At 43.9% G+C, this 72,089-nt stretch overlaps 1 long non-coding RNA gene and 1 pseudogene across 1 annotated transcript; both read right to left on the bottom strand.

Annotated features, from left to right (window-relative positions):
- Positions 1-19,265: 19,265 nt before the first annotated feature.
- LOC105467572 (uncharacterized) lies at positions 19,266-48,840 on the bottom strand. The gene is made up of 5 exons (XR_978970.2): positions 47,792-48,840; positions 45,690-45,838; positions 45,110-45,163; positions 42,003-42,051; positions 19,266-19,473 (listed from the first exon to the last, which is right to left on the bottom strand). It is a non-coding gene; the product is annotated as an uncharacterized lncRNA (long non-coding RNA).
- On the bottom strand, positions 38,061-39,318 carry LOC105467573 (metallophosphoesterase 1-like; annotated as a pseudogene).
- Positions 48,841-72,089: the final 23,249 nt, after the last annotated feature.

Here is a 72,089-nt window from a genome sequence, read left to right as displayed (position 1 = left end):
AGGCTGGGCGCAGTGGCTCACATCTGTAATCCCAGCACTTTGGGAGGCCAAGGCAGGTGGATCACCTAAGGTCAGGAGTTGAAGACCAGCCTGACCAAGATGGTCTCTACTAAAAATACAATAAATTAGCTGGGCATGTGGCTGGCACCTGTAATACCAGCTACTCAAGAGGCTGAGGCAGAAGAATCACTTCAGCCTGGGATGGGGAGGTTGCAGTAAGCCCAGATCACGCCACTGCACTCCAGCCTGGGCAACAAGAGTGAAACTCTGTCTGAAAAAAAAAAAGAGAAGAAGTCAATAAAATAGTAAGATGCAAGGTGAACACATGAAACTTAAGAACTAGCTTCCCCTTACTCTAGCAATAACTAATTAGAAAATATATTGAAAAAATCCTATTAACAATAATGTAAAATATTATAAAATACCTAGTCATAACTTTAAAAAACCATGCAAAGCTTATATGGAGGAAAACACTAAAACATTTACTGAGGAAGACTAAATAAATGGAGAGACATCCTATTTTTCCACGTTATGGACTCAAAATTGTAGAGATATCAGTTCCCTTCATAAGAATCAATAACTTAGTTCAATGTCAATTCTCCTGGAATTTAACAAGCTGATTCTAAATTTCATTTCGTGAAGTAAAAGAACAAAACACCCAGATTTACTAAACACCCTACCAGACATTAAAAACTATTAAAAAGTGACAGTACTAAATAATGTTGTTATAGAAATGAGAGACATATGAAATAAATTAGAAGTGGAATCCCAGCACTTTGGAAGGCTGAGGCAGGTGGGTGGATCATCTGAGGTCAAGAGTTCAAGACCAGCCTGTCTAACATGGTGAAACTCCATCTCTACTAAAAATGCAAAAATTAGCCGGGCGAAGTGGTGGGCACCTGTTATCCCAGCTCCTTGGGAGGCTGAGGTGGGAGGCCGAGGTAGGGGAATCACTTGAACCTGGGAGGCGGAGGTTGCAGTGACAGTGAGCCAAGATCATACCACTGCCCTCCAGCACTCCAGCCCGGGTGACAGAAACGCTGAAAAAAAAAGAAGAAAGAAAGAGAGAAAGAGGAAAGAAGAAAGAAAGAAAGAGAGAAAGAGAGAAAGAGAGAGAGAGAGAGAGAGAGGGAGGGAGAGAGGGAGGGAGGAATGGAGGGAGGGAGGGAAGGAAGCAAGGAAGGAAAGAAGGAAGGAAGAAAGGAAGGAAGGAAGGAAAAGAGAGAGAGAAAGGAAGGAAGGAAGGAAGGAAGGATGGAAGGGAGGGGTAAGGAGGGAAGAAATTAGAGTTCAGATTTCAGTCTATGACAAAGGTGGTATTGAAACAAGTAGAGAAAAGATGGATTGTTTAAAATTTGAGAAATTGGCCATCCGTTTAGGAAAAAAAATAAATATAGAGTCTAACTTTATATCACACACAAAAGTAAATTTCAGCTAGTTTAAGATCTAATACTTTAAAACTGTAAAACAAAAACAACAACAAATAATTACTGGGGAATAGTCATTTGTTTAATGGTTTTCCTAATCAAGATATAAAACTCAGGTCCCAAAAAGATCAATAGGTTTGACTACATAAAATTTAATTTTTTTGTACTGCAAAAACTACTGTAAACAATTTAAAAGAAAAGATGCAGATTAGGAAAATGTATTTTTAATTTTATTCAGTAGTAGGAACTTAAACAAATTTGCAAGAAAAACACAACCCTATTAAAAAGTGGGCAAAGGACATGAACGGACACTTATCAAAAGAAGACATACGTGCAGCCAACAAACATATGTAAAAAAACTCAACATCACTGACCATTAGAGAAATACAAATCAAAATCACAATGAGATACCACCTCACACCAGTCAGAATGGCTATTACTAAAAAGTCAAAAAACAACAGGTGCTGGCGAGATTGCACAGAAAAAGTAACACTTTCACACTGTTGGTGGGAGTGTAAATTAGTTCAATCATTGTGGAAGATAGCGTGGTGATTCCTCAAAGACCTAGAGGCAGCAATCCCATTACTGGGTATATATCCAAAGGAATATAAATCATTCTATTATAAAGATACATGCATGTGTATGTTCATTGTAGCACTATTCACAATGGCAAAGACATGAAATCAACCAAATGTCCATCAATGATAGATTGAATAAAGCAAATGTGATACATATACACCATGGAATACTATGCAGCCATGTCCTTTGCAGGGATATGGAGGGAGCTGAAAGCTGTTATCCTCAACAAACAAATGTAGGAACAGAAAACCAAACACCACATGTTCTTACTTATTAGTGGGAGCTGAATGACAAGAACACACAGACACACAGGGGCAGGGCATGAAGGGAACAACACATACGTGCCTGTCTGGGGGACAGGGGTAGGGACAGCATCAGGAAGAATAACTAATGGATGCCAGGCTTAATACCTAGGTGATAGGAAGATCTGTGCAGCAAACCATCATGGCACACATTTACCTATGTAACAAACCTGCATATCCTGCACATGTACCCCTGAACTTAAAATAAAAGTTGAAGAAAAGAATTGATTTATGAAAATGTATAAATTAGTAAGAAAACCACATTCTAATAGATAAATGGACAATTCATGGAAAACGAAATGATCACATGGCCAATAAACATTGGGAATGATATTCAGTCTTCTTATAAGTAATCAAGAAAATATACCTTAAACAAAAAGATGAAATACTATTTTTCTCTCATCAGGGTGGCAAAACTTGAAAAGATGGGCAAATCCAGTGTTGCTGAGGGTGAGAAGACAGAAAGCAACTCTGTCCCTAGGCAAAGTAGTCCAGCAGGTCGGTCTCTGGGTGCACCAACCCTGAGGATGCTAAGCAAAAAAGTTCAGGGTCCAGGAAGGACACACACAGGGGACAGGGAGGGAAAAAGAGATAGGAGGCAGGTTGAATAAAAGCTCAACATCACTGATCGTTAGAGAAATGCAAAAAGCAACCAAAGCCCATTACCAGTTTTTGACTTTTTAGTAATAGCCATTCTGATTGGTGTGAGATGGCATCTCATTGTGATTGTGATTTGCATTTCTCTAATGATCAGCGCTGTTGAGCTGTTTCTCATATGTTTGTTGGCTGCATATGTGTCTTCCTTTGGTAAGTGTCTGTTCATGTTCTTTGCCCACTTTTTAATATGGTTGTATTTTTCTTGCAAATTCATTTAAGTTCCTACTACTACATAAAATTAAAAATATTTCTTCCTAATCTGCATCTATTTTCCCTGTCTTCCAGAAATACAATAGAATTTGTACCTTTAGGTGACAGGGGAGGGGTCCAGGACCCTGAAAAGTGAAGGAACAATAGGGTTTGTTGACTAGTTGCCTCAAAGGTAAACCCCTACCTCTTTGAAGCTTCCGGAAATCGTAGATGGATGAGTGGTCTGATTCCTGCACAAAAGAAAGCACACAAAGCTCACTGCCAGTTTTGTCCTTAGAGTGACCTCTCCTACCTCTTCTCAAAGTGATAAAGCAAATGTTCAAACCCAGAGGGACCCTGCAAAGGTAGCCTGGGTTTGATTTTAATCACCCAGCAGCCTGTAGTCACCAAGAAAAAGGAACCCCCCTGTGCCAGTGGGTCCCACATTCTGGTGAGCAGCAGAATCTGAGAGTTTGTAAAAATAGAGATTGTTGGGATCCACTCTCAGAGTTAGTGACCCAGTGAGATAATCTGCCTTTCCACCAAGTCTTCATTTGTTGATGATGCTGTCCAGGGACCACACATTGAGTGCCACTGCTCAGAGTGAGTGCTTCTGTCCCACCAACATGTTGATGTTCTGGATTTACTGGTTTTTCTCTTTGGAGGAAGTTATCACAAGCTGCTACCCAGCGCAGGAAGGCCTGTTGGACCTTTTTCCAATTATCAAGAAGAATTTGTTTTGGATTCAAAAGAGTGTCTCTCTAGGAAGACTGTTGCTGATGAAGAAACCCCCGAAGTAACTTATTTTTCAGTTGAAAAGAAAAGGGAGAAGCGGGGAGGAATAGAAAGAACCCCAGTCATTTCTGTGGCAGTACTGGTTGAACATGCCTGGGAACAGCATTCTCTTAACCCACCTGGGCATAAAACGATCATTCTCTGATATTGATATGTATATGCCATGAAACATTTTTAAGAAATACTCCGGTGTTGCAAACTGTATTAGACAGAATCCTTTGTTTTGGTTGACAAAAAGCAGAAAAAACAACTACATTTAAATAAACTTAAACAAAAGTTAGTGATTGGCTCCCATAACTGAAAATCCCTAGGGTAATGGCTTCAGGTATAACTGGATCCAGGCCACATGGGAAGAAGGGAGACTTGCACCTAGATAATGGGGTGGGTAGTGGGTGAGACCAAGCTGCAGAGGTAGGCAGGGGCTGAATCTTAAAGGGTCTAAAGAGCCACTTTAAGGAGTTGAGAACATATACGTGCATGTATCTTTGTAATAAAATGATTTCTATTCCTTTGGGTAGATACCCAGTAATAAGATTGTTGGGTCAAATGGTATTTCCACCTCTAGGTCTTTGAGGAATCACCACACTGTCTTCCACAATGGCTGAACTAATTTACACTCCCACCAACAGTGTAAAAGTGTTACTTTTTCTGTGCAACCTCACCAGCATCTGTTGTTTTTTGACTTTTTAGTCTGAATGGCGTGAGATGGCATCTCATTGTGATTTTGATTTGCATTTCTCTAATGATCAGTGATGATGAGTTTTTAAAAATATGTTTGTTGGCTGCATGTGTGTCTTCTTTTGATAAGTGTCTGTTCAAGTTCCTTGGCCACTTTTTAATAGGGTTTTTTTTGTTTTTTGTTTTTGTTTGTTTGTTTGTTTTGCAAATTTGTTTAAATTCCTACTACTAAATAAAATTAAAAATACATTTTCCTAATCTGCATCTTTTCTTTTAAATTGCTTACGGTAGTTTTTGCAGTACAAAAAAAAATTAGCCAGGAGTATGGCGGGCACCTGGCTAATTTTTTTGAGGATAAAAGCTCCACCTAAATAAAGGAGCTACATGAACTGCTTTGCCTTCAAGATGCACCCTTCTGGCTGTGGTGTGGGTGGCTGGCATGCGCACGCCTAGAAGCAGGAGTTCAGGTGGGGCAATGTGTGACCAGCGAAGAGGTGGTGGGCATAAGTAGCCCCCACAATTCTGCCTGCTGACCCAGACCTCACAAGACCACCTCCAAGATGATTCATTTGCCATTAACCAAGTCCAAAGGCCTGCCAGAGGACACATTTGCTCAGGGAACCTCACATTTACACTTCTACTACCCTCTTATGCTCTTTAGTCTGAGCCCAGACTTGAACCCAGGTCTACCTAAATCCAAAGCCCATGATCTTAAACTCAACACTGCATTGCTCCTAGTTTTTTAAAGTCCTGTTTCCATAATCTCCTTGAAATGGAAGAGGAGGCAATTTTAAGTGGGGTTGGGTGGGAGGCCCACTGTTCTCTGTTCTTGACCACACTGATGTATTTCATGGCGAAGAACAAACTTTTTCATAAAGCAATTACTCATCAAGTCAAAATTTCTTATGTTCACAGCCTTATTATTTCCATGTACCTTTTTTATCCATACATCTATGATTTAATTCTTCTGTCTAGCGACTCTGCAGCAAGCTCCCATTAGCACCGAAAGCTGTCTACCCACTCGGATGGGCTTGACTCAGGCACCAGATGTGCCCCAGTTTATCCACGTGGCTCCAGGCACTCACATGTTCCTCCAGGTCCCATTCGCAGGCCTCCGGGATGCCTGCAATGGTATCCTGAATTCCCCTCCTAGAGCACCACCGCTACCACCACCCCCTTCCCGGCTCCAAGCACTCAGCCTGCTATAATTAAACAAACAGGGTTATTTGTGACATCCTGGTTTACACATCAACAAGTTATTTTCTCTGATTTTGCTATGGATGGATTTGCTCTGCTTACATTAAACAAAAACAGCTCACCCAAAAATGCAGAACAAGCAAGGCAGAGGAAAGGCGGCCCAACAGCTGCCTCCTTCCCTGTGAGGCAAGATCGAGTCTTCCCTTCCCAAATTCCTGGCCTCGAAGGAGCCGAGCCAGGAGGCCTCAAAGCCACGGCCAAAGACCTCACACCCATAAGACAGCTGCAGAGGGTCAGAGCTCGGCACGGGAAGGGAGGGCTCCAGAAACACAGAAAGGTCAAATGGGAGTGTGTTTTGGAAGATTCCAGACTAAATAGCATAGGAAATATAAATGTGGGATTCCCTAAGCAAATGTATCCTGTGCAGGGCCCTCGTGCTTGGTTAATGGCAAACAAATCACCTTGCAGGTGGCAATGTGAAGTCTAGGTCAGCAGGCAGAATTGTAGGGTGTGCTCACGCCCACCACCTCTTCCCTGGTCAAACACTGCCCTGCCGAAACCAGTTTCCAGGCGTTTCCACACCACAGCCAGAAGGGGTTTCTTAAAGGCAAAGTGGTTCATGTCACTCCTCTATTTAGGTGGAACTTTTTGTCCTCAAGAGAAATCGCAATTCTACGATGATTCTATCAACCTTTTTTCTTTTCTTTCCTTTTTTTTTTTTAGACACGGCCTTTCTCTGTCGCCCAGGCTGGAGTGCAGTAGTGTGATCTTGGTTCACTGCAGCCTCGAACTCCCAGCTTAAGCCATCCTACCACCTCAGCTTCCCAAGTAGCTGGGACTACAGGTACATGCCACCATGCCCTGATAAAATTTTTGTATTTTTTTTTTTTTGTAGAGATGAGGTTTCACCGTGTTGCCCAGACTTGTCTTGAACTCCTGAGCTCAAGCTATTTGCCTGCCTTGGCCTCCCAAAGTGCTGGAATTACAGGCATAAGCCATTGTGCCCGGCCAGTTCTCTCAGCCTTTTGAGATGCAGCCACTGCCTATCTCGGCAGCTTGGTCTCACCCCACTGCCCACCCCAGTAAGAGGAACATTCAAGTTTTGCAAATGTGCCAATGGAATAAGGTGTTCCTTCTACCTTGAACACACTCTCAGCAGCCACCTTTATCTGAAGCTTCAAGCCTACACTTTGCTGACTTTCTCTCCACCCTTAGCAAAGCTCGGATCTGGCTGTGTTCTAATCATCTGTCTATACACCATTTCCCTTACAAACGTTCAGCTCCATGAGGGCTGGGACATGTTGACTTTGATCACTGTTCCATTTCAGCATTTGTCGACATGCCTGGCACATTGTAGGTTTCCCACAGATGATGTTTGCTGAATGAATGAGTGACTTTCTTTTGTGTTCAGTATCTCTTTTGGGGTAACCGACTCTGCAAACATCTGGTTCAAAACCAGAAGCCACATGGTAGCTCCAAACTGGAAATACCCCAAATATCCATCAACTGTAGACTAGAAATCGTGGTGTATTCACACAAAGAAACTATAAAGGGGGTGAACTATCTATAACAACACCCCAAAATGTAGATGCATTTCACAAATAAAATGTTAAACGGAAGATACCAGACACAAAGAATTACAAGCTATGGGATTCCACTTACATAAAATACAAAACCAGGTAAAATAAATCTCTGCAGTTAGCAGTCAGGATAGTGCTTCACCTTTTGTGGAAGATAGTGACTAGGGTGTGCTAGCATGTTCTGCATCTTGGTCTGGATCCTGGTTACACAGGCATATTCAGCTGGGAGAATTCACACTGAACTCTACACTTATGACAGGTGCACTTCTCTGTATGTATATTAAACTTCAATGTAAAGTCAAACAAACAAAAAACTAGAAGCTCACATGGAGCTGAGGCAGGAGAACTGGGCCCCTGCTCTCTTGAATATGGTGGGCACCCAGGCTTATACCTTTTCTCCCAGGACCCCCAGTACTGGGATCTTCTTCTTCTGCCTCTGAAGGCCCCAACCCCATGTAACGGAGACACGTGGTTGCTGCAAACAGTCAGACTCAAGAAATTCAGAAAGTCCCACACCCCAGTGAGTCAGGAACTGCAGAGAGGACTCTGGAAGCAAGTGCGGGAAGAGACAAGGGAGAGAGGAATTGCTCTACAGAAAGGAGGGTAAAGAATTTGGATCCTAAGAGATAATCCTGGGGGAAGGAGGTGAGGAAGAACAATGAGATGCACAAAGGGAATCAAGATTGAGTGAGAGGCCGGGCATGGTGGCTCATGTCTGTAATCCCAGCACTTTGGGAGGCCGAGGTGGGCAGATCACTTGAGGTCAGGAGTTCAAGACCATCCTGGCCAATATGGTGAAACCCCATCTCTATTAAAAATACAAAAATTAGCTGGGCGTGGTGGCACACACCTGTAGTCCTAGCTACTCAGGAGGCTAAGGGAGGATAATCACTTGAACCCAGGAGGCAGAGGTTGCAGTGAGCCAAGGTTGCAGTGAGCCGAGATCACCCACTGCACTCTAGCCTGGGTGATAGAACAAGACTCTGACTCAAAAAAAAAAAAAAAAAAATTAAGTGAGATGGGATGCAGCTGGGGCACGATGTGTTAAAACCTCCATTGTCAGGGTGGCCGGGAGACTTTACGATGCAAACATTCAATTAGAAGTCATTGTATGTTGGCAATAAAAACCTCTTTTGCCCCCCTCCCCACAAAACTCGAAGAAAGTAGGTTACATATACACACATGCCTTGTCTGAGTGGGAGTTTTGTCAGGAAGCCAGGAAGACACTGAGCTCCATGTCTGGGCCCCTGAGGCGGTCGGCTGGGGCAATGAGATGGACAATGAAACTGATCTGCCAGCAGAGGCAGCAGGGACACCATCAGAGGGGCTCTGAGCCTCCAGGGAATTCTCACTCCTCCTCGGGATGGTTTTGTACTTGCCCAGAATACAGACTGAGAACTTGAAGCAAATCTTATTTGGATTTTAAGAGGCTAAGAGATCATGGCTGACACCAAGGTCACGCGTTTGTACATTTAAGTAGCTATTAAATGTCTCCCCTCTTAATTATAAATCCCTCCAAGGCAGAAACTGCATATTTATCTTAGCGTCTCCCAAGACCTGAGAGCCAGGTCTGGAATGAATACATCTCTCCAGGTCCCTGAGATGGAGGGGTTGACCATACACTCGCCACACTTGATGTACTGTCCTCAGAACAGGCCTGCACGCCAGTACTTTGTCCCAGCGTCAGCCCAGAGAGAATGAACAGCTGTTCGTTCAGCCAGCCTCACAGCATTTTCACACACGTATCGCACTCAGTTCTTACAGCAAGCCAGGATAGAGAGTATGTGGCAAAGCTCATTTACCAACAAAAAAATGGAATTTTAGGGAGGGGTCAGAATGTCTTCCAGGTACCCAGTTGGTAAATGAGGCAAATAGGACTTGAATTCAGACCATCAGAGAGCAAACTGCCCTTTTTGAGGCCACTCAGGCGTGTAGGATGGGCTTCTTCCCCCAAGAGTTATTCTTTCTGTTGATAACATCGCGCTGCTTTTTTTTTTTTTTTTAACTTTTATTTCAGGTTAAGGGATACATGTGCAGATTTGTTATATAGGTAAACTTGTGTCACGGGGGTTTGTTGTACAGATTATTTTGCCACCCAGGTACTAAGCCTAGTACCCGGTAGTTATTTTTTCTGATCCTCTCTCTCCTCCCATTCTCCACCCTCAAGTAGGTCCCAGGGTGTGTTGTTCCCCTCTGTGTGTCATGTGCTCTCATCATTGAGCTCCCACGAAGTGAGAACATGCAATATTTGGTTTTCTATTCTTGCATTAGTTTGCTAAGGATAATGGCCTCCAGTTCCATCCATGTTCCTGCAAAGGACATGATCTCATTCTTTCTTATGGCTGCATAGTATTCCATGGTGTATTGCAGAGAAAAGGGAATGCTTATACACGATTGGTGGGAGTGTAAATTCGTTCAACCATTGTGGAAAGCAGTGTGGTGATTCTTCAAAGAGCTAAAAATAACTACCATTCAACCCAGCAATCCCATTACTGGGTATATACCAAAGGAACATAAATCGTGCTACCAATAAGCCACATGCATGCATATGTTCACTGCAGCACCATTTACAATAGCAAAGACATGGAATCAATCTAAATGCCCACCAACATCACACTCCTTAATTACTTCCCAGTCTCAAAACACCCACGAAATGACTCCCTCCCCACTCCAATCTGTAACGAGGTTTAAGTCGATGACCAGGGCAGCCAACACAGGTAGACAAAGAGCAGCCAAGTGGCACCTTCAGCAGCTGTAAGGGACCCTGGGCTGTACCTCCATTAAAGCTCTGCCCTCCTCTCCCTTCCTCCCTCTCCCTCCTCCCTGTTTGCCAGCAGCTCACCCATCTCTTGGCTTGGGGTTAGCAGGGCTGAGAAGGGACTGACCAGTCCACAGACTTCTTAGAGTGTGACTGCCCTCAAAGTGACTCTGTTGGGGAGCACACTGGGGACTCATTCATCCTTTCTTTGAATAAATGTTGTAGAACTAGAGAGCTCCTGTGGTGGGCTCTGGGGGGAAAGCAGTGAACCTGACTCTGCCCTTCACCTGGAAGTGTTCCCAGTCTGGTGTGGGAGCTGTCTGAAGAGGGAAGGCTGTAATCCCAGTGAGCCCAGGGGGAAACTGACCTGGCTTTTGGGGTCTCAGGGAAAGTGTCATCTCAACCCATATTGGAGGTTGGCTGGAGCTGGTGGGAGTAAGGGTGAGAGCCCCACACACTTAGTGAACAAAGACCAGTTCAGCCTGGCTGCTCTCTGAGTAGGGGTGTGAGGGTGGAGAGCATGGCTGGTCTCACACAGCTGGCCTCACCCAGTCCATTTGTGGCCAATGGAGTGTGCGTACCTTGGCTGGATGATAGCAGCTACTTCCTGCTGTGTTCTGAATATCTGTGTCCCAACAAAATTTGTATGTTGAAACCTAACCCACAAAGAGTAGATATTTGAAGGTAGGGCCTTTGGGAGGTGATTAGGTCATGAGGGTGAAGCCCTTTTGACTGGGATTAGTGTCCTTATGAAAGTCTCAAGAGAGCTTGCTTCTGCCATGTGAGGACACAGTGAAAAGATAGCCATCCATGAAGAGAGTACTCACCAGACACCAAAAGTGCCCTGGTCTGAGACTTCACAACTTCCAGAATGGTGACAAATACATTTTCTGTTGTTTATGAGCGACCCAGACCATGGTATTTTGTTATAGCAGCCTGAACAAGTAGGGACTAAGACACTTCCCATAGCACAGCGCTTTCAGGCATACGTTTCTTTCTCCTCCTCTTGATCCGGCCATGTAGGACGTGCCTGCTTCCCCTTCGCCTTCCACCATGATTGTAAGTTTCCTGATGCCTCCCCAGCCATGCTTCCTGTACAGCCTACGGAACCATGAGCCAATTAAACCTCTTTTCCTTACAAATTACCCAATTTTAGATATTTCTTTATAACAATGTGAGAATGGCCTAATACACCTTTAATCTCCATTAGCCTCCCCTCAGTTTGGCATCCCAAGGTTTGATTGAAAGTTAGAAACATTCATTTTCTACTTTCTGCTTTTGATGGATCAGGAGCCCAAGAAGCTGGCCCAGACCACTCTGAAAATGAAGTGGTGTCCTGGATCTTGATCGGGTGCAGGAAGAAGCACAGAAGGACCTGCCCCTGGTTGTAAATAACTGGCTGTGGAGCTTTGGACAGGGCAGTGAGCCCCTGGGTTCAGTGTCCTCCTTTTATAAAATGAGGAAAAATGTGTGGATGTCATGTGGGCCATGTGCCAGGGAGAGAGAAGGCACCAAGGCAAGGCCCTGCCTTCATAGACAAGATTGAGATGCAGAGGAAACCAGTGACCCATCTGCTTGGTGACCAGGTTGTATTAGTTTTCTAGGGCTGTCACAACAAGGCATCACAGCCTGGGTGACTCAAACAACAGACACTTATTAATTCACAGTTCTGGAGGCTGAAAGTCCAAGATCAAGATGTTGGCAGGGTTGCTTCCTTCTAAGGGCTGTTGGGGAGAATCTATTGCAGGTCTTTCTCCCAGCTGCTGGTGGTTTGCCGGCCATCTTTAGTTTTCCTTGGCCTGTAGAAGCATTGCCCTGACCTCTGCCTTCATCTCACATGTGTTCTCTCTGTGTGCTGTCTATGTCCACATTTCCCCTTTTTAATCAGGACATTAGTCATATTGGCTTAGGGGCTCACCCTACTCCAGAATAACCTCATCTTAGCTAATTACTCTACAAGAAACCTTATTGCCAAATAAGGTCACATTCTGAGACACTGGGAGTGAGGAATTCAACATAGGAATTTGGTGGAATGCAATTCAACACATAACCCCTGTGAGATCAAGAAAGGTCAAGATCATCTACCTTTCTTACCTTAGTTTCTGTGCTTCTAAAACCGGGGATAATCAAGAAGGATAAATGGGACCATACGTGTGAGCGTCCCTAGCACATCATAGATGCCCGCACAGAGGAGGAGCTCAACAAATGCTGATTCCTTCCATCAGTGACTCTCGGCAGAGATACACAAAGCCCCGGTCCTCATTCCTTTACTCATGGCCTTGGCTCACTCTCCTCCTCCTTCTCACCCAGGAAAGCTGACAAAGTGATTAAGCTAAAACTTAAGCATTGAATCTATTCTCCAAAAGGATGCTTGCCGTTGAAGTCTGTTTGGGGGCATCATTTTTGTACTCCCAAAACTGTGACACGTTTGTGACCCGCAAAGCCCAGCCCCGCCATGAAGATAAAGAATGTGACAGCTGCACCGAGGGTGACCGCTTTTCAAGCACTGCTCAGGACCATCAGCACAGCTCAGTGTGAATAACTGCAACCTCCTTTCTCCCTCTCTCTCCCCCTCTCATCGGCTTCGACTCACAGGCTGTGTAATTCAAGTCATTAATTTTTTCCATTCAGTGCACTGCCAATTTCTTCTCATTTTGTTCCTGGAAATCTCTTGTGTGCGTCTTCTAAATTTAAAATAAATACACTGTACATAATTGGATGCTAACCAGACAACACTGAGCAATCATACTTTCTCATCGATTCTGCAGATGTATTCGCCTCCAACACGGAATAGGAAAGGTCTCTGCGTGTTCTGGATGAAATGGTAAATGGAACAAGTTGTCCTCACGTTCTTCAATATCAGTATTGGCCTTTAGAATATTTCCCCGGTTATGATCTTACTTGAAATGAACAATGAAAGGTTCTTGCACCAAAAATAGACATCCAAATTATTCTAGCTGCTACCATTGTGTGCTCACAGGGTTGAGTGGAAAGAGTCTAAGTGCAGGCCTCAAGAGACAGGAGATGTGGCTGCAGACGTGCCACCAAGAGGGTGGGTCATGGCAAGGAAGCACTTATTTACACTGGCGATTTCAGTATTCTCAGCTATGCAATTAAGAACTTGGCCCAGATCCTTTTTTTTCCCCCAAAGCATAGGATGCATTCTTGAGATATACTCAAGATGATTTTGGAAGTACAGAACTATGACATTAAATAGCATCAGATCTTGTGGAAGAGACAGAAAAACACCCCCCAAAGAATCCATTTGCTCACCTGCATTTCCTAGCCCTCTTGTTTGCATTAGGTGAGGCCGTATGACTAGCTCTGACCAATGAAATGTGTACAGAAATTATGTGTGCCACTTCCAGTCTCAGATGGCGGGAAGCCTGTGCACGGTTCTCCAAACTCTCTCTTCCTCACACATGGTGGCAGAGAGTGCCTTGCATTACAGATTACCCAGTTCTAAGATGGTGGAGCCTTCATCAGCCTAGCCTGCTGAGTGACTGGGCAGAGGAGAATCCCTACCAACCTGTGTAAAACACATAACATGAGTTAGAAATAAACATTTAATGTGTTAAGACACTGAGATTTTTAAACATAGAATATAATCCAGCCTGACTGATATTCTCATATTGAAAAAGTCATCTCTTTTTAAATTCTACCTAATTCTTCTGATTTCATCACGGAAAAAGTCTCTGTTGGTGATAGTACATCTTTAACATTCTTTTCTTTTCTTTCTTTCTCTCTCTCTCTTTCTTTCTTTCTTTCTTTCTTTCTTTCTTTCTTTCTTTCTTTCTTTCTTTCTTTCTTTCTTTCTTTCTTTCTTTCTTTCTTTCTTTCTTTCTTTCTTTCTTTCTTTCTTTCTTTCTTTCTCTTTCTCAGGGTCTCACTCTGTCACCAAGGCTGAGTGCAGTAGCATGATCACAGCTTACTGCAGCCTCAACCTTCCGGGCTCATCTACATGATCCTGCCACCTCAGCCTCTCAAGTAGCTGGGACTACAGGTGTGCAACACCATGCTCTGCCAATTTTTTGTATTTTTTGTAGAGGTGAGGTTTTGTCATGTTGGCCAGGCTGGCCTTGAACTCCTGGACTCAGGTGATCTGTCTGCCTTCGCTCGGCCTCCCAAACTGCTGAGATTACAGGAATGAGCCACCCTCCCTGGCCCTTTTATTCTTATAATCTCACCTTTTAACTAAAAGAGAGCAGACCGGGCTCAGCATTTTTCAGCAGGCAATAATACCTGGTATATTGGTTTGTTAAGTCTACCATAATAAAATACAACGGAGTGGCTCGTTTAAACAACAAAAATTTATTTTCTCATAGCTCTGGAGGCTAGAAGTCTGAGATCGAGGTGTCAGCAGGTGTTTTCTGAGTCATCTTTCCTGGGCTTGCAGATGGCTGCCTTCTCTGTGTCCTCACGGGGTCTTTCCTCTGTGCACGTGCATGTCTAGCCTCTCTCTCCTCTCTCTTTCTCCCTATCTGTCCTAATCTCCTTTTCCTATAAGGACACCAGTCTTACTGCATTGGGGCCCACCCACCATATTTTAACATAATTACCTCTTTAAAGCCTTTACATCCAAATACCGTCACCTTCTGAGGTTCTAGGCTTTGGGACTTCAACATATGAATTTTGAGGGAACATAATTCAGCCCATGACACCCAGCTAGAGTTTTAGGACATTATCTTTCACTTGTTTTTGGAGATATAAATGTTGCTTTCTATTAATGCAAGACATGCCAGTTTTCCATTTATAAATTTGATGCAAATTTTTCATAAATATACATGTATTTAAATAGTAGGAAGCTTGATTTAAAGTAAAACATAAGAATTAATAGTATACCAAAAATTGTGAAGGGAGACGCAAATGGCTGAATTTGGGGAAACATTGCCTGGATGATTTCTTTTTTTTTTTTCTTTTTTTTTTTTTTTGAGACGGAGTCTCGCTCTGTAGCCCAGGCTGGAGTGCAGTGGCCGGATCTCAGCTCACTGCAAGCTCCGCCTCCCGGGTTCACGCCATTCTCCGGCCTCAGCCTCCAGAGTAGCTGGGACTACAGGCGCCCGCCACCTCGCCCGGCTAGTTTTTTGTATTTCTTTAGTAGAGACGGGGTTTCACCATGTTCGCCAGGATGGTCTCAATCTCCTGACCTCGTGATCCGCCCGTCTCGGCCTCCCAAAGTGCTGGGATTACAGGCTTGAGCCACCGCGCCCGGCCGCCTGGATGATTTCTAAAGCCCGTTCCAACTCTTAGTTTCTTTCTTATATTATTTTAATTTTATTGCTTATGCATCCATTTAATTGAGTGCCTGCTATGGTTTGAATATGTCCCTCAAAGTTTCTGTGTTGGAAAATTGTCATTGTCACAGTATTCAGAGGTGGGACCTTTAAGAGGTGATTAATAGATTAATGCCATTATGGAGGGAATAGGTTAGTTATCTGTGGAGTGAGTTCCTGATAAAAGGATGAGTTTGGCCTGATTTTCTCTGTGTCTCCCATACTCACTCTTCCACCACATTATGATGAAGCAAGAAGGTCCTCACCAGATGCTGACACCATCTTTGTGGATTTCCGAACCTCCAAAACAGTAAGAAATACATTTCTTTTATTTATAAATTACCTGGTCTGTAGTATTCTGTTACAGCAACAGAAAATGGACAAAGAGGGTGCATACGAAGTTTCACATTAGTGTTGGACATTAGAGTGATCATAGAGTCAGATGAATGATACCATCAGACCAAAGAAAGAAAGAATTCAATTCTACCTGGGAGAATCAGAAAAGGCTTCCCAGAGGTGGTGACAAGCAGTATATTTTGGACTTTTCAGCCACACACAAACATGGTCTCCTCATTCTTGACTCAATATTTCCTGAATTTTGAATGTGTACAAAACACTGTGACGATGCACCAAGAAGACACTGTGACTTTAAGAGGAGAAAAGAAGCTAATTAGTAGCAGAGAAGACCAGACATAAAATCATGACTTGCATTTAGGGTTGTACTTCTTCCAGAGATGATTTTAAACATGTTTGGTTTTTTTCCCCTTGATTAGAAACTTTACATTTTCCTAGAATCTAGTTGTCTGATGTGAAATACATATTGGAAAAATTCAGGCATAATTGTGAAAACATATTTCTTAATCAAATGTAACCACAGGAGGAAAACTATTTCATTGAATGAACTCCTCTGAGGAGACAGAGTTTGTTTTCGGAGTAATTCATTAAATGTTTTAACCATTGGTCCCTGTCTTGGTCATTCAGCAAAGCACAAATATTTTTGGAGCTCCTACTAGATGCAGGAACTGTTCTAGATGCTGCAGATACTGTGGAGAGTAAGACCAACAAGGTTCCTTCTCCTGGGGCTTACACTTACACTATGGCAGGGAAATTGACAATAAGCAAACAAATAGATGAGAGAGGATCAGACAGAAATAAGCACTCCAACAGAATGAACATAATGTGATGAGATAGGGATGATGGGAGAGCATACCTTGGACTAGGGGAGTTGGGAAAACCTCTCTAAGAGGCTGATCTTAAGATGAGATCTAAGTGATGAGAAGCAGCCAGTGAGAAGAATATTACAGATTAGGGAGGAGCTGGGCATGGGCCTCAAGGTAAGGAGGAGTATGTGAATTTCAGAAACAGAAAGCGGGCCTGATTCTGCAGCCTGTTGGGCAGAGGAGACTGGCAGGAGGCAAGGTCAAGGTCAAGGAGGAAGGTCGGGGTGAGATCACGCCTAGAACCTCGTAGGCCATGGTGAGGAACTGGGATTTGCTCAGGTGCAAGGAGAGCCACTGGAAGTTTCTGAACAGGAAATGGCATGATCTTGTTCAGCATAACATCTGCCTGTGTGAACATAGAGGCTAAAGAGTCCAACTGCCCAGCTCCAAAGCTTAGCATCCCCACCTACCAGCAGCCAGACAACCTCTCCAAGTTCAATTTCTGTACCTTGGGGTCAAACCCAGCTCAGAAGATGAGAAACAATGCTGTACAATTTCTCCACAGCAGGAGTTGGCAAACTTTTTTCTGTAAAGGATCTGTTGTGGGTTGAGTTGTAGCCCTCTAAAATTCATATGTTGAAGTCCTAACCCTCAGTACCTCAGAATATGACTTAATTTGGGAACAAGGTCATGCTACACTTAACTTGTTAAAATGAGGTCATTCTGGAGTAAGGAGGGTCCCTAAGCCTATATGACTGGTGTCCTGATAAAAGGGGAAATTTGGACAGACAGCACACAGGGAAAACGTCATGTGAAGATGAAGGCAGAGGTCAGGGCCACACTTTTATAAGCCAAGGAATGCCAAAAATTACCAGGAAACCACCAGCAGCTGGGACAGAGGCTTGACGTAGGTTCTCCCTCACAGCCCTCAGAAGGAAGCAACCCTGCCAACACCTTGATCTTGGACTTCCAGCCTCCAGAACTGTGAGAAGATAAATTTCTGTTATTTAACCCACTCAGTCTGTGAGACTTTGTTATGACAGTCCTAGCAAACTAATGCAGTGCTTCCTTAGTAAATATTTCGGGCTTTGCAGGCCAGATGATCTCTGTCATACTACTCAACTCTGCCGTTTTAGCACAAAAGCAGACACAGATAATACAAACAAAGGAATGCAACTGTGTTCTAATAAAGCTATTTACAAATATAGGCAGTGGGCAGGCTGGACTTGGCCTGTGGGTTGCAGTTTGATAACCCCTGTCCTACAAAAATGTCTACTTCATTTTGCCCACCAAAGGCCGGCTATTGGGTAACTTCACTTTTTTTTTCATGGAGACCTTGCCTCTGTTTGCAATTTAGTAATAATAAGAAGAACTAATATTTACAGAGTAATTAATTTGTACCTGGCTCCATGGTAAGTGCTTTATTGAATTTCCTTACTTAATACTCCCAACAACCTAATGGCATAGGAATTGCTGTTTCCAACTCCATTTTACAGATGAGCAAATTGAACACAAGTGAGTTAATTGAGTTGCCTAAAATCCCACAGCAGGATTCAACCCCGGCAGCCCGACCATTACTCTAGTAAAACATACATAGAAGTAACTTTCCACTGCCTCAAAAAAAAAAAAAAAAAAAAAAAAAAACATTTTCTGGCTCTTTCCTCTCGTGCTCATCTCCTAGCCTTTGGCATTTTTTTCTTTTTCCAGCATAAAAATGTGTTTAAGTCATTTCCCCTCCAATTAAGATGTGCAATCCTTTCCTTCCTAGGGAGCAGTCAGCTACTGCAGATGATTTTGGAAAAATTATTCATTTGTCTTATTTCTGCATGTTGGAGCAATTATTCCTTTTTACTTATGATCATTCTTTTAAAAACAATACCATACCTTTAATAGTCCCATCAGTATTGTTACTTTTGCAAGGATGATGGGCTGATAGAGCCATATGAATAAACTAGTACATGGAAACTCTGAGGTTTGATAAGAGCAGTTGATGAGCTGTGAACAGTGGTCAAGTTTTGCTGTTTCATTTCTTCAGCCTCGTTTATTCACCTGTTTCTCTTCATTTCTACTGGCGCCATCCCAGACCAGTCCTCTTTATTTCATGGCTGGATTGTTGCAAGTTTGTCCCTATGTCCCTGAGCTATTTTCTTTCTCATTTTTTCCTGTCTGGTATATCAGATTCATCTTCCTAAAATATCTCTTTAGTCCTATCACTGTCCTTCTGGAGAACTCCCAGTGGCTCCCCACTGCCTCCCAAATCAGGCTCCTCCAAGTGACCCCCCACCCTCACAAACATGGCCTTTTAGATTTATGTGAGTATGGTATTACTTTCAAGCCAAATGTGTTTTGAGTTGCAACAGAGCATCTCTGATTTGTATAAAACATTTCTCATGCCAAAAATGTCAGCATCACCCATAAGAATTCATGAACTTAAAGAAGCAAACAAAATTAAGGGTATATAAAAACAATCCATTCCACCAAATTCACCAATCAGTAGTGATATGTGGCATCCACACAATAAGCATCCTTCCTACCAGATGGGGAGAAAGAAAATTGAACCCAAAATTCAATCCACACAAAGGAAATATTCCACCCAGTTAGAAGGCTTTTGTCCACGTGTGAGCCAAGAAAGCACTGAATCCATTTTTGAAATATATGTTCTATTAATCAGGATAACACAGCTGCCATAACAAATAGGTCTCCAGATTTCAGTAGCTTGACATGCTAGTTTATTTCTTGCCCCCACAGCAATGAATGGGTGTTCCAAGGCAGGCATTTTTGGTTGGTGGACAGCTTTCCTCCACGTGGTCATTCAGGGTTCCGGCCCTCTTCCCTCTCTGGCTCCACAAGAAGAACTCATTGTTGTCAGTTTCACCTGCTGATGGAAGGGAAAAAGGTCTGTGTGGAGCAGGCATGCCTGCTTCTTAACAAACCTATCCCAGAAATAATACCCATGACTGGAGCTTGACCCTATTGGCAAGAACAATGGCACCTGGACATAAGGGGGTCTGGGAAATGAGTCCCTGGTTGGACAGCCACTTCTGAACAATGGCCTCATACTATGGGAGGGCAACTGTGGATTGAGGTGGACAGCTAGGTGTTCCAGCTATATAGAGAGGCCGTTAATATCAAGTTCAATGGTAACTTGATCCTCAGGCTAAATATAACTTGTCCAGGTTATGACAGGCAGGCAAAACCTGAAAAATAAAAACAAAGCTATTATTCCTAAAAATTACTTTTTATTACACAATTTTACCTGGTTAACTCCCATTCATTCTCCAATCTCAGCCCAGTCATTACATTCTCAGTAGAGCCTTTCCAGATATTTCTGCCTAAGCTGCATTTCTGTTTTCTATACACTTCTAGCCCCACAAACTCCCCATCTGTAACACAACATGTGTGCAGTTTTACATTTGTGTGTACATGAAAGCCTCTCTGCCTCGTTAGACTCTATGTTTCATGAGAGCAGGTATATAAATTGTTTTTCTGACTACCTTGTTCCCAATGTCTAGCACAGGAGCAGGCACACAGTAGGTTCTCACCACATAATTATTGATTGAATAAATTAAATAACATTTGTTCATTGCAGAAAAAATGGAAATACAAATACACACACAAAAAATGGACCTTTAAAATCATCTATAAGCTCTTATATGGGTCAGCTATTGCTGAGTTAATGCTGTGTAACAAACATCCCCCCAAATCTTGATGACTTGCAACAACAATGTTTATTTCTCACTCAAAGTTTTGTGAGTTGGCTGTGGTGGCTTGACTTTGGGCTTCAGGTCTGGTCCAGACCTGACATAGATCTTTTGCCATGACCTAGGCTAAGAGATCAGTAACTACCTGGGGTGGATTCTTCTCATGGTGCTGGACAGTAGTGCAAATGATCAAGCCAATCCATGTACACGGTTAAAATCTCTATTTGGATTTGGTATATGTTTTCACTGTCCATATTCAATTGGCCAAAAGCAACATGGCCTTGGGAGACAAAAGAAGGACTCTCCTTCAGTGAACCTTGACAAGAATGGAAAGGGGTGGAAGAAAACAGGGCAATCTATTGTGTTCCCATCCTAACTTTGTGCTCCATATGTTTAAATATTGTGTGTGTAGCTGTATACATAGATATATTTTTAATGCTAATCATACTGTCTTCTAATCTTCTAAAGGCAGAATATTTAAAGTTAGAGAGATCCTGAGGAGGAGACACAATGGGAGGCATTATCAATATATGAGCTCGAGTGTATACAGAGTATTTTATTAATTCCTGCAGTGACTTACAAAAAAAAACCTGCAAAAAATCTTTCAATCTAAACTGTGTTGGAACTATGCCCTGGCTTTATTTATAGCTCCTTTTAAAAAATGAATGAATCATGACTCATTAATAAGTGTAGCAGGAATAACAAAACTGGGACTTACTTCTTGTCTTCAAATATTGCCATGCCTAAACCATTCTAGAAAACATACACATATGCAAAAGCATTTCATCACTGCTCAGGCTGGTTCTGGTGCTTAACAATTCTCAGAGACTAGAAGTCCTTTCATCTCTCAGCACTTTAAGTCTTTCTCAGTAGACAAGGAAAACAACAGGCCATCCCTTATGAACATTTCCTTCGAATCACCTTTATGTACCTCGTGAGTGACAGGAGCTGATTTCTTCTGTAAACCAACAATAACCAAGTACTTAAAAGTCACTCTCTCTTTCTCTCTCTCTCTCTGCTGTCTCTCTGCAAGCTTTTGGTGTATTCAAATACAACTGATGCCTTAAATCCTGACTTATTAAATAAGAAGGGAACGGTTTACTGTGATCTTATGTGGAAGCTGCTCAGATGTCAGGTGAAATGTGAATGAGAAAATCAAGGAGAAAAGACCTTTTAAGTGCCTCTTGGTGCGTTCATATTTGAAGGGGGAAAATGTACTTGTTCAAACATTTATGTTGCTGTATTTCCATTTCTACCACAAGTAGATTCTTCCACCCTAAGATGTCCTCATATTATTTTTGACATATTTTTTTTGGTCTTGAACTAAAAAGTATTGAAGTTGAAATAAAGTTGAAAAAATGAAATTAAAAAATCACATATTTCTAATTAAAATGGATATAAAACAAGACTCAAGGCTCAAGCTGATGACTTGAACTAGAACTTAAGGATTTCAAGCAACCAAGAGCCAGCCCAGGTGGTCCAGCCTCTCCCCCGTAGACATGTGCAGGACAGCACCTGGCCCCATGCTCTCCCTCAGTCCCCGCTCCAAAAACTTTAGCCTCCTTCCCTCAGAGGAGGAACTGATGTTAGGGTTGCACAATTCTGTTTTGAGACATCAGACAGCAAAATGATGTTGTAAAGCCGGTAAAACAATCACCCATCTTCCCAGACTCTCCTTGGGTCTATTTGCTTGGAATCTGGCATTTTCATTTCGCCTGCTTGACAGAGTTCCCCTCTCACCTTCTTTCCCAGGACTCATCTGTTTCTGCTCTGCCTGCCCACCCCCTGCATTTGACCACCCACCCACACAGGTGGTCTGCAGTCGTTTGGGGGATATGCCACCCAGTTAATCCAAAAAGCCAGCAGTTTTGAAAAAGATGCCCCTCTTCCTGGGCCTTGACTCCTCTTTCACGGCCGCTAATTCCATTACCTGAGAAAAGGCAACACCTGGAAAACCAAGGTGGGTGTGGTCAATATCAGAGCATGCAGCGGGCTGGACAGGGGTTGGAAACCAGCTCTTAGAAAGTGGTATGATTTGGATCTATGTCCCCACCCAAATCTCATGCTGAATTGTAATCCCCAGTGCTGGAGGTGGGGCCTGGTGGGAGGTGATTGGATCATGGGTGTGGTTTCTCACGGTTTAACACTATCTCCCTTGGTGCTGTTGTAGTGATCGTGAGTTCTCATAAGATCTGGTTGTTTAAAAGTGTGTGGCACCAACCCTGCCTCTCTGTCTTCCTCCTGCTCTGGCCATGTGAAGTGCCAGCTCCCCCTTCACCTTCTGCCATGATTGTAAGTTTCCTGAGACCACCTCAAAAGCCAAGCAGATGCCGGCACCCTGTTTCCTATGCAGCCTGCGGAACCATGAGCCAAACAAACATCTTTTCTTTATAAATGACCCAGTTTCAGGTATTTCTTTATATTAGGTTGCTGCAAAAGTAGTTGTGGTTTTTGCCATTGCTTTTAATAGACTTGTGAGAAGAGATTAATACAGAAATTGTGCCCTGTTTCTGCTTGAGCAGTGTTTTGTTTATTTCTTTCTGCATAACAGACCAGCCCAACATTTAGCAGCTTAAAACAATAACACTCATGTTTAGCCCTCTCCATTCTGGAGGTTGACCAGACAGCTTTTCCGCTGGTTGTATTTATAATCTCTTATGTGTTTCTAGCCAGATGGCAGCTGGGGGTAGGGTCGTCTGGGGGCTCAGCACTGAAATGCTGGGAGCCCCTCCCTCTCTACAGAGTGTTGAGTCCTCTCCTTCCCACTGGGCCTCTCCAGCAGGAAAGCTGTACTTTCTACCTGGCATTCAGGGCTCCCAAAAAGCAGAAAGGAGAGCTGCCTGTATGGTCTGAATGTTTGTGTCTCCCCAAAATTCCTATTTTGAAACCTAATCCCCAGTGTGACAGTACTAGGAGACATGGTCCTTGGCAGATGATTAGGGCTGAGTGCGGAACCCTCATGAATGTGATTAGCGTCTTTGTAAAAGAGGCCAGAGGGAACTTGTCTGTAGTTTCCACCATGCGAGGACACAGCAAGAAGGTGTCATCTAGAGCCGGGCACAGTGGCTCATGCCTGTAATCCCAGCACCTTGGGAGGCCAAGGTGGGCAGATCATGAGGTCAGGAGATTGAGACCATCCTGGCTAACACGGTGAAACCCCATCTCTACTAAAAATACACAAAATTAGCCAGGCGTGGTGGCAGGCACCTGTAGTCCCAGCTACTCAGGAGGCTGAAGCAGGAGAATGGCGTGAACCCGGGAGGCGGAGCTTTCAGGGAGCCAAGATCGCACCACTGCACTCCAGCCTGGGCGACAGAGCGAGACTCCGTCTCAAGAAAAAAAAAAGAAAAGAAAAGAAGGTGTCATCTAGGAACTGGAAAGTTCCCACCAGATACCAAATCTGCTGGTGCCTTGATCTTGGATACTGAGCCCCCATAACTATGAGTGATACATTTCTGTTGTTTAAAAGCCACCCAGTTCATAGCATTTTGTTGTAGCATCTGGAACTAAGACACTGCCAGACCCACTGAAGTCTCAGGCTCAGGGTCAGCAACGGTGCACTGCCACTTTACTTGGCTAATGCTATGCCAGGGCCAGTCAGAAGAGGGTCAATAAACTCCATCTCTTTTTTTATGAGACGGAGTCTAGCTCTGTCGCCCAGGCTGGAGTACAGAGGCACCATCTCGGCTCGCTGCAGCTTCCACCTCCCAGGTTCAAACAATTCTCACGCCTCAGACTCCTGGGTATCTGGGATTACAGGTGAGTGCCATCATGCCCGGTTAATTTTTATATTTTTAGTAGAGATGGGGTTTCACCATGTTGGCCAGGCTGGTCTTGAACTCCTGACCTCAAGTAATCTTCCTGCTTTGGCCTCCCAAAGTGTTGGGATTACAGGCATGAGCCACTACGCCCGGTCTAAACTCCATCTCTTGTTGGAGGGGTGGGAAGAGAGAGACAGACGAAAAATTTCTGGCCCTCTTTGATTTGGAAGGACTTGTTTTCAATGCTCTTCTGCAGTGGATTTCACCTAGTCCTGGTCCTTTGTGCTTGAGCACATTTTTCTTGGGTTGCGTTCTTATTCTTGGCTTTCAGTATGTTATATCACTGAGTCCTTGGCCTGGTAACTGGCTTCACTACTCCATGCTTTCAGTTCATTTGCTGCCATTTCTTTTGCTTGGAAGATGGCACAACATGTACATGGTGTGCATGTGTGTGCTTGCATGTGTGTACATATGTATGCAGGTAGTCACTGGGGAACAAAACAAATGATACAATACATCAGGAAAGAAACGATTCGAGTGCTAGGTGACATTTAGTCTCATCTGACACTGAAAATTCTGGGACTTCAAGCAGTTTTCAGAGTTAATGTTTATTAGATCCATAAGAAAACGTAAACAAAGTGAGAGATATTGGAGCATTTTTAGTCAGTAATTACTGCGTCCTACTGGTTTCAGGGATTGCTTTGAGTGGAGAACATATTGCAAAAGGAAATTCCCATCTCACTATCCTTTTCATCAAGCCTATTAAGCTAATGATTTTATTTTAACAATGCCTTTCCCCACAGCCAGTCTGCCTTGGCTATAGACTGCCAGGCATGGTTACTAAACACCCAGAGACTCAAGCGATTTTAGCAAATTCTATTTTTAAGTTCTCTTGCATAGTCTCCAGGGCCATGAGGTGGCTAACATCAGCTCCATAGATTCCAGAATCTTCTGCTCCCACTAGTCTGAGTCTTGATTTCCTTCAGGTGCCTCTGGAAGTTTCTGCCCAGGACTTCGATCTCTGAGAGCTGGATACCAAGGGGGAGCTGTCCTTCAAGGGGAGAAGAGAGCACTCCTAACCCAAGATGGGACCCTCAGGGAGCTGTGCCAACGTGGGCAGAGTCCTGAGTGCTTCCAAGTGGCCCTGCTTCTCTTTTCCTGGCAGCTGACAGGCTATTTGCCACCATGCCCTTGCCGGCTCGGCTTGTGGTCACAGATACATGTGTACCAGGTTTCTGAGTGTAAAGGTTCCACCTGAGCCAGGTGAAGGCTGATGCCCTCGGGCAAAATTTCAAAATAGTCAAGCTTATTTATTGGTGGAATTATCTCCCTTTGGGGGATCATTTTTCCTCTGAACCTTCTCTCCCAGTGCCCCACTTGTTACTCTCAAAGTCCCCACCTGGCCCACCCTCACTTTCCAAGCCTTTCCTTTTAGTACGAGGTTGCATGGCTCTCAAATGCTCCCTGGTCCATTCCATTACAGCCCCCACCCCATTCCTCTTCCACCCTAAAGCTTTGCTTGCGATTCCTACTTCCATTTGATATTTCAGCTGGGGTTCAAGGCAATGACCGGTGATTGGCAGGCTAAAGAGCTCCAGGGGCAGACATATACGGTGAAAATTCCAAAGGGGTCAACATGGGTGGGAAGGAAGGATGATTCCCCTCTGCTCCCCTACCCTAAGACAGCCCACCTGGCAGCCACTCAGGAAACAATAACCATCATTCCAATGGAGGTAATTACCCCAATCAGCTCCATCTCAGCGACATGTGTGAGAGAAATTCCCCTTAGGAGGAAGCCAGATCTGTCTTCTCTCAGTCCACTGGACTTACAATCAGGAAGAAAACACACAGATACATTCCTGGAATTTATTTCTTACAGAATTTGAACTCTCCACTCTGCCTTGCTCCCACCACCAAACAGGGTGTGTGTCAGGGCAGCTGCTGGTCCAGAAGGTTGTCTTTCTTCCAGCTAGAGGCGTGAGCTTTTCTTTTGGGCAGACCCAGCCCCATGCCCAGGTGCGCGATTGGACCTTAGTGCCCCCACCTCCCCTGAAGTGTCTGTCCGCCTTCCGAGAATATTCTCCCCAGCTGAAATCACATAGCTCCAGTCTGACTGTCATGTGGTTTAAATAAAAGTTTATCATTTTTGCCTACATCAGACCTCATTTCAGAGAGGACTTGAAGCAATTTACAAAAATACACAACATCAAATTGAAAAATTACACATAAGTAAAAATCAGATTCAAGGAAAATGTAAATAAAGTGATATTTTGTTTTATGAACAAGGGAAAGTCAGAATTCAGATATAGTCTGGAGAAGTGGTTCTCAGTCACAGCTGCATATTGGAATTACTCGGGGATCTTTTAAAATGGACATCTCGGTCCCAGTCCTCAGAGATCCTGACTTAGGATGGGGTGTGGCCTGGGCATTGGGATTTTTAAAAGCTAAGTGATTCTAACTTGCAGCCAAGGATGAGAAACACTGGCCTAAGTGGAGCCTGCTGTTATTACAATGAAAATACAGATTTAGTTGTGAACTTCTCAGCAGGGAAAGCAAAAAGGGAAACTTGATCAGTTTCATAATACACATTGTCCCAAAGACAGGAAAGCTTTCTCTGCCTCTGAAGTCTGCAGGAAATCACTGAAACATTTTCTGGATAGTTGTGTGTGCATGCACGTATTTCTTGGGTCATTTATATGCATTTGTATATCCCTTTTATGCAAATGGACTCATACTGTATTTGCTCTTCTGCAACTTGCTTTTTTCTCTTTTTTTTTTAAATTATACTTTTAAGTTCTGGGATATGTGTGCAGAATGTGCAGTTTGTTACATAGGTATACATATGCCATGGTGGTTTGCTGCACCCATCAACCTGTCATCTACATTAGGTATTTCTCCTAATGCTATCCCTCCCCTAGCCACTCCCCGCAATAGGCCCCAGTGTGTGATGTTCCCCTCCCTGTATCCATGTGTTCTCATTGTTCAACTCCCACTTATGAGTGAGAACATGTGGTGTTTGGTTTTCTGTTTCTGTGTTAGTTTGCTGAGAATGATGGTTTCCAGCTTCATCCATGTCCCTGCAAAGGACATACACTCATCCTTTTTTATGGCTGCATAGTATTCTAAGGTATATATGTGCCACATTTTCTTTATCCAGTCGATCATTTATAGGCATTTGGGTTCGTTCTAATTCTTTGCTATTCTGAACAGTACTGAAATAAACATATGTGTTCGTGTGTCTTTATAGTAGAATGATTTATAATCCTTTGGGTATATACCCGGTAATGGGATTGCTGAGTCAAATGGTATTTCTAGTTCTAGATCCTTGAGGAATGGCCACACTGTCTTTCGCAATGGTTAAACTCATTTACACTCCCACCAACAGTGTAAAAGTGTTCTTATTTCTCCACATCCTATCCAGCATCTGTTGTTTCCTGATTTTTTAATGATTGTCATTCTAACTGGCATGAGATGGTATCTCATTGTGGTTTTGATTTGCATTTCTCTAATGACCAGTGATGATGAGCTTTTTTTCATATGTTTGTTGGCTGCATAAGTGTCTTCTTTTGAGAAGTGTCTGTTCATATCTTTAACCCACTTTTTGATGGGATTGTTTTTTCTTGTAAATTTGTTTAAGTTCTTTGTAGATTCTGGATATTAGCCCTTTGTCAGATGGATAGATTGCAAAAATTTTCTCCCATTCTGTAGGTTGCCTGTTCACTCTGATGATACTTTCTTTTGCTATGCAGAAGCTTTTTAGTTTAATTAGATCGCATTTCTCAATTTTGGCTTTTGTTGCCATTGCTTTTGGTGTTTTATTCATGAGGTCTTTGCCCATGCCTGTGTCCTGAATGGTATTGCCTAGGTTTTCTTCTAGGGTTTTTATGGTTTTAGGTCTTACATTTAAGTCTTTAATCCATCTTGAGTTAATTTTTGTATAAGGTGTAAGAATGGGGTCCAGTTTCAGTTTTCTGCATATGGCTAGCCAGTTTTCCCAACATCATTTATTAAATAGGGAATTCTTTCCCCATTGCTTGTTTTCATCAGGTTTGTCAAAGATCAGATGATTGTAGATGTGTGATGTTATTTCTGAGGCCTCTGTTCTGTTCCATTGGTCTATATATCTGTTTTGGTACCAGTGCCATGCTGTTTTGGTTACTGTAGCCTTGTACTATAGTTTGAAGTCAGGTAGCATGATGCCTCCAGCTTTGTTCTTTTTGCTTAGGGTTGTCTTGGCTATACAGGTGCTTTTTGGTTACATACGAAATTTAAAGTAGTTTGTTCTAATTCTGTGAAGAAAGTCAATGGTAGCTTTATGAGGATAGCATTGAATCTGTAAATTACTTTGGGCAGTATGACCATTTTAATCATATTGATTCTTCCTATCCGTGAGCATGGAATGTTTTTTCATTTGTTTGTGTCCTCTCTTATTTCCTTGAGCAGTGGTTTGTAGTTCTCCTTGAAAAGGTCCTTCACATCCCTTGTAAGTTGTATTCCTAGGTATTTTATCCTCTTTGTAGAAAATGTGAATGGGAATTCACTCATGATTTGGCTCTCTATTATTGGTATATAGGAATGCTTGTGATTTTTGCACATTAATTTTTTATCCTGAGACTTTGCTGAAGTTGCTTATCAGCTTAAGGAGATTTTGGGCTGAGAAAATGGGGTTTTCTAACTATACAATAATGTCATCTGCAAACAGGGACAATTTGACTTCCTCTCTTCCTATTTGAATACCCTTTATTTCTTTCTCTTGCCTGATTGCCCTGGCCAGAATTTCCAATAATATGTTGAATAGGAGTGGTGAGAGAGGGCATCCTTGTATTGTGCTGGTTTTCAAAGAGAATGCTTCCAGCTTTTGCCCATTCAGTATGATATTGGCTGTGAGTTTGTCATAAATAGCTCTTATTATTTTGAGATACGTTCCATCAATACCTAGTTTATTGAGTGTTTTTAGCATGAAGGGGTATTTAATTTTATTGAAGGCCTTTTCTGTGTCTGTTGAGATAATCATGTTGTTTTTGTCATTGGTTCTGTTTATGTGATGGATTATGATTATTAATTTGGTATGTTGAATCAGCCTTGCATCCCAGGGATGAATCCCACTTGATTGTGGTGGATAAGCTTTTTGATGTGCTGCTGGGTTTGGTTTGCCAGTATTTTATTGAGGATTTTTGCATCGATGTTCATCAGGGATATTGGCCTGAAATTTTCTTTTCTTTTTTTGCTATGTCTCTGCCAGATTTTAGTATCAGGATGATGCTGGCCTCATAAAATGAGTTAGGGAAGAGTACCTCTTTTCTATTGTTTGGAATACTTTCAGAAGGAATGGTACCAGCTCCTCTTTGTACCTCTCAGAGAATTCAACTGTGAATCTGTCCAGTCCTGGACTTTTTTTGGTTGCTAGGCTATTAATTGCTGCCTCGACTTCAGAACTTGTTATTGGTCTATTCAGGGATTCTACTTCTTCCTGGTTTAGTCTTGGGAGAGTGTATGTATCCAATAATTTATCCAGTTCTTCTAGATTTTCTAGTTTATTTGCCTAGAGGTGTTTATAGTATTCTCTGATGGTAGTTTGTATTTCTGTGGGATCAGTGGTGATATTCTCTTTATCTTTTTTTTATTGTATCTATTTTATTCTTCTCTATTTTCTTCTTTATTTTTCTGGCTAGTGGTCTATCTATTTTGTTAATCTTTTCAAAACACCAGCCCCCCCAGATTCATTGATTTTTTTGAAGGGTTTTGGGTTTTTCATGTCTCTATCTCCTTCAGTTCTGCTCTGATCTTAGTTATTTCTTGTTCTGTTAGCTTTTGAATTTGTTTGCTCTTGCTTCTCTAGTTCTTTTAATTGTGATGTCAGGGTGTCGATTTTAGATCTTTCCTGCTTTCTCCTGTGGGAACTTAGTGCTATAAACTTCCCTCGAAGCACTGCTTTAGCTGTGTCTCAGAGATTCTGGTACATCGTGTCTTTGTTTTCATTGGTTTCAAAGAACTTATTTATTTCTGCCTTAATTTCTTTATTTACCCAGTAGTCACTCAGGAGCAGGTTGTTCAGTTTTCATGTAGTTGTGTGGTTTTGAGTGAGTTTCTTAATCCTGAGTTCTAATTTGATTGCCCTGTGGTCAGAGAGACTGTTTGTTATGATTTCCATTCTTTTGCATTTGCTGAGGAGTATTTTACTTCCAATTGTATGGTCAATTTTAGAGTAAGTGTTATGTGGTGCTGAGAAGAATGTATATTCTGTTGATTTTGGGTGGAGAGTTCTGTAGATGTCTATTAAGTCTGCTTGGTCCAGAGCTGAGTTCAAGTCCTGAATATCCTTGTTAATTTTCTGTCTCATTCATCTGTCTAATATTGACAGTGAGGTGTTAAAGTCTCCCACTATTATTGTGGGGAAGTCTAAGTCTCTTTATAGGTCTCTAAGAACTTGCTTTATGAATCTGGGTGCTCCTGTTTTGGGTGCATATATATTTAGAATAGTTAGCTCTTCTTGTTGCATGGATCCCTTTACCATTATGTAATGCCCTTCTTTGTCTTTTTTAATCTTTGTTGGTTTTAAGTCTGTTTTAGAGACTAGGATTGCAACCCCTGCTTTTTTTTTTTTTTTTTTTTTTTTCCCTTCCATTTGCTTGGAAAATATTCCTCCATCCCTTTATTTTGAGCCTATGTGTGTCTTTGCACATGAGATTGGTCTCCTGAATACAGCACACCAATGGATCTTGGTTCTTTATCCAATTTGCCAGCCTGTGTCTTTCAATGGGGACATTTAGCCCATTTACACTTAAGGTTAATATTGTTATGTGTGAATTTGATCTTGTCATTATGATGCTAGCTGGTTATTTTGCCCATTAGTTGATGCAGTTTCTTCATAGTATTGAGGGTCTTTACAAGTTGGTATGTTTTTGCAGTGACTGGTACTGGTTTTTCCTTTCCATATTTAGTACTTTCTTCAGGAGCTCTTGTAAGGCAGGCCTGGTGGTGACAAAATCTCTCAGCATTTGCTTGTCTGTAAAGGATTTTATTTCTCCTTGGCTTAATGAAGCTTAGTTTGGCTGGATATGAAATTCCAGGTTAAAAATTCTTTTCTTTAAGAATGTTGAATATTGGCCCCCACTCTTTTCTGGCTTGTAGGGTTTCTACACAAAGATCTGCTGTTAGTCTGATGGGCTTCCCTTTGTGGATAACCTGACCTTTTTCTCCGGCTGCCCTTAACATTTTTTCCTTCATTTCAACCTTGGTGAATCCGAGGATTATGTGTCTTAGGGTTGCTCTTCTCGAGGAGTATCTTTGTGGTGTTCTCTGTATTTCCTGAATTTGAATGTTGGCCTGTCTTGCTAGGTTGGGGAAGTTCTCCTGGATAATATCCTGAAGAGTGTTTCCTAACTTGGTTCCATTCTCCCCGTCACTTTCAGGTACACCAATCCAACATAGGTTTGGTCTTTTCACATAGTCCCGTATTTCTTGGAGGGTTTGTTCCATTTCGTTCTTTTTTCTCTAATCTTGTCTTTGTGCTTTATTTCATTAAGTTGACCTTCAATCTCTGATATCCTTTCTTTCACTTGATCAGTTTGGCTATTGACACTTGTGTATGCTTCATGAAGTTCTTGTGCTGTGTTTTTCAGCTCCATCAGGTCATTTATGTTCTTCTCTAAACTGATTATTCTAGTTAGCAATTCCTTTAACCTTTTTTCAAGGTTCTTAGCTTCCTTGCATTGGGTTAGACCATGCTCCGTTAGCTCAGAGGGGCTTGTTATTGCCCACCTTCTGAAGACTACTTCTGTCAATTCATCAACTCATTCTCCATCCAGTTTTGTTCCCTTGCTGGCAAGGAGTTGTGATCCTTTGGAGGAGAAGAGGCTTTCTGGGTTTTGGAATTTTCAGCCTTTTTGGACTGGTTTTTCCTCATCTTCATGGATTTATCTACCTTTGGTCTTTGATGCTGGTGACCTTTGGATGGGGTTTCTGTGTGGACATCCTTTTTGTTGATGTTGATGCTATTCCTTTCTGTTTGTTAGTTTTCCTTCTAACAGTCAGGCTCCTCTTCTGCAAGTCTGCTGGAGTTTGCTGGAGGTCCACTCCAGACCCTGTTTGCCTGGGTATCATCAGTGGAGGCTGCAGAACAGCAAAGATTGCTGCCTGTTTATTCCTCTGGAAGCTTCATCCCAGAGGGGCACCCACAAGATGCCAGCCGGAGCTCTCCTGTATGACATGTCTGTCAACCCCTGCTGGGAGGTGTCTCCCCATCAGGTGGCACAGGGATCAGGGACCCACTCAAAGAGGCAGTCTGTCCCTTAGCAGAGTTCAAGTGCTGTGCTGGGAGATCTGCTGCTCTCCTCAGAGCCAGCAGGCAGGAATGTTTAAGTCTGCTGAAGCTGTGCCCACAGCCGCCCCTTCCCTCAGCTGCTCTGTCCCAGGGAGATGGGAGTCTGATCTATGAGCCCGACTGGGACTGCTGCCTTTCTTTCAGAGATGCCCTTACCAGAGAGGAGGATTCTAGAGAGGCAGTCTGGCTACAGCAGCTTTGCCCAGCTGAATTGGGCTCAGCCCAGTTTGAACTTCCCAGTGGCTTTGTTTATACTGTGAGGGGAAAACCGCCTAGTCAAGCCTCAGTAATGGCAAACACCCCTCCCCCCACCAAGCTCTAGTATCCCAGGTCAACTTCAGACTGCTGTGCTGGCAGAGAGAATTTCAAGCCAGTGGATCGTAGCTTGCTGAGCTCCGTGGTGTGGGATCTGCTGAGCTAGACCACTTGGCTCCCTGGCTTTAGTCCCCTTTCCAGGGGAGTGAACTGTTCTGTCTCACTGGCATTCCAGGCACCACTGGGCTATGAAAAAAACAAAACAAAACAAAACAAAACAAAACAAAATTCCTGCAGCTAGCTTGGTGTCTGCCCAACTGGCTGCCCAGTTTTGTGCTTGAAACCCAGGGCCCTGGTGGCATAGGCACCCCAGGGAATCTCCTGGTATACGGGTTGTGAAGACTGTGGGAAAAGTGTAGTATCTGGGCCGGAAGGCATTGTGCCTCACGGCACATTTCCTCACGGCTCCCCTTGGCTAGGGGAGGGAGTTCCTGACCCTTTGCAGTTCCCAGGTGAGGCAACACCCCACCCTGCTTTGACTCTCCATCTGTGGGCTACACTCACTGTCTAACCAGTCTCAATGATACGAGCCAGTACCTCAGTTGGAAATGCAGAAATGACCCACTTTCTGCATGGATCTCGCTGGGAGCTGCAGGCTGGAGCTGTTCTTATTTGGTGGTCTTGCCCACAGCTCCCTTGCTTTCCTCTTTACTAGCATGTTGTCACACACAGATTTTAAGAACACTTCTGGTAGATCTGATCCAAGAGTAACTCAGAAGAACATCAGTGGCATCCATTCTCCCCTTTGGTAATTTTTAAGAAAAATAATGCTGCTGCCTCTCTCTTTATAAATGGTCACTGTTTTCTCCACTCCATCCCGTATTTTCTCCACATTTTTGCCTTCTTGGTAGCATTAGCAATTCTCAGAACAGAGAATAACCTAGAAATCCAGGTTTGATTAGCAAGTGATACCTCTAAAAAGTGCTTGCAAACCTCCTTTTATGGACCAGGGATGTTAACAGAAACTGTTTGACAGTTCTTCCTTTCCAGGGACAAAACTGATCTCATAATCTGTGACCATTATTCTGAAGTGAGAATCCATCAGGCTCTGCGTGTGGCTGTGAGAATGAACTTCCTATCCAGGGAGAGATCCGTCAGGGAAAGCCAGCCCCTCTATGGGGCAGATGATGTCAGGAAGTGGTGGTGGGGTATCATCATAGCCATCATTTTGCCTCGCTAAAGAAGGTATCAAAAGGGGACAGAACACATCTCCCTTTGGGGGCATTTGTCCCGGGTCCCTTATATGTGGGCAAACCCCTCTTCACTCATTCCTCTGGGAGTGGGAGCGAGCATGCTTGTGACAGCTGTCTAGACAAAACCTCTAAGCCGAAAGGGTGCAGACACTGTTAAATGTCACACAGCCTTGCCGTAAATGAAGATCAAAAGTTGCTCCAAACCACCTCTGTGCCTGATAGCCTGAAACCTGTGTCTCATCATTTTTCAAACAACCTACATAGGCCTAGCACAGAAAATGGAGCTTTTCCTATTTTTCGGTAAGACTTTAAAAGCATCCCTACGACAAGGATGGAAAATAAAAAGCTGACCACTTCTCCATGCTCGTAAGAAGGTAAACTCCATAGGGGAGACATGGCATGTTTTGTTCAGTTGGCACATGTCAGTATGACTACGACAACTGGTAAAATGCTGAAATACTTCCAGACCAATTAACACTCACTGTGCTAAGCAAGGCCTCAGAAATCTCCAGCCACTAACAGAGAGGGTTAGTGACTGGCTCACTGGGGGCCAGCGGAACCTGTTTCAGCCCCTTGACTTACATATGTTCTGGTTGGCCGTTGCTGGAGCCCTCGTAACTACTGATATTCTGCAGACCGTCCCTATTGCAGCCCAAGCATCTAGCTGTGCCTGGTAAAGGCCCTGATATGGTTTGGCTGTGTCCCCACCCAAATCTCATCTTGAATTGTAGCTTCCATAATCCCCACGTGTTGTGGGAGAGACGTGGTGGGAGGTAATTGAATCATGGGGATGGTTACCCCCATGATGCTCTTCTCGTGATAGTGAGTTCTCATAAGATCTGATGGTTTTATAAGGGGTTACCCCCACCTTTTTTAAAAAATTAGACAGAGTCTCACTCTGTCACCAGGCTGGAGTGCAGTGGCGCAATCTCAACTCACTGCAATCTCCACCTCCTAGGTTCCAGCAATTCCCCTGCCTCAGCCTCCCGAGTAGCTGGGACCATAGGCGCGCTCCGCCACACCCGGCTAATTTTTTGTATTTTAGTAGAGACGAGGTTTCACCATGTTGGCCAGGATGGTTTCGATCTCCTGACCTCAGGATCCGCCCTCGTCCTCCCAAAGTGCTGGGATTACAGGCGTGGGTCACTGTGCCCGGCCGGTTTTCCTCTCCTTTGCTTGGCACTTCTCTCTTGCCTGCCGTGATGTAAGACGTGCCTTTGCTCTTCCTTTGCCTTCCACCATGATTGTGAGGCCTCCCCAGCCATGTGGAACTATGAGTCCATTAAATCTCTTTTTCCTTTATAAATTACCTAGTCTTGGGTATGTCTTTACTAGCAGTGTGAATGGACTAATACAGACCCCCCCAATATATATTTGCTGAGTGAGTGGATAGGGACACCCATATATTCCAGCCACCTTTTGGTAAGTGGTTTATGGGGGTGGGCACAGGCCCTGACTAAAGAACTGGATGTTTTGCCAAGGAAGGGACCTGAGCTGAGAAGACTCATTTACTCTCGAAGACTTAAGACAACATCTCTCTTGGACCAGAGAATGCTGGTGAGCAGCCCAGGCACAAATCGCCCCAGTGGGTGCCGGACTCTGCCGATACTTGGGCAGGACTGACAGCACACTCATAGCAGCCAACACACTGATATTAAAATCCCATCTGATTAGTTAAAGCTCACCCTGTGAGTGCTGATATTTTTCAGGAAATAGGAAGGATGTCTGCCCCCCTCCACACCCACCCCCTGCCCTTTTCTCTTGGTTTTCTTTTTTAATAACACATTCAGAAGTGGTTTAATGGCTGTTGAAGGAAATTATTGCCACAGCAATCAGGGCTCTCTGTGTGAAACACCTTCAATAGTCCGTGGCCTCCCTCGTGAGGCAGGGGGATATTTGGATATTAAAATGCCACTGAGCTACATCTGCCGACAAGCAGCCACTAATCATCTCTTAAGGCAGCAGGGGACGTACCCCAGGTCCTCAATTCACCAATACTTTCCTTAGGCGGGTTGCAGCCAGATGGTGGTTTCCTAGGCAAGGACAGCAGAGAACGAGGAATAAAGAAGTGGAAAAGGATCTGGCAAGAGGCCAGCACAGAGAGAACCGTTTGCTCATCCTCTCTGCTCCAGGTGAGAACAGACCTGCATGCCTCGCATTCGCAAGGTCCAATTTTCAGTTAAGTGGTGCCTCAGAGGAAGCATGTGACCTTACTTGCAGTTACATCCAGACTATAAATTCTTTTTAAGTGCTCCTGTAAGTTGAGCAGCTTCTATATGCTGGGTTGGGAGGATGAAGTCATTGGCCTTCCTGGATTCTCCTTCCTGCTTCTCCGTCCTCTTCTGAGCCTGGGACGCTGGCCTGCCTGAAAGGCCCCCTTATCCTCTGCCTTCCACTGGAGTTTGGACAGCAGGAAGAAGCAGCCAGAGTTAGGAGGGTGGGAAGAGAGTAAAATCAGGTTTATTCTCCAGTTCATACCCTGTAGAGATACCACCAGGGGTTGGCAGTGTATTTCCTGGCATCAACCTCCACTCCTATTGGATGACCCTCCCCGTCATGCTACCTGTATGGAGCGAGGGTTCTGGATTCTGACAACTGTTTTCTCCTTTGCCCTTCAGGCTAACAGCTATAACAGCTACCCCCACTCCTCCGCCCCTACGCACCATTGCCAGCCAGGTACTACGTTGTGTCTTGTGAGTCTCCCCATCCCTGCTGCACCTTTGTAAGTGGTCTCCTAATTTCTCTCTCCTCCAGTCACCCAGTTTGAATGTGCCATCTGTTCCTTGCTGGGCCCTGGCTGCCACCCAGTTGCATGCAGGTCTTTCTGTACCTTCTTGGAGACCTTCATACCACTCCTGCAATGTCATCATTACAGTCTTCCTTTACAGAGAAGACACCACGTGACTCACCCAAAGGCACTCAGCTGGAATTTGTGACTCTAGGCATCAGAAGCACATCAGTCTAATTTCCAAGTGTAGGCCCTGCTCACTGCCCCCCTAGGATCTCTTAGACCTTACAGGGGTCCTCAAATCCTTACTTCAATCTTCTCTCAGCACCAGCTGTTTTATGAACTAAACTTTGCTTACTAGCCTTCGGATCAAAGCACTTCAACACCTTTGATTTTCTTTGAGCCTCAGAACATGAATTTACTTGGATCCAAATCATTCCCACACATACCAAGAATCTACAGATGAAAAGGAATCCAGCGAGGGATCCGTTGGCAGGGGATCGGTGGCCTTGCGTCATCCTTCAGTGTATGGCACACCATGAGCACCCAGGAATGTCCTGGGGAGGCGTGGCATTGTCCCAGCAAGTAGAGCCAATGTGTCTACAGCTTGGGCTACAGCAAGGTCATTCTGCCTGGTTCAAAAGTCCACTCTTCCTTTTAATACATGGCATGACCCATCTATATTAGGGTAAAGCATACCTCCTGGAGAAAGCAATATTAAGATACAGTAAAGAATATGGTTTTTCGTTTCTTTTTCTCAGATGTAAGCATCTGATTTGAACATTCTAGGCTGGCAGATCACTCTGCCCCACGCAGCCATCAGGAACCCTGGTACCTTTCAGCTTGTCTCTGCATGTCTGGGAGCAGTGCTGCTTAAGTGTGGACCATAGGCAAGTACCAGTCCACAAACTGCTTGGTAGAAGTCCACCATGAATTGAGTTGTGACATGGATAATACGCTTTTGGAAACTTTTACCACGATTTGACATTGTCATGACATCCAGGCACATGACCAGTGGACTCGGCTCATTGAACAGGTTGTAGACCAAAATTTGGTCCATGATAGATGGGAATTGGAGTTGGGTGGAAATCATGTTCTTCAACACAGGTAGTTTGAGGAGTCTTACTTTAGAGTCTGCTAATCTATCTGATCATTTCTGTAGCCAGCAAGAAGGGGAGAAGGAGCATGGCAGAACCACTCTGTGTCTTTTGTTGTTGTTGTTTTTGTTGTTGTAGAGTACCTGTTCCATTTTTATAGCATGAGAACAGTACAATCTACTATTTATTCTGCAGTAACCCGTTTCAGTATTTGAGAATGTCTGTGATGTGCAGAGAGATGGCCTATATTTAGTCTCATCATCCACTTGATTCTAACATGATCTCTGTCCAAAGTTCCATTTCTTGGGCTTTGATATTTATTACTAAGTGCAAACGCTGCCTGCTTTTCACCTTGTCTTATGCTTTCTGAGCAGGTTCAAACCAGAAAGAAAAGGTGAGGCTAAAAGCTCAAAGCGAGTAAGTGTGAGAACCACAAGGAAGCCCACCGCTCCACAGTAGATGATCAAAACCACGTCCTCACGTGGTAGGTGGCACCTGGAGAGGGCATAGTCTGTGGGTGTGATGCTACCCATAGTGAAACTGGGGTTGTTTCTGTTCCTCCAACTGAAAGACGGGAAGCTGAGCTCGGGGATTCGTCCCCCGTGGTGCACCTCGCAGGTGCTGTGCATGTGGCCGCTGAGATCCAGGTGTAGCTGGAACCAACACAGCAGCTTTTGTGATGCCTCCCAAGAAAGCACATCATAGTTCTCCTTTAATGGGATGTTCTTTTCCTCCGGAGGAGCAACATCTTCCCCAGAACAGTTAGCGTCGCTTCTCCAATACAGAGGATAACGCTCTCGGGAGCAATTCAGTCTGTAAGAAACTTCAATAAGCTCTGCTTCTGCTTCAGAACAGATGCCACAGCTGTCCTCCTTCAGTGCCATGCTGTTGACCATCACAAAGTGAATGCCTTTCAGAGGCATTCAGCGAAAACAGCCTTTCAGAGATGAGCACTTTCTCAATCTGTTCTATCTCGTATGTGTTCATCTCACAGTGGAAGCCAGTGTCATGGTTTCCAGCAACTACCTTCAGTTGCACATGACTTGGGTGTCTGAACATTTTCTGAAACTGCTCCACATCATCCGCCCAGGCCTCAGGGGTGCTCCACTTCCCTTCATCAAAGGCATCCTCCAGGATGAAGACGACTTCTGGCTGCAGCAACCACAGAGCTGTCTGGAAGACTCTCTCCACCTGCCATTTCCTTCGTAATTTGTCCAACCAGTTACCTAGGAATTCCCCAAGCAAGTAGGTGTCAGCCAAAGACATGACTTTGAGCACAGGCTCATGCATGGCCTGTTCACCATCATAGGCTGTGGTTTTCACTTCAGGCCAATTGCACCAGAAGATCACTAAGTAGTAGATTAAAAATTCACAAAACAGAAGCACAGCAAAGACGATGAGTTTCAACAGCAATCAGCTCTTCCTCTTTAACCGATGAAAATTCTGTCTTCCTAACCTCAATCTGCTCATAGCCATTTCTCAAGCAACTAACAAATCCATCAAGGGTTCACCACGAGAAAACTGCAGAGCCCTGGGTAGGGTGATGGCATTCAGATCTTAGCTGGATACCGTAATTTTTCAGGAAAATCACCGATTCACCTCACCTTTTAAAGAGAGAGACTGATATGAAGGTAGTTGGCTGCTGCTCCCCCAAATCAGGATGCATTTGTAACAGCCACGCTTTCCTGCTCTGCGCACAATGCCAGGCAGGTGGGGAGCACAGGGCACGGTGCAGGAGCCCTTTCACCTGCGCCTGGCGACAGCTTCAGCAGACTGAACTCGGTGTGCACCCACCACACTCTGTGTCTTAAGATGTCATCCTGGGGATGGTTCATCCTCTTCTCACAATATGCAAGTGAGAACTTTTCAATATGGCCGCTGCCCCTGACACAAGGAATGTTGGGAAACCTGGTCCTCCACTGTTCAGCATGCATCCGCCACTGAACCCTCACCATGGACAATGAGAAGAATGGATTTTGGTGAATGACTACTTTTTTTTTTTTTTAATCACGTCACCCTTCCTTATCACATTTTTTAAAAATCACATCACCCTTCCTTATCACCCATTCCTGAATACAGCCCACTCAAAATCAAAGCCACCATTTCTACCAAAAAGTGTGATCAGTAGTCTTTCCTGTACACTCTCAACTCTCAGTTGGAACATGCAGGAATAGGAAAATGCTGGACCAGCATCTAAGACCTGCTTACTATTCCTCCCTCTGCAGCAAAATGACTCTGTGACCTGGAGGACATTGTCTCATCTCTGTCCTTCAGTTTCCTCCCTTGATGATCAGGGATCATAATATTTATCAAGCAAAATCATTTTTGGCCATGTACACCATACGTTAATAGTGATAGCTAACATTTATTGAGTGTTTGCTATGTACCAGGTGCTGTTCTAAGTATATTGCATGTATTAATTCATTTAACCATCACACCAACCCTATAAGAAGGGTTCTATTATTGTCTTCATTCTACGGCTGAAAAAAAAGTGAGGTACAGAGCAAGTAAGGAACTCGCCCAGGGTCACCAGAGTCCAAGTTCATAATCACTGCCTTGCTACTTCCTTAATAGAGAGGTAAAAGATTTTCAGAGTATTTTATCCTGTTTTCCTTGAATTTCCTGAACTTCCACTTTAATTTATGGGCCATCTGGTTTGTCTCCCTGTGAGATGAAGGATTCTTTCTAGGAAGGGACCATTGATTTTCCGTCCTCATACCCCCAACCACAACCTGTTCAGCCTGGTGCTTTCATGTAAGAGTTTAGTGAATGTGTGTGGGTGAATCTTGGTAAATACAGCAAAGCAATTTTTATTGGATTCATGATGCCATCACGGAAATGGCATAAATTTACCATCACCACACCTGAATTCAATCCCTCTTCTCCTGGATCCTAGCTGTGCTAGACTGAGCAAATTACTTATCCACCTAACCTCATGAAGCATTCTTTTTCTCCCCGTTAACATGGATGTAATATAGAGAAAAAGTTTAGTTCTTAAAGCCAAGGTTTCCTGTGGCAACTTCTGCCACTTACGGAATCATTCATAACACTGAGGAATATATCACTAATGCACACCTTCCCCAGCAGAGATTGGTATGGCTGGAACAAGGGAAGGACCAAAGTGGAAAGCCGTGCTGGCTCCTCTGTGCTGTTCAAAAGAGGGACTTGGAGAGAATGTGCCCCTGATGAGCAGACATGCTAATGAGCTTCCAGGTAAGCCTAGAGGTGAGTAGGGCTGGAGAACTCACATTTTTATCTTGCAAAAGTGACTGGGAATCAAATGGGAAAGAGGAGATGAAAAGGTGGAAAAGAAAGGGGACCCAGAAAAGTGAAGGGTGAGGGCTTAATTGGGAGGAGAAAGGCCACACGGGAGAGAGTCCTCTTGTTGGAAATGGCCAACTAAATGCCAACAGAGGGATGTGTGATATTCAATTTCTTTTCTTGTTTTGCGGTGAAGCATCCCCATTCAACATTCTAAACCTTCAGTATAGTTTTCTACATACAAATGCTTTGAGTTAATAATATGTGTTGTGTAGTGGTGAGGAGGGGAGGGAGCACTCCATACCTGGGTGATGTGATCAGAAACAGGCTGCAACATGAGAGGAACAGCAAGAGAATTTGCAAGAAGCCAGAGGAGCTTGAAGCCAGAGATCAATGGGAAAACATAAGCTCCCACCCCCCACATATCTCCTAGGAGATTAGAGGAAACATGGCTGGCTGTGATTGCACACACAGCAGCATTGGAATCAACTTAATTTGTTTGTTTGCTTGTTTTTGAGACAGAGTCTCAGTCTGTCACCCAGACTGGAGTGCAGTGGCACGATCTCAGCTCACTGCAACCTTCACCTCCCGGGTTTGTGTGATTCTCGTGTCTCAGTCACCTGAGGCACAGACCACCACGCCTGGCAAATTTTTGTATTTTTTGTAGAGACAGGGTTTCACCATGTTGGCCAGGCTGGTCTTGAACTCCTGACCTCAAGTGATCTGCCCACCTCAGCCTCCCAAAGTGCTGGGATTACAGGCCTGAATCAATTTAATTTAAAGCTCAAAGGGCAGGGGACCTCTGCTGGCATCTAGGGTACAAAGGTATACTAATATCCAAAAGTCATTTCTAAAAATGTAAGCAGCCTGTATGGCATGGCTACCAACATAAGAATGAGATGCCAGCCATATACCATCATGGTAATATGATAAACATCAACGCTGCCAATACCTACCTCCTAGAGCTGCAAAATGGTAAAAATACAATGACATACATAAAAACTCAACATATGTAAAATCCAGCACACCAGTACTCTCTCTTCTTCAGGTAGGAAAGGGCCAACAGGATCCAACGATCTGGGGGAGATGGAGTGGGAGACAGAAAAATGGAATTTGAGAAGGAGTTCAGAGTTCTGCCATCCTCCATCCCTGCCATCAGGTGCATTTTAGAGGCAGAGGGAGAGGGAGGACCCCCCCCCGACTCCTAAGGTGAGAGGAGAGCCAGCCTGGGGCCTCCAGCATGACACAGACAGCAAGCGGATGCTGGGGGGGTATGTTTCACCTGTGAACTTAGTGTCAAGAGGTGGGACTTTTGAGGTCTGAAGATTTATTTAGAAAAAAATTCAAAATAGTTTAGGGAAAAAAGAGGATTTACTGGCTCCCAGAAATTGAAAATGCCAAGGAATGTAAAGTTTTCAGGCTCAGTAGGATTCAGGAGCTCAGTCCACGACACCCATCCCTCAGCGACCCTGTCCTCCATTTTGACTTTCTCCTCAGGTTCCATGTGGTGACAAGATGGCTGCCCATCACCCAGCCCATATCTCCCTCATGGTTCATGTCACTGGCCCATCCCTGAACCATCACTGTGGCCAAGGAAACAAAATACACCAGTTAACCTTGGCCATTGTCTGGTGCTTACATGCTCTCTGGCTTCACATCATCCTATTCTCCCTCTTGCCTACTCTGCCTCAGCCACATGGGCCTCCTTCTTGTTCCTCAAACAGCCCAGGCATGCTTCACCTCAGGGCCGTGGCCATTGCTCTTCCGTCTACCCAGAGTATCTTCCCTCAGAGGTCTGTGTGGCTCCTTCCCACTTCTTTGGATGTCTGCACAAATGTCACCTTCCCAACGAGGACCCCTGGATTTGAACTCACACTGATACCACCTGCTGCGCACACTCACATATTCCCTATTCCTATCTCCTGTCTTATTTTTCTCTAGAGCAGATACCATCATCAGACTGTAACTAAACAAATAAGTAAAATAGGCAGTGTGTTAGTCTTCCTCCACCCCACGCCGGTAGAAAATAAATTCCATGAGGCCAATGACTTTTGTCTATCTTGTTCACCACTCTATTCCCAGAACCTAGAATAATGCCTGGCACAGGCTGGGAGTGGTGGTGCACACGTGTAATCCCAACACATTTGAGAGGCCAAAGTGGTAGGATTCCTTGAGCCCAGGAGTTTGAGACCAGCTTGGACAACATAGCTAGACCCTGTGTCTACAAAAAATAATAATAATAAAAAATTAGCCAGGCATGATGGTTTGTGCCTGTAGTCCCAGCTATTCAGAAGGCTGAAGTGGGAGGATCGCTTGAGCCCAGGAGGTCAAGTTTGCGGGGAGCTATGTTCACACCACTGCAGTCCAGCCTGGGAGACAGAGCAAGACCCTGTCTTAAAGCAATAATAATAATGTGTGGCACATAGAAAGTTCTCAATAAATTGTTTAATAAATAAATAATAAGGTCACAAGCTCCAGATGTGGAATGTCGGTAGGGGCTGCACTCAAAAGCCAGGGATTGAGGTCAAGGAGATGTGATTGCCTGAGTAAATGTGGGGAGAGGTAGCTACCAGTGGGAGAGTGAATGGCAACTTGGCCTCTGAAACAGATGTCCAATTTCCCTCCCTGTCCACAATCCACACACAAGCCATTCCCTGGCTTCCACCTCAGAGTCACAGCTGGAGCTTCCTAAAGCAATTCCCCCTCTTAATGTAGCACCTCGGAGTGCAGACCCAACCTCCTTCCAATCCCATTCCCCAAACTAGCACTGGGCGCCTGGCCCCACGTGGACAGGGACTCTTCAGTCTTGTTCTATCCACCCCAATCCCTTTATTCCCCTTCCCTCCACCCCACTCCCCTTTGTGGCTTTTTACATGACAATCAATAGCAGCCGGGCTTTGGGGATATTATCAGAGCCCTGATTGCAACCTCTAACATTATAATTCACAGGGTTGTGGGGAGCATTAGTACATCCAGGATAAATTAATTCAGTGTAAGTAAGCGCTTTGAAGCCGGGCACATCGCTCGGCTTTTGAAGCTTAAGCCCTGTTTAGATTACTTGATTAAAGTGGGTTCAAAGCTTCGGCGATCAATATATTTTGCTTAAGAGCAGTGTTGCTACAGAAGCAGATTTAATTGCATCCCGGTGCCCTGCCTTGCAGATAGCTCTTTAGAATATAATGAGATATCACAGAGCCAAAAATTGAGGGTGGGAGGGAAAGAGGAGGGACAGTCATTCAAGTTACCACCCTGGAAAAGCAGGCGACACATAGTTGGATGATGTGAGCATAAATAATCCCCCAAAATGAGAAGTTGGGGAAAACTAAAGATGGCAATCTCTGCTTATAAAATCTTGACACACAAGACACCAGAGGACAATCTCGGTTATCTGGCTGTTTTGAGGATGGATTCCTGGGTTGCGACTGGGGGAAACAATTAGTCCTCAATAATGTGACATTTTTAGGATTACAGGCTGGCACTTAATCAAAGTCAATGTGGTTAATGAGGGGGCTGACCGGACGGACCCCACGAGGCAGGGGACAGGTGGCATCACTAATATCAGGACAGTCATCTGAGTCTGCAGCAGGAGCCTGGACTAGGAGTCCAGGATGGATGGGAAGAGAGGAAGTAACATGTGTCACATGCCTACTGTGTGCTAGCTAGTGCTCTGGGAGTTTAACGCTTTTATTAGGTTGGTGCAAAAGTGATGGCAATGATTACTTTTGCGCCAACCTAATATTTTATTTAATTGTTAAAGTAAATTAAATAAATACAACTGTGCCCATTTTCCAGGGGTGGGTTGGTTGGGAAGGGAGTAAAGGCAGAATTTGAGCCCCTGTTTCCCTGATTCTTAAAGCCATACTCTGCATCAGTTCTGGTCTCCATTCAGGCACTACCTACCTGTGGGAACATCTGCAAGTCATTTAACCAACTGGGCTATAGTTATCTCTATTGTAAAATGGGAGGGAGCCTAAGCCTCCCCTGACTCAAAATCTTTGGTTTAGAATAAGTCTGGCCTGGGAGTCAAGACAGCCTGGGTTTCTGTCTTTGCAATATCAACCAGCCGTGTGATAGGATTATCGTTTCACCTCTCTGCTGCATTTACCCATTTACGATGCCAAGTCGTGGTGCTTACCTGGCCATGTGGTAGCAGTCAATGGGACGTCAGATGAGGGAGGCCTCTGACAAGCTGTAAATAGCACACAAGTGAATCTATTTAAAATCTTTAAATGAGGTGGGCCACAAACTCATCTCCTTTAAAGAGCAGAAAATTCTCTATGCCATCACGCCCTGACGTAGTCCAAAGACCAGCTGACCATGTGTATTAGTCTGTTCTCATGCTGCTAATAAAAACATACCCGAAACTGGGTAATTTATAAAGGAAAGAGGCTAAGAGGTTTAATTGACTCACGGTTCTGCATAGCTGGGGAGGCCTCAGGAAACTTACAATCATGATAGAAAGCACCTGTTCACAGGGCAGCAGGAGACAGAATAAGTGCCCAGCAAAGGGAGAAGCCCCTTATAAAAGCATTAGATTTCGTAAGAACTCATTCACTACCACGAGAACAGGATAGGGGAAACCACCCTCATTACTCAATCATCTCCACCTGGTCCCTCCCACGACACATGAGGATTATGGGAACTACAATTCAAAATAGATTTAGGTGGGGATACAGCTAAACCATGTCGCCATGGGAGAGGAGCCCTCCACCTACCGACAGTCACACTTTCCTCTGTCCTTGCAGTTCTCTCTTCTCATGGGTTCCAAAAGGTTCACCCCTCAATGCTGAATCTCTGTAGGAAATCCAGGTAGCCTCATGCCTTTTCCTTTCCAAGTCAAGCCCGATTACCTTGGAGGACAGGGCTGGGGTAGGAGAAAGGTGTGAGGAGAAGTGGCCTCCTCAGCAAGTGTCCCACGGAGGTGGTCTGCATCTCAAACACATTCTTTCTTTCACAGCCTGAGGGAACTGACAGAGCGTGGGGGCTCTGGAAGCCTCCCTCCCTTAAGTTTCCATGTAAAATATTTTTATTTATGTTACAACAACATGATACAGCACCATATGCCCATGAATCAGACCCAGTATAGATTCTGCAGATTCGCCTCACATTGGAGCTGAGCTGAGAACAACAGACTTCAGAAAACTCAGAGGAGGACACATGCCCCAACTCGGGGGAAGCAGGAAAGGGACTGACTGCATTTGTTTTTTGGCTCCCTGGGTAGAGGTGAAGGTGGGAAAGCGAACTAATATTTCCTGGAACTCTCATTCAGACTTTCAAGAACATTCGTATTGGCCATCAAATCCCCTTTCAGGCTTTGGGAAACTCACCACCTTTTTGAGCATTGGTGGGTGGTATCATTGGTTCTATCTTTAAAAGCAGAAATTGCCAGACACTTGCTTTCCCAGCCTCCCTTGCAGCTAGGACATGGGCACATGAGAGAGGCTCTACCCATCAGATATGCTTAACCAGAGTTTGCATCCAAGGTTAGCAACATAAAGAAGCAAGAATGGTAGAAGATGCAGCAAGATGGAGTTATTGGGGTTGGGGGGGGCAGTGACAGTGACCTGAAGCTAGGAGTAGCATCTGGTGCTGGTGGCAGTATTGCATATGGTACTCAGTAGTGGTGGAGGGAGTGTCCTGCAGACCAGTTTTGCAGCACGATTGGGGCATTGCTCCTGTGTGCATGATCCCAGCCTGGTTCTCCAGCCAACTGCAGCAATTCTGTGAGCTCTCTTTTCATGCATCCCTTTGGTTAAGTTTTCTGTGGCTTCCTCTTAGAAGCTCTGGTAGATGCAGAACAGAAATCAGAAAGCTGGGGCAAAGTCCTGGCTCCACTGGGCCATGGTGAGATGGGGCCCTTGCACTCTACAATTTTTGAGTCCCATCCTGCACTGACACACCATGGTGGGAGAGAAAACCTCCAGAACATGCACAGCATCCTCAGGCATGACACGCAGGCTCTTCAGTCAGACTGGAGTTTCAGTCCTCCTACCTCCGCTACCCACTGTGTTCCTTGGAGACTTACATCATAAAGCCTCAGTTTCCTCCTCTAAGAGTAGAACCTAAGAATAGTACCCATCACATAGAGTGAGGTAAAGGCTAAGGTGATAATCCATGTAAGAGACTCAATAAATTCTAAATCTAAGTCAGCACAGGAATTGATTGACATAAAGATGTCCTGAGCACTCTTCCTAAAATGACTTCCCACAAAACAGTTTAAGCTTTCATGCTTACTTAAAACAATAATAATACGCATGCCACTTACTTTGCTTTAAAATTACATTTTAGGGCTGTTAGTAATTTTTCACATTTTTAACTTTGAGCTTTACAGCTACCTGTCTTAGTCCATTCCAGCTGCTGTAACAAAATACCATAGAATGGGTAGCTTCTAAACTACAGAAATTTATTTCTCATGGTTCTGAAGGCTGGGAAGTGCAAGACCAAAGTACCAGCACGTTTGGTGTTTGGTGAGGGCTGGCTTCCTGGTTCATAGACAGCATCTTCTCACTGTATCCCCACATGGTAGAAGGAGCAAAGAAGCTCTCAGAGGTGTATTTTATAAGGGCACTAATCCCATTCCTAAGGGCTCTGCCCTCATGGCTTAATCACCTCCCAAATGCCCTACCTCCTAATATCATCCCCTTGGGGGTAAAGATTTTGACATATGAATTCTGGGGGGACATGAACATTCAAACCATAGCATAACCTACACAAAGCAAATATTCTTATCCCTGTCTTAGAGCGGTAAGAGCCAGGGCTTAGAAAATAAAAATAATAAGATAAATAAATAAATAAAAGCTCACCCAAGTTCTATTACCTTGGAAGAGCAGGGCAGGATTAAAAACCAAGGTGTCTTTATGTGAATGTAGTTCCTAACTGTCCCTGAAGAGGTATGCACTTCAAACAAGAAAATTATTTTTTGGCTCCAATGATTTGTGCCCTTGTAGTTTCCCAGAGTCCCTGGAATCTAGCCATGGCTGAGAGCAGTTCTGCCCCTGGACTTCCCAACCATGTGAATTTGAAGCTCCCTGTGTTCACTTTAGTTAGTTTGAGTTGGTTCTTCTCACTTGCCACCCAGAGCTCCAACTGGTTCAGAAGCTTCACCCTTCATGTTGTCTGCTTTCATCCATTCTATTTGACAACCATTCACTGAATTTTTGCGATGTGCCAGGGACCATGTCAGGCCCTGGGGATGCAATGATGAATGGGGTACAGTCCCTGCCTTCAGAATGCAGCCACCCCATGAGCTAGGGGTTGCCAGATGCTCCTGCTTCTGTTTTCTAGGCTAGGAAACCTAGGCTCAGAGAGATTGAAGGACTTCACTCAGGGTCATAGCTTTCTAGTGGCAGAGCCAAGAAAAGAACCCCAGCAGAGAATTTTCTACAGAGAACATTACTTCACCATTGGAGTCCACAGCTGATGGATGAGGGCACAACTCAACCACAAGTCTCAGGGGTTGCTTCTATCCTTTGGAATCCAATAAAGACTGAAAGAATAAATAAGTTCCAGAAGGGCTTAGAGGAGCTCACATGAATGATGGAGCCAGAATGAGTTATTACGGGGCAAGTCAAAGAGGCTCACATCCCTAACCTTTAGAAATTGACTTCACCGAAGGCAACTACTGTGTTCTTCCCATAAAGAATCTCTTGCTACTACTGTCAGAGACAGAACAAAGGGACAGACCAAACTTTATTCTGTGCTCATTTAGTGGGTCTCATATTTCAAAGGTTTTGGTCTCTGCCTCCCTCAAGAAATAGGATCCAAGTGCCTCAGAACTTATAATCAGGAAACTGAATCCCTTGCAGGGTAGAAGCAATGGTAGGGGAGAAAGGGATTTGCTCCTGAGGTGAGTCAAATAAGCACAGAAATTCCCTACTTGGGCCCTTTCTTATAGCTCCAGAGGTAGTGCCTATAGTTCGAATGAGAACAAAGAAGGAGGTGGTCACAGCACAAAGCCACACATCACACTGCCTAGCCATCACCATGGCAACAGCAATGTCCCTGGGAAGCCGGGAAGAGGAAGCTGCTCCTGCCGCCATTTTCTGCCTAACAATCTGAGTGGCAGCCTCTAGGTGATGGGGAAACTGGGGAGAGAGCCGGCCAAGTTTCCAGGCTCACTTCTGTCCAGAGGCCCCCTTGTGTCCCTAAGTGCCACCTGACCTCCTCTGTTCCTTGTCCATACCCTCTTGAACACTATTCCTTCAATAGCGGTCTCCTTTCTTCTCCCTCCCAGCAGCCAGTTAGTGACCTACTTTTCAAACTTAACACTTCTCAGAATATCTGAACTAAATGAAGCCTCAGGTGTCATCTATTTCTACTGCTCCCCCGTTTTCTCCCCCATTTTTCAGAGGAGGACAGGAAAGCCAGGCACATGGTGTGATTTGTCCTGTGTCTTTTCTAAGAGGCGCCATGACCAGAACACATTACTGTGACTCAGACAATCTGTAACCTACAGCACCTCATTTTTCACTCCCCTAATAAAGTCCCATGTGCCAGGTTGAACTTCCCTCCTTCCCCCACCAGGTCTCCTCAATGGCCAAGGTGGAGGAGCCGCAGCCAGAGACCTGCCCCGCCACCCCCCGCCAACATGCTGCCTGTGTTCCTCCCCACAAGTTTGCCATGGCAGTGGTTTTAGAAAAGAAGTCAGCTGGAGAGCCAGCTTGGATGACAGCACAGACTTACATTTCAGAGTCTCTAAAAGAACTCCCTAAAAGGAAGGGCAATGGTGGATATTTACATTGTAATGTATTAGAATCAGCTTTAGATGGTTTCAAAATGTTAAAACTCTCCCTATATTCTCAGCCTTTTAAGAGAACAACTATTTCCATTTTTTCCATCCAGTTTTCATTATTCATAGAAGGCTCTGTGAGCGAAGTGATGTAGCAACCATGTGCCCAAACGGTCTCAGTCATGTGACGAGTTCTTCTCTGTAGAGGGACTCTAGGAATCCATGCAACACAGACAGATGGGCCACACAGACCACTTTCAAAATAAGAGTCCCTTCCTCACTTACCTTCTATGATGACAAACATCTGCCTGAGCCTGAGGCTGAGCCTGAGAGTGGCCGAGGTGCCTGCGACCAGTGGTTCGCAGCCTTGGCTGCGCATTCGAGTCACCTGGACGTTAGTATTTTTATAAACTCCCCGGGTGCTTCCCATGTGTGCTAAGGTTGAGCCCACTGCTCCAGGGGTTAGAAATGGTTCCACCAATTTTCAGTTAGCGAGTGATAGGGAGGCACTTGGGGGCCAACTCTTACTTGTCGGAAACCCCTTCTACTCCCTACAACCTTTGCAGTGACTCGACCTACAGTGAGAATAACGCTGATGAATACAAACTGTCCAGTGGGAAGATCACAATGTGACAGAAGTTTTTATTTGCTTTTTAGTATATGTTATTTCTTATAAAATATAATACATTTATTAATATTATATAAAATAGAACAAATTATAGAAATAAATAATTGTATTTTATTTTAAATTATATTTTTATTTTACCTTCTTTTGACAGGTGCACCTACAAATAAGTCCCAATTTGTAAACTAATGAGGAAGTGAAACATGTTCTTTTTTTTTTTTTTTTTTTTTTTTTGAGACGGAGTCTCGCTCTGCCGCCCAGGCTGGAGTGCAGTGGCCAGATCTCGGCTCACTGCAAGCTCCACATCCCAGGTTCACGCCATTCTCCTGCCTCAGCCTCCCGAGTATCTGGGACTACAGGCGCCCGCCACCTCGCCCGGCTAGTTTTTTGTATTTTTTTTAGTAGAGACGGGGTTTCACCGTGTCAGCCAGGATGGTCTCGATCTCCTGACCTCATGATCCGCCCGTCTCGGCCTCCCAAAGTGCTGGGATTACAGGCTTGAGCCACCGCGCCCGGCCGAAACATGTTCTTAAGTTAGGACTGAGCCAAAGGACTTGACCACACAACGCTATGACACTAAAACCTCTTGAGGCCAGGGGTCTGAAGTACTGGGACAGGGTCCAGGAAATCCCATAAGGCAAAGAGACTATAACGTCTGGCCTGGGGCATTGGTACCTTTCTCCTGCACTAGCCTTGAGGCTCCACTGTCTGCACCCTGGGGTCTGGCAGATTAAATCCTTAGACACCTTGTTTCAGAGGATGAGTCTGGGCAGAAAGATCCAAGCTCATCATCCACATGGGAGAGACTGTCTCATGGTGAAAGGAAAGTCATTTCTGAAATTTGACATCCCTCCAATTGTATATAACCTATTTTCTCCCTACCCTATAATTTACTTTTTAAAATTTTTATTTGTTGTTGAAGTGAAATTCACATAGCATAAAATGAATGATTTTAACATGAACAATCTAGTGGCCTTTAGTATATTCACAATGTTTTGTGACCACCACCTCTATCAAGTTCCAAAACACTTCTATCACCCAAGAGAAAACTCTATCCCAGTAAGCAGTTAGTCCCCATTCCTTTCTCCCCCAGCCTATGGCAACCACCAACACACTTTTTGTCTTTATGAACTTATCTATTCTGGACATTTCATATAATTGGAATCATGTACCATGTGACCTATGCTTCTTTCATTTAGCATAATCTTTTTGGGGTCCATCCAGGTTGTAGCATGCATCAATACTTCATTGCTTTCAATACCTGTATAATACTCAATTGCAAGAAAATACCACAATTTCCTTATCCATTTGTCCACTGAGGGATGTTTGGGTTGTTTCTACTTTTTGGCTGTTGGGAATAGTGGTGCTATGAACATGCATGTATATATGTTTGTTTAAGTATCAGTTTTCAATTCTTTTGTGTATATCCCTAGGAGTGGAATTGCTAGGTCATATGGTAATTTTATATTTACTTTTGGAAGAACAACTATACTTTTTCCCCAACTTACTTTTACAGAGGAAAAAAACAGAAGCATAAAGAGGTCCTTCTGTTCATGGGGAGCTGAGATTAGGAGTCTTGACTTCTTGTCTCCTCTTCTTCCCGCCCCCTACAAGCCCTGCTATTGAAAATGTTAACATCATGCTCGGTCCAGAAGTTTGTGTTGTTGGCTGAGGTTCCTGCATATCCTCTAAATTATGATGCTCTCCACAGAACTGTTGCCTTAAAAGAGACAAGATTAGGTGAAGTTCTACTGATTTTGGCAGTCCATAGGAAGCTTCCTCTCGTTTCCAAATCCCACACATCTGCACATTTTATTGCTCATGTCTTTCTCCCAAAAGAGGAAGGCGGAGAAAATGCTTGTAGCTGAAAGTTCTGGCACAATGTATGTTTGGCTGCTAGAGTCACAAAGATGAATCATGGTATACACACTTTGTCTACAGGGAGACATAGACCTATTCATTCAACATTCAAGGAATAAGTATTGAGTATGTATTAGCTCATTTAATACTCATACAAACCCTAGGAGGTTAAGTAATCATATTATTCCCACTTAACAAATGAGGAAATGAGGCAAAGAGACTTATTAATTTGCCCACGATCACATGGATATTAAGTGGAGATGCTGGGATTGGAGCCTGGGCAGGCTTTTGATAGCTCTTGTCCCTGAGTCAGTGCTCTATGCTCTTTGGGATGAGGGCAGTCTAACTCAACACCACTCGTTGCACAGTGACAGGATCCTGTGACCACCACCAACCTACCCAGTTTCCACCTCCCAACTGTCTGCCTTCCTCATTTGTCTAATACTAGCAAAGACCCGGCAAGGTGGCAAATGCTCATCCTGACGCACAACCAGCTCCCTGCTGCCCAGCCCTGAGGGATCCCATGCAGGTGACTGGAGACAGATGAGGCAGAACTGGGCTGCCTGCAAGGATGAGTTCAGGGCCAGTCAGACTCTCCTCTCCCTCCTCTGCACAGTGGCTTTTCTTTCCAAGGCACCTGCTCCCTGCATCCCTGTCCTTTTCCTTCAGACGAGCCCCGTAGCCATCACTAGGCTGAGCCTCCTTTACAATCCAAGAAAATCTTCTGGTGAAATGCTGCTCTGGATTCCCTACTTCAGCACCTCCAAAATTTGGGGTTCCTCGGGAGCAAGGACCAAATCCTAATTACCTTTACATTTCCTAGAGCAAATATTTATTGAACCAAATTACATTTCTGGCCAGATGCAGTGGCTCATGCTTGTAATCCCAACATTCTGGGAGGCCAAGGCGGGAGGACTGCTTGAGCCCACGAGTTTGAGACCAGCCTGGGCAACAAGGTGAGACCCCCATCTCTACAAAAAATAAAAAAGTTGGCTGGGCCTGGTGGTGCACACCTGTGGTCCCAGCTCCTTGGGAGGCTGAGGCAGGAGGATCACTTGGGCCCAGGAGGTTATGCCACTGCACTCCAGTCTGGGCAGCAGCAGAAGACCCTGTCTCAAAAAAAAAAAAAAAAAAAAAAAAAAAATCTGATAACCTTTAAGAAGTGAGGCAGTTAGAAAGAGGAAAATGAAATATGGAAAGGCAAGATAAATGAGGAGGCAGAAGAAAGTCGAATTTAAGACTGGAAAGGGATATTAGAGATGGCTGAGGACGGCACCGCAGCTATGTTGCATAGGACTGGAAGATTTCTGCTCCTATTCCTGTGACAGACATTAGTAGTCAATCATAGATGTCTCTCCAACTTTCCGTTTTCAGTTTTGGACTATTCTCAACACAGCACACCACTACAGCAGAGATGATACTTGAGCTGAAACCCAATGCCATCCCTAATTTCTTATTTCAAAGATTAGGAAACTGGAGCCCAGAGATTTGCTTCAGATGGCTAATTACAGGCTGGTCCCAGTATCTGGGTCCTCTAATGACTGAGCCCCAAATTCCCCACACTGGTTTCCAAACCTGAGGGCCATGTAGGGTAGGAAAGGGGACAGAAGAGATGAACAATAGCAGGTGTTAAGCTACTACCTAGAACACCAGTATGAATTTTGTTTAGAAAACAAAAATCTCATTTATTGTTTGAGCGCATATATTTTCAAAAATAATAGATGGTCATTGTAGAAAATTTGAAAACATCAAAAAGTAAAAGGAAAGCAATAAAAAAAAAAGTAACCAAAGATAATTGATGTGAATATTTTGGTTATGGTTTTTATATATTTTGGGGGTAGGTGAGTATGAGTGTATGTACATAAAAATACATATTTTAACAAAATCTAAATATATATGTGTATTCATATCACATATATTTGTTATCTATCTTTTTTTTTTTTTTTTGCTGTTTTTCCAGAATTGCTGCTGCTCAGACAGTGATACAGTGAGATGTAGGGTGAGGAGCAGCTTCAAGCATCAGGGAGTGAGATTGTCAGGTGAGAGTGCCTCATACTTTGATAGTATTATAATTTCTTGTCTAGGCCTGTGAAGTCAGAAGCACATCTTAACATATTAATGTTTTAGCCCATTAACCAAAGACACTTTTAAGCATTAGCATACTCAATGCTGTGGTATATGTGTAGGGGAAACCAGTGCTCTTTTATTTGGCTTCAAGAAGTGTACATCAGTACAAATTTTCTGGAAGAATACATGTCAATATGTAACAAAAACTTTGGAAAAACACATGTCCTTTGTTTAAGCAATTCTACTTCAGGAAATTATTTTAAGGAAATGAGGAATATAAAACAAAAAAATGCACACTGAAGCTTTCATTATGATAGCAAAGAATTAGAAATAATTTAAACATCCAACAATATGATGGAACACAGTGCAGCCATTAAAAATGTATTAAATAAGAATATCTAAAGGTGTATGTTTGTACCACATTGCTAAGTAACAACATGCAGATTACAAAGTCGTGTGCCCAGCACAATCCAATTGTTGTATATATGTAATTTGTCTGGGTACATGCATTTGCATGTCTGTATGTGTATATGTGTAGGACTGTGTGTGTGTGTGTGTGTGTATTAGGCTGGAGGTACATATCTCAAATGAGCAGCTTTCTCATGAACAGCAGGGTGAGATTATAGATGAGTGTTTTTCTTTGGTCTCTTCTGTATTTATCATATTTTCATCAATGAATATGTATTACTTTGGTAATTTGAAATTTTAAAAAATGTTTTAAAAAAGCACCAGCCCATTTGCCACCTGACAGATGGGAAACTGCTCAAGCACGGAGAAAAACAATTGCTTTAAAGTTTTAAAATTAATATTTTTTAAAAAATGAGATTTGAGTCCACAGAGTGAACTTTAGACAAGTTAATCAAGGTGCCCCTGGGGGATCAGACTCTAGCGTAGTTTTAAATAAATATCACTAATTTCCAGTCACTATCTGATAAAATGAATCTGAAGGGTTTAAAATAAACCCTTCAGATTCCAAATCACATCGTTCTAAATGGACACCTTGGCTCTTCAATCCTGTTCTTTTAATCGGCCTCTTCTCTGTGATTAGGCAGGCCCCATCTGCCATTTTGCATCAGGCCAGCTTATGAACAATTGTCTAGAAAATGTGTAAAATACATAATAAAGCACGATTAACTGAAAACCTTAATTAATCAGACATTTTTGGCTTTGCTTTTTAGGAGAAAGATCAAGGGAAGAGAAAATGTGACAGGTTTAAAAATGACAAAAAGCACTAAGGCTCAACTTCACTTGCGTGCTTCTGCCTGCTCCACTTTCAAACTAATCCTAAAATGCAAGCAAAAAGAAGCTCCGAAAAGCAAATAGAAGAAAATTAACATTGCCCACGATCTCATCCCGGTGATTTAGCCACCGGGTATGTTTTTGTGCACATGCTACCAGTCTTTAATGCATCCAAAACACATGCACATATATGCACACACACACACACACGTACATCTGGTAGGGTGACTGCAAGGGTTGATCCTTTCCACACAGAAGTTTGTAACTGGAGTAATAATATTTCAAATATGTCGACAATATTTAGTTTCTGGAGGTACAGGCATCATTTCTCTTTTGAGGCAGACTTCTATTGTTTTCAGGGAAAGCCTCAGTCTGGGTTCTTTTAATTGCACAAATGTGAATGACTTACCTACAATACCAAGAGAAAATGGCAAAGTCACCTTAAACATGACCACAGCTGTTTAGTCTGACACAGTTACTAACAGAAACGGGGCTGTTCTTTAGTCTGACTGTGCTCTTCATGCGTTAGAGAAACAGTTTTTATCTAAACAAAAATTTGGGTTGGACTGTTGATGTTCCTTATGTTGTGTTATTTACAACTGGATTCGGGAATTGGGCTGACAACTGCTGTGTTTGCTTGTTCTAGGTTAGAGATGGCAGACTAAATCCTGAGTGCCTGAATGCACGTGGTAGGTGGGTAGGTGGGGAAGTTTTCCCCTAAAGGAAATAGATCCTTCCTCTTTCAGTCATCCAGAGCAGGCGTGAGGGTCACTTCTTGGACCAGGGAAGGGCTACCTTATCTCATGGGGTCTGGAGGAGGGCTGGTGAGGTCCCTGCCCTGTGGAGGCTTCTCAGGCACCAAGCACAGAACCTGAGGAAGGATAGTTTTGGGCAGGTGAGTACCAAAGGGATGTTAAGTCCTTAGACGCAAAATTGTTCGCTGTACTTGAGTGTGTGTTATTCCCCCAAGCATTCAGCAAAAATTTGCTACACATTTGAGCTGGGATTTAGGCGCGTTTAGGGCAGCTAAGTAGCAAGTGGCCTAGAAAAGAAAGCTACTCTCCAAGACAGCCGGAGGTGACCTGCAGGCCTTCAGAACTGTACTGCAGCCAAGCTAGAACTGCCAGAGGAAGTGACAGCAAGCAGGTTGGGTTTGCGAAATGGTCAAACATTCCCCAGCGCTTCCCAGAATGACCTTGGGTGGAAACTGGAAGAAGAATGGATTTTCTGTCATCTTTGAGGAGGGGAGTTTGGAAGAATTATAATTTGGATATTTAAAAAGTGCAAGCTTATTTTGCACTCCAGCTGGGAAATAGGTGGTATATACTACATATATATATACACACACACACACATATATCTGTGTGTATGTATTTTATATATATGTGTGTGTGTATGTATTTTATATATGTGTGTGTGTATATATATATTTAAATATATATATATATTTTAAAAGGGGGTCATATGACATTGTATTTTGTAACCTGTTTTGCTTAAGAACATATTATAAATTTTTCATAACATTAAATCCTCTTTTTTTTTTTTTGAGACAGAATCTTGCTCTGCCTGGCCTCCAGAGTAGCTGGGATTACAGGCACGCATCACCATACCCAGCTAATTTTTGTATTTTTAGTAGAGACAGAGTTTCACCATGTTGATCAGGATGGTCTCCAGCTCCTGACCTCATGATCTGTCCGCCTCGGCCTCCTAAGGTCCTGGGATTACAGGCGTGAGCCACCATGCCCGGCTGCATTAAATACTCTTAAACAACATTGTTTCATATGACTGTTACATATTCTAATGCATGGATGTACCATAATTTATTTCCACTTTTCATTATGATAAGTGATACTACGATGAATAGCTTGCTAAATCTTTGAATATACCTACATCTATTTAGACTAAAATCCTTGAAGCAAAATTCCTAAGTCAAAAGACATGCACTTCCAACATTCTGCCACATTGTCCTACCCAAAGACTGCATTTCTACCAGCAACCTTAAAATCTTAGCAATCCAGGCTAGCATTACTATTAAAAATAATGTGTGACTTTTGATGGCAAAATAAAAAGAGTATCTACTGGCAGTGGTATACATCTGCCTGCATGCCAGCAATCAGAGAGTACATTCTCTGTGAAGAACTTAAAAACAAGAACAAAACCTACTGAATTTAGTTCGTCTGTTTTTTATTAGCACCATATGTGAGCAATAGTAAACATCGTTGGTGATAAACACTCCTCAAAAACATATTTTTTTGGTTTAAGTTCTGAACAGTTTCTGTGGTTATTGTTGAACTTTAATAAGATAGATGTAACCTTCACATTAGTGCATTTTTATGACATTCTTTAATATAAATCGCATTCTGCATAGGAGTTAATCTGGAAACTCCCAGTGAATGTGGTTGCCCCCAGTACGGGACACTGGTGAGGCAGCTGCTCAGGTGATTTTCAAGGTTAAGTTCATGATGGCTTGAAATCATTTGAGTATACTTGGGGCACAATCATATCCCCACCCTCTGTGGTATCACAGATGGTTGTGTTTAAACAGAAATTTAAAGTAAACAATGATTTGAAATAAATGATGACAGCATGGTGATTGCAATGACAAAGAAAGAGAATGACCTCATCCCATGTGACCACCTGAAGTTTTAATTTATGTCCAAATTTAAAATGAAACAACATGCAAACTGGGAGGTGTCGTAAGTTTTGTTTTGAAAATACAAATTTTAGTTTGTGCTTGAAATATTTTGTTGAATTTAAATATGATCTCTAGTCGGGCACGGTGGCTCACGCCTGTAATCCCAGCACTTTGGGAGGCCAAGGCAGGCAGGTCACGAGGTCAGGAAGTACGAGACTAGCCTGGCCAACATGGTGAAACCCCATCTCTACTAAAAATATAAGAATTAGCTGGGCGTGGTGGCGCACAGCTGTAATCTCAGCTACTCAGGAGGCTGAGGCAGGAAAATTGCTTGAGCCGGGAGGCGGAGGTTGCAGTGAGCTGAGATCACACCACTGCATTCCAGCCTGGGTGACAGAGCCAGACTCTGACTCAAAAAAAAAAAAAAAAAAAATCTCTAAGGCCAGGTGTGGTGGCTCATGCCTGTAATCCCAGCACTTTGGGAGACCAAGGCGTGCAGATAACTTGAGGCCAGGAGTTCAAGACCAGCCTGAACAATAGCAAACAGCCTGAACGTCTCTACTAAAAATGCAAAAATTAGCCAGGCATGAGTTACTCAGGAGGCTGAGGCAGGAGAATCGCTTGAACCCAGGAGGTGGAGATTGCAGCAAGCTGAGATTGTGCCACTGCACTTTGGCTTGGGCAACAGAGTGAGACTCTGTCTCAAAAAAACAGATATATGATCTCTAAGGTTGAAATTTGTTCTTCTTTTAAAATGATTGATAAAGACTAAAGAACTAGTCAAGAAAATGATCACTGAACGGTTATTAATTACTGAATAATTATTTTCATGAAATACTATTATATCACTACCATGATCTGAAAGTCTCCCTAAAATTCATATGTTGAGATTCTTACTCCCAAGGTGATGGTATTAGGAGGTGGAGCCTTTGGGAGGTGATTAGGTCAGGAGACTGGAGCCCTCGTGGGGGACTGGTGCCCTTATTAGAGAAACCCCAGAGAGCTGCCTTGACCTTCCATTGGTGAGGACACAGTGGGAAGACAGCCTCTTTGAGTGATGAAGAAGGCCCTCATCAGACACCAAATTTGCCAGCACTTTGATTTTGGTATTCCCAGCCTCCAGACCTTCAGAAATAAATATCTGTTCTTCATAACGAATCCTTTGGTTTTTTCTTTGTTTTTGTTTTTTGTTTCTTTGAGACGGAGTCCTGGTGTGTTGCCCAGGCTGGAATCCAGTGGCATGATCTTGGCTCACTGCAACCTCTGCCTCCTGCGTTCAAGCGATTCTCTTGCCTCAGCCTCCCAAGTAGCAGGGATTACAGGCACGCACCACCATGCCCAGCTAATTTTTTTTTTGTATTTTTAATAGAGACGGAGTTTTGCCACATTGGTCAGGCTGGTCTCGAACTCCTGACCTCAGGTGATCTGCCTGCCTTCGCCTCCCAAAGTGCTGGGATTACAGGCTTGAGCCACCGCGCTCAGCCCTAGTCTATGGTATTTTGTCATAGCAATTCCAAACAGACTAAGCCAATGAGACTATAAACAGCTGTTGACTATATAGTTGAGCTTTTTTTATGTGTCCCATAACCATTAATTTATTTTTAAAATCTTTAAACCTATATATTCTATATACAAAGTTTAATAAAGAATGTTTTCAATGACCACATTTCTGGCCATTGTTATTATTTGTTTCATTTCATGATTGTTACAGAAAATACAATATATTGTTGCCATATAGAGAGGAGGGCGGTAGTTAATGAATGATCTGTTCCAGGCAGGACTGGCTATATAATTTCAAGGGCCTCTTGTAAAAAATGATGAAGAATTTCTTTTTTTTTTTTTTTTTTTTGAGACGGAGTCTCGCTCTGTCGCCCAGGCTGGAGTGCAGTGGCCAGATCTCAGCTCACTGCAAGCTCCGCCTCCCGGGTTTACGCCATTCTCCTGCCTCAGCCTCCCGAGTAGCTGGGACTACAGGCGCCCACCACCTCGCCCGGCTAGTTTTTTGTATTTTTAGTAGAGATGGGGTCTCACCGTGTTAGCCAGGATGGTCTCGATCTCCTGACCTTGTGATCCACCCGTCTCGGCCTCCCAAAGTGCTGGGATTACAGGCTTGAGCCACCGCGCCCGGCGATGAAGAATTTCAAGATGGCAACAGTCGAGCATTCAACCAAGTAGGGGTGCCTTTGAGCATGGGCCCTCTGCAATCCACGGATCACACACCCAGAGAGCTGGCCTTGACTCTGAGTGCTCAGTATTCGGGGAATGCCATTGTCCCCTGGTTGGTTTCCTTTCTTGGCTCGAGGTGAGGCTGTCATATCAGCAGCCCTTCCACCCTAACTGTCAGCAAAGAGCCGTTGCTCAGCATGATGGCTCCAAAGCCCCTTAGATTCTCCATCACCCCAACAGGTAAAATCAGATCCAATTCCCCAAGCCACACCAAAGCACCAAGGCAACCATGAACCCAGAAAAGTTTGTCTCCCAGAACTGCCCCCTCCTAGATCTTTTTTTTAAAAAATCATTTTACCAAATGAGTGGTTTTAACTGTACCCCGAAAGAACGAACTCTTGTTCTCTTGTCTGGGGTCTCTCTGGGGCTGAGTTTTATGCTGAATCTGTACTGAATACTGGGAGGTAAAGTTGGCCTACTTACCTCCTCCCACACCACTGCAGGAACATCTTTGAGATGGCTTGGGAATCACAAAACTGCAACTATTTGAAGATAAAGGGATGGTGATCAGGGTTGCTTATCTTTTCTCAAGTGCATATGAGGCTCCGTGTCCCAGACAAAGGAGAAAAGCAAGGACCAAGAAGCCCTCTCCAGCCCTGCAGGGTAAAAGGGCTCCTTACACAGTGGGCAGAGCAGCCCAGCCCAGGAGCAAGCCCTGATTTGGTGAGTGGGAGAGGCTGTGAGAGAGTGAGCATCCCATGGCCTTGATCATCCCATCTATAATAAAATGCTCCATGCTTGATAGGTTGCTAGTAAGAAATAACTAATACAAACCCACTTGGGGTGCTTAAAGTGCATTCGACACAAATTCAAACCATACAAAGGAATGTGCTTCTAGGGTTTTCTTGTGGAGGCTGGGAGTAAATGACCCACGCCTTTGCAAAGAGGCTGCCAGAATATTTGAGACAAGAGTCTTGTTTTTATTCACTGACAAAAAGGGATCCAATCCTTCAAGTGAAGAATCCCTGATGTGCTGGATCAATGGCTGCTAACGTGCCTGTTTGGAGCTGGTAGGAAGTTTAAAAGGGATTTCAAAGATTTGTAATTGTAATTTAAGATAAGCCAGTGATGCAAATGAAGCTGACATTTAACTCCGAGTGGCTGACTGCGAACTGTGGTCTCCGGGTCCGCTAGTACCACGTGCACACAGACCCCTAGCACACTCCTTCTCTGCACGACACAGTGAGGGTGGAGATCCTCTCTGGATCTGTGCATCAGGCCTGGGCTAGCTGTGTCCTGCCTCACAGGTGGCAGAGACTGCCACTCAGATATGGGCCTGGCCCTAAGCCTGGTGTTCCTCTGGTATTTGGATGAATTTGCTCCTGCAAAGGAGGAAATCGGGGTGCTGATTTCTGGAATGTCTGCTCCAGGTCGAGAAGTAGCCTTGCAGTGGAAGTCCTTACAGACAAGTGAAGGTGCTGTGATTTGGTGTGATTTCAGGATCCTTTCTCAATGAAGTTCATAGCATGGTTCAGTAGGACTAAATTCTGACCGTATCAACAACACTAAGACCTTGGGCAAGTTCCCTTCTGGGCTTCATGTTCCCTGTCTGTAAGACGAGTGTAATCACTATCTACCTCAACACTTGGTACTAAGTGCTTAATAATGGTTAGAAGAAAAATGACACATTTTTTTTTTTTTACTTTAAGGCAGAGGGAATGTAATGAATGCCACTGAACTGTACACTTAAAAATGATCAAAATGGTAAATTTTATGTATGTTACTACAATAGAACATTTTTTAACTAAAAGAAGTATAAGGACTTATATTTGAGCCATGATGAAGTAATAGGGATTGGATTTACTCTCCTGCCTTAAACAACTAGACGAAACATATGAAACAATACTTTTCAGATATTAGAAAATAGGTAATACAGAAAGTAATCCCCAGGGGAAGGGAAACAGGGGAAGTAATTTCCAGGTTACAGAACAAGAAGGGAGAACCCAACGAGAGCCTGATGGTCTTCCCGAGTTGAGGAGACAGAGTTGAGAATTTGAGAAGGCCAAGGAAGCTAGAATTTACAAGGCAGCATGCCTTAGAGAAGAGCACTGTGCAGAGAGGAGAGAGCTGCACACAGAGAAAGTCCTGAAGATCTGCAGAGGGTTTCCCTTGATTGGCTACTGACCAGTGCATGCAGGTGAGAAAATTACCTGAGCCGGAAAAAAAGCCAACAAAAAGGAGCAGGATGAATAATCCCTGAGACTCACTCAGGGCTAGGAATAGCTCATGTTCCCACCAGCCAGAATAGAAAAACATCATAATATACAGAGGAGTATTGTTTCAATAACAAGAAAAATGTATCCCTAAAGTCTGCTCTGGTGCCACCTAACAAAGCTCAAAAGCAAACCTCAAAAGGATTGAAGAAATGTAACTGCCTGCCAGAACAAAGGTCAAGAATATTTGAAGGAAAACAAAAATATCCAGCATCCAACAATACAGCATCTAGTATTCAGTAAAAAAAATTACCAGGCATGCAAAGAAGCAGGAAAATATGCCCCAAATGAAGAGAAAAATTGATCAACAGAAGCAGACTCAGACATGACACAGATACTATAATTAGTAGAAAAGGACATTAAGCCAGTTATTGTAATTATTTTCCATATGCTCAAGAAAGTGGGTAAAAGCATGAGCGTGCTAAAGAGAGACACAGAAGACATTAAAACAAGAACCAAATAGAACAACTAGAGGTGAAAAATATAATGTCTGCAATAAAAATACACTCCATAAGATTAACAACAGATTAAACATTGCAGAAAAATACGAATAAACTTAAAGGCGGCAATTGAAACTATCCAAAGTGAAACAGATAGAAAAATGACCCCCTAAAATGAGCAAAGTGAACAGTGAGCTATGGAACAACTTCAAGCAGCCTAATGTATATGTAACTGGAGTCCCTGAAGAAGAATGAGTAGGAACAGAAAAAATATTTGCAGAAGTAATGGCCAAAACTTTTGCAAATTTGAAGAAAACTATAAATTCAGGCTTAAGAAGCCTAAGGAATTCCAGGCACAAAAAACAGGAAGAAAATGATACCAAGGCACATGAGAAATTGACTTGCCTACAACTAGTAGTAAAGAGAAAATCTTAAAAGCAGTCGGGGTGTGGGGAGGAAGTACACTTTACATACAGAGGGGCAAAAGAAAGGATCACAGCAGATTTCTCACCAGAAATAGTGTTAAGTTAGAAGACAAGAGAGACGTATCTTTAAAATCCTGAAATAAAAAAAGCTGTCAACCTAGAATTCTATACCTAGCAGAAATATCTTTCAAAAATGAAAGCTGGCAAACTAAAAGCTGAATGAATTCATCTCCAGCAAACCTGCACTACAAGAAATATTAAAGTCCTTTGCACTGAAGAAAAATGATACTAAAGGGAAACACCAAGAAATGGAGCATTAGAAATGGTATCTGTCTGAGCAAATATAAAAGACCTTTTCCTTTACTTTAAAAATACATTTAAACACTAAAGCAGAGGATCTCTTTCTCCTGCCATTTAAATTGTCTGTTTTCTGGAGTAGAGAATTCACAGAACTATGAATCCATGATGTGAAATTTCAGCTTCTAGCAAATGATTGAAGCCAATTATTTACCTCTCTAGGACTCAGTTCCCCTCACTTGTCAACAGGGGACAAGATGATTTAAAAAGCTAATAAATAACACAATCCTTTGCAAAATTAAAAGCAGCATACAAACATCGCTGGTCTTCCTTTAATTTTGCAGTCCCTTCCAAGAAAACAGCTTCTCATGGTGATGTTGAGGCCCGCCCCGCTGGTGCTGATGCTGAGATCTGCTTCCCAGGCAGAGGCCTGTGTCTCCACTTACCCTCAAAGGAGAATCTCCCTCCCTCCTTAGGGGTGGGGGAGAAGCCCCAAGAACACACTTTCCCTTCCAATATAATCCCTTATTCTGGTACCTCTCACCCAATACTCTGGCAAAACCTAGCAGTGCCCCAGTGGTTCTTGCTAGCCTTGCCCAGTGAGGGATTTGGGCTCATGGAATAACAGTCTTTTCTGGCTGGGCATGAAGCAAGAAGTTGAGCCTCATTCAGAGTGGCAGCAGGCCAGACCTTCCTGCCTGTTGGCTCTTCCTGTTTGCTCAGGCCAAGGCAGCACTGGGTTGACCCACACTGAGGGCCGCACCAGTGGGCAGAGGGCCAGGCCCAAGTTTGAGGTTTAGGAGTGGTGAGTCATGTTGGGGTCACGGCCTGGGCTGGGAGAGGCGCCACCACTCCAGCAGACTGCTCAGAACTCTGTCCCTCCGGCTTTCCTTTCAACAAATGTTTGCTGGGCACCCACTTGTATACCCAACTCACAGTCAGGTGCTTTCTATACATTGTTGAATTTCTTCTTTACCATGGCCTGTGAGGTTGGTCTTTATATTCCCATTTCACAGGTGTGGAAACTGAGGCTCAGAAAGGTGAAATTGTAGGTCCAAGTGCACACAGCCAACTGGAGACACAGCTGGATTCAAGCCCTTTTTGAATCTGTATGTCACTCTTCCCGCACGACCTGGATGTTTGGATACTCACAGGGCACAGGAGACCAAGGTGGCTTTGGAAGCAGAAGCAGGAGAGTAACAACAGCTAACATTTATAGAGGGGCTACTATGTGCCAGCCACTGTGCAAACTCCTCACAAGAATGGTCTCATTTCATCCTTGAAGGGACCCTGAGAACTAAAGACTAGTATTTTCCTCATTTCACTTGTGCAGCATTGCATAGTATGGAAGGGGTGACTGGGCTGTGCAGTAGATCCAATACTTTGTCCCAAAGAGACCGTGGATTGTACGTTGGTTCCCCCCAGGAATGAACCTGGAGACGATGTAGTTTAATTGGGAGGGGATCCCAGGAAGCATTGAGTTGGGGAAAGTGGGTAGGTGGAGAAATAGGAAAGAGCAGGAAGCATGTAAAAGGTATGATGTGGAGCAGGTTGCTACTATGGAAAATGGGGACTTTATTCCTCCTGGGACCTTTGGGAAACAGCATGGGGCAGTGCTTCTCAAAGCTGAACATGCACTCGAAGCTCTCTGGGATCCTGTTAACATCAGACTCTGATCCAGAAGCTCAGGGTGGGGCCCAAGACTCCGCATTTCTAACAAACTCTTAGTGAAGTCAGTCCTGCTGGTCCCTGGACCACACTTTGAGTAGCAGGGCTGTAGCACACATCTCAGAAGTGTTTCGCCAGGAGGTGGAGGAGGCTGGGATTGTGAAACTCCAGCTTCCATCTATCCTTGGCTGAAGGCTGCCGGGAGTGGGGCTCCTCTGCTCTCCCGGCCTGCCTGACCCACCTGGGAAAGGCCTTTAGGTAACCTGCTGTGTGGTGGGCAGTCCTTTGGCAGGTATTGCAATGTGAACGCCAGGGGGCCTGGGAGGGCCCTGACAGCTTCGACTCCACCATGGGATTGCCCTGGGCGCACTGGCCTTCTAGCTCACAGGACCCCCGCCCGCCCCTCGGTAGGAGGGAAGCCTAGGTGTGCATGTGTTGAGAGCAGCTGAGCCGGTGAGGAAGAGCCGCTGCTCAGCAGGGGTCCCAGGAAATACCTACAAAAAACCCTCTGCGCTGCTCCTAGAGCTAGTCTGGACCTTCGGATGCCTGAGTGGGGTTCCTCCCCACTCCTACAACCACTCTTGAACACAGAAGTTGGGGGCGGCAGCTTTAAAAACCCTCCAGGCATCAGTGGGGGTCTTGGCAGGGACTCAGCCAGAATCGCCTGATAATAGTCCTGTGGGCTTTGTGTTCATCCTGGGCCTGGCCTGGTGGGATCCAGGGAATGCGCCAAAGAGGCTTCTCCTCACGGCGTGGGACTCCTGAGGAGGGTGGCAAAACATATTCCTGGCTTTAGACCTGCCCATTGGTCAGGGCGCAGTCCTGGTCTCTTGGCAGACATCAAGCATCTCCCAGGCCCAGGGAGTGATGGCATGAAGTCTCCACAAATGAAGGGGCTTGGGCAGCAGAACAGAGGCTGCCTCAGCCAGCCCTGGGCAGTAGGTGGGGCAGGGCTAAGCGTGCAGGTGAGAGAGAGCCTGGCACCTGCGTGGAGAGCCACCCAGGGACAGGCCAGGAGGCAGGGATGACAGCTGGGGTGGAGCCTCCCTCACTGCCTCCTGGCCCTTAAAAGATGACTCAGCAGCTTTTCTTTAGCTGTGCCCCCAAACACCTGGGTTCAAGTCTTAGCTCTGTCACTTAATAGCTGCGAAGCCTCAGGCAAATTACTTCACCTGTTACATCTCAACGTCATCACCTGTAAAATGGGAATAGTCATCCTCCCATCACAGGTCATGAAGGCGACAACACTGGCAAAGCACTTCATGCAGGCTGCGCTTTGTGGTAAATGCTCAACAAGTGGGCATTATCATGGAATAATAGGATATTCTTTTTCTTTCCATTGTATTTACTTTTCAACTCAGGGGACAGGGCTCTTTAGTAAAGTGGATAAAGTGCCAGACTGCTAGCTTACTAAGGCATAGGAGCTCTGCTCTGAGAAGAGGTCAATATTAACAGAAGAATGATGTGTTTGTCATGTAAACGCGCTACCGGGAAGAAGCTAGGACACCTAATAAAGCCAGAGTAGGATGTGGGAATTCTGGAATGGAGCCTGTGTCCTGGGGCTCAGCTTTGAAGCAGGGAAAGAAAAGAGCAAGAGGAGACCACAGAGAACGGGGCGGGGGAGGGGGGGGCGGGGGGGAGGTTCCAGGATGCCCACTGGAGGGGCCTCTGTGTGACCAGCAAGGTGTGTTGACAGCAAAGGTAAACAGTGTTTAGCACTCTCCTGGCTCTGTGCACATAGGTGCCCTGATCAGGAGCCAAGCCACTGGGGTTCAAACCCTGGTTCCTCCCTTAACATCTGTGTTTTCTTCAGCAAATTACTGAGACTCTCTGAGCCTCAGTCTACTCATCTGTAAAATGAGAATAATAAAATTAGCTGCCTCGCAAGTTTGAAGAGAGATGACGCACATTCATATCTGTAAAGTGCTTGCCACAAGCTCTGGCATTCAGCCAATGCTCAACATATGGGGGAACCTCAAAAAGTCTGTGGGAAAAATGGAGTTAAAAAATAAAAATTTAAAATATAAATTTTATTTTTCAACATGAGCTCCATCAAGCTCAAGGCACTTTTGTAAATGATAACACCAGCCATTTAGTACATCCCTAAGAACAGAGGGTCTTGGGAACCTAACCATGTCAGTGCAGTCTTTTTTACATTATTACCTGAAGAAAAATGAGTGCCCTTTACAGATTTTATAAGATTAGGAAACAAAACAATATCAGGAGGGGCCAAATCAGGACTGTAAGGTGGATGCTTAGTTATTTCCCATTGAAACTCCCACAAAATCGTCATTGTCTGATGAGAAGAAGCAGCAGGAACATTGTGGTGGAGAAGGACTCTCTGATGAAGCTTTCCCAGGCGTTTTTCTGACAAAGCTTTGGGTAACTTCCTCAGAAAGCTCTCATATTAAGCAGATGCTGTCATTCTTCAGCCCTCCAGAAAGTCAACCAGCAAAATGCCTCATGCATCCCAGGAAACTGTCACCAGGACTTCTGCTCTTGACTAGTCTGCTTTTGCTTTGGCTAGACCACTTCCCCCTTTTGGTAGCCATTGCTTTGGTTGTGCTTTGTCTTTAGGATGGTACCAGTAAAGCCATGTTTCAGTTCCTGTTAGAATAATTCTTCTTCTTCTTCTTCTTCTTCTTCTTCTTCTTCTTCTTCTTCTTCTTCTTCTTCTTCTTCTTCTTCTTCTTCTTCTTCTCTTTCTTCTTCCTTCTTTCTCCTCCTCCTCATCCTTCTTCTTCTTCTTCTTCTTCTTCTTCTTCCTCCTCTTCTTCTTCCTCTTCTTCTTCCTCTTTTCTTCTTCTTCTTCTCCTTTCTTCTTTTCTTCTTCTTCTTTTTTTTTTTTTTGAGATAGAGTCTTATTCTGTTGCCCAGGCTGGAATGCAGTGGTGCAATCTCAGCTCACTAAAAGTTCCACCTCCTGGGTTCAAGTGATTCTCATGCCTCAGCCTCCTAAGTAGCTGGGATTACAGGTGCATACCAGGCTGGTCTTGAACTCTTGGCCTCAAGTGATCCACCCACCTCAGCCTCCCAAAGTGTTGGGATTACAGGCATGAGCCACCATGCCTGGCCTCCTATTACAATTATTTAATGAAATGCTTCAGGTTCTTGATCCCACATGTTTAAAATTTCCATTGAAAGCTCTGCTTTTGTCTTCAGCTGATCTGGGTGCAGTGGTTTGGGCACCCATTGAGTGGAAAGTTTGCTCAACTTTAATTTTTCAGTCAGAATTGTGTAAACTGAACCAAGTGAGATGTGTATGGTGTTGGTTACTGTTTCTGCTGTTAATTATCAGTCCTCTTAAATCAGGGCATAAAGTAGAATTATTTATCCATTTATTTTAATTAATTAATTAATTAATTTTTGAGATGGAGTCTCACACTGTCGCCCAGGCTGGAGTGCAGTAGCATGATCCAGGCTCACTGCAAGCTCTGCCTCCCGGGTTCACACCATTCTCCTGCCTCAGCCTCCCTAGTAGCTAGGACTAAAGGCATCCACTACCACACCTGGCTAATTTTTTGTATTTTTAGTAGAGACAGGGTTTCACCGTGTTAGCCAGGATGGTCTCAATCTCCTGACCTTGTGATCCGCCTGCCTTGGCCTCCCAAAGTGCTGGGATTACAGGCGTGAGCCACCGCGCCCAGATGATTTATTTATTTTTAATCAGAAATTGATGTGGATGGTCTGCCGCTGCAGGCACCATCTTCAACATCCTCTTGTCCATTTTTAAAACAGATTATTCATTTGTAAACTGCTGACTTCTTTGGGGCATTGTCCCCATAAACTTTATTTAAGGCATCAATGAATTCACCCAAGTTTTACCATAAATTTGATGTTTGTTCTTGCTTCAATGTTGGCAGAATTCATGTTGCTGTGAAACGGGCTGTTTTCAAACTGATGTCTTATTCTTCTAAGTGCCTCAAACTAGATCCTTTTCAGACATGTTATAACAAGTCAGTAAGAATTTATTTTGGTGCAAAAAGTTTTTGAAATCCACGCATAGTTTTTTCATAATAAGCATTTTCCATGAGCTTCTTGAAGACCCTTGTAGGTATACTCTGTGACTGATTTGTCTTGACAGCCTTTGAAACCTTGGATGATCTCTGTTCCTCTTGTGCCTCAAATCTTTCATCTGCCACAAATGCCCCCTATCCAGGTGAGGGAGAGTTCAGCAAACAAGAAGTATCATTGCTTACCATCTTTTACTCCAGGACCTGTGATTTCCTTGTCCCTGTGTTTGTAAAAAGAGGGCTCCTACCAAAGGCAGGAACACTAGGTGCAGAATGGAGAGTCCAGCAGATGGAGTTGGGCCCTTCAATAACCCCCTTTCTCTGCTCCCACTGGAGGAATTCCACAGCAACAGGAGGGAGACTCGGTCACCCTGTGACCCCACTCCACATAGGAACCCATGAATAGTCCCAGATGGGAGCAACACATGATGTTAATCAAGAAGCTGGAAGTGAAACTGAGTCATCTGCAAAGCGCCTGGAGTAGTCCCGTATTGACTACAGATGCAGAAAGGAGTGATGTAACATGACTAGCTTGGGTTCCTGCAGAACTGTCTGCTTCCCCATGTAGCAGAGACGTGAAACAATTGTAGAGAAGATGCAGGCTAACGTGCTCCTGTACCCACTCTCAGCTCTTAATCAGTTAAGGGGAATGTCTCTGCCTTTTTAAATTTATCCCACCTTCCCCCACATGCCTGAAACACATGTCAGGTGGCCAGGGATTATACTTATTTTGAGTTTGTCTGTCTGTTTGTTTGTTTGTTAAAGACAAGGCTTCTGTTATAATTATCCCTCCCTCCCATCTCCCAAAACGTTCTTGCTTTGGGTCTTTTATGTTCATTTCAATATGTTGATTCAGACCTTGCTTGCTTTCAAAAGAGATGTGAGGTATCTCACTGTCGCACCAACATTGATGAAGCAAAAGAGAAGAACAAAATGTAAAGAAAGGAAAGGAGGAAAAAAGCTCCCAAGAACTCTTGGCTGAGAAACGTGATAGTAATGACATACCCCAAACTTCCTAGCATTGTGAGAAAAATGGGAAGCCTGATATTCCACCTCTCTGTCAATGTAGACCAAAACCCAAACTGATTGTTGGCTCTGAGCTTTGAGAAGATTTTGTCACGTGTCACGGGGACTTTGGCTCAGGGTCCTTGAGTAACATCATAAACAATATCCTCAAATGTACTTATCAAACGCAGAAGGGCTTTTTTATTGACTATTTCCTATGTCAATTCTCAAAACAAGCCAACTGCGTACTAAAGCAGGTTTCCTTAAGGGAATTTAGGAGTCTACCTTATAATAAATAAAGCCAAAAATTAAATACATGTTATATAAAAAGTTTGTTCATAATATAATATTGTGATTAGTACTTATGGATGATAGGTTACCCCAAAACTTTAAGATAAAGTTTCTTTTCAGGAGTAAAATTAGGAAGAGTTTGCCCATAACGGCAGCAAGATTAGCCACCCATTAGCCTGAGTTGACACCCATAAGACAGTCCAAGAGTTACCGGTGGTTGAATTAGTTTGCTAGAGCTTTTATAAGTAAGTACCACGAAAGGAGTGGCTTAAACAATGGAAAGCTATTGTCTCGCAGTTCTGGAGGTCAGAGGTCCAAGGTCAAGGTGACTGCAGGGCCATGCTCACTCTGACGGGGTTATGGAAGGATCTATTCCAGGTCTCTCCCCTAGTTTCTGGTAGTTCCTTAGCTTCTGGCAACATAACTCCAATCTCCACATGGTATCCTCCCTGTGAGTCTGTGTCCAAATATCTCCTTTTAATAAAGACACCAGTCATATTGGATGAGGGCCCAAACTACTCCAGTATGACCTCATCTTAACTAATTACATCTGCAACAATCGTATTCCCAAATAAGGTCGCATTCGGGGCACTGGGGGCTAGGATTTTAACATATAAATTGTTGGAAAAGGGACACAATTCAATCCGAAACAGTGGCCAAAGATATGGGTGAAGCCGAAAATGAAGTCATAGGGACCAGGCAGTACTCTGGGGTGGGGGGAAAAATTGACATGTTACTGAGCCAAAACCCAAGCACATGTCTTGTGTCCAGGCTGAAGGAAAACCTTATAATCAGAACAGCAAGCGTGCCCCTGCCAAGAGGGAGTCCACACACCAGGGGAATCCGGACACTCTGTCCTCCGGGGTACTCAGCTGCCAGGCAGGGAGCTTCCATGGCTTTGATACAATCTCTCTGGACATCTTCCAGTTCCAAATTTGGAACTCACCAAACTCATTAATTCACCTTCTCAAGGACCCTAATGCTCAGAACCACCATGTTGCACATTTCACATCATAGTATTCCTACTGCTGTTAGAATAAAATCCGAACCCCTTCTCATGGAGTCTGGAAGGTCCTACATAATCCACTCTCCAATTTCATCTCCTAGGACTTTTTCTCTTCTCTTCTGAGCTCCAATCCCATTATTCTTCCTCTAAGTTAATTCTTACCTTAAAGCCTTTGCACTTGCTAAGTCCTGTGTCCACAATTCTCCACCCCGAGATAGTCATAAAGCTGACACTTTTTGTTTCTAATTTTGAACTCACTAAACTCATTAATTCATCTGCTTGGTGACCCTAATACTGAGAACCACCGTGTTGCACATGGCACATCACAGTAGGTTCGGTATAGATGCTGTCCCTGGCATTGCACAATGTACACCCTG

This window comes from Macaca nemestrina, chromosome 7, assembly GCF_043159975.1.
Source record: "Macaca nemestrina isolate mMacNem1 chromosome 7, mMacNem.hap1, whole genome shotgun sequence".
Taxonomy (NCBI): Eukaryota; Metazoa; Chordata; class Mammalia; order Primates; family Cercopithecidae; genus Macaca; species Macaca nemestrina.
Note: the sequence above shows the minus strand (reverse complement) of the source record. Positions and strands in the feature narration are given on the sequence as shown.